Source organism: Melospiza melodia, chromosome 11, assembly GCF_035770615.1.
Source record: "Melospiza melodia melodia isolate bMelMel2 chromosome 11, bMelMel2.pri, whole genome shotgun sequence".
Taxonomy (NCBI): Eukaryota; Metazoa; Chordata; class Aves; order Passeriformes; family Passerellidae; genus Melospiza; species Melospiza melodia.
In genome coordinates, this window is record NC_086204.1 from 23,037,666 (window position 1) to 23,108,904 (window position 71,239).

The 71,239-nt window shown below is 46.9% G+C and overlaps 1 protein-coding gene across 1 annotated transcript; it reads right to left on the reverse strand.

Moving 5' to 3' along the window:
* Positions 1 to 10,005: 10,005 nt before the first annotated feature.
* Positions 10,006 to 17,668, reverse strand: DMBX1 (diencephalon/mesencephalon homeobox 1). The gene is made up of 4 exons (XM_063165178.1): positions 17,499 to 17,668; positions 13,969 to 14,164; positions 12,442 to 12,796; positions 10,006 to 11,616 (listed from the first exon to the last, which is right to left on the reverse strand). The coding sequence occupies exons 1-4, from the start codon at positions 17,648 to 17,650 to the stop codon at positions 11,216 to 11,218; spliced, it is 1,104 nt and encodes a 367-aa protein (XP_063021248.1). The 5' UTR covers positions 17,651 to 17,668; the 3' UTR covers positions 10,006 to 11,215.
* Between the last annotated feature and the right edge of the window lie 53,571 nt (positions 17,669 to 71,239).

Sequence of the window (71,239 nt, forward strand, 5' to 3'; positions counted from 1 at the left end):
GGATGCATCCAGGTCGATTTGTCCCTAAATTTTATTTGCAAAGTGCGGTTGCTCTTGCTGAAAGCTGCAGGAAGGTGGGCAGAGGTGCAGCCCCCTCCCAGCCCTGGCTCCACCACACATTCCTGCAGGTGACAGCGCTGCAAACGCCCTGGGAGGTGCAGGGGCTTCAAAACCCAGGTGGAGGCAAAAGCAAACAAATAAAATTTGGGAAATGGAGCTGAAATCAAAAGCACATCTCTCGTCTCTCTTTGCTTAAGCTGTTTAGAGGAGCTCTGTGTGCAGAGGAATTACTTTGAGGTAACTCAGACACCTTTCTTTTCTCCATGGGTGTCTCTGAAGGCAAAACTAATTCACTTCTGCTCCGCCAGGTCTGCCCTCTATTGTTCCCCACTAATGTAATTTTTTTTTTTTGTCTTCAGAAACATTCCTGCTTGTGTAATCATCTCCAGCACAGGGAGCAAAGAGAGGAAATTAAGATGTTATTGAGGGTTTGAGAGATATCTCATGTTTCAGAGTGGATCAGAGGCTTTTTTTTTTTCTTTCTTTTTTCTTTAAGGTGCCTGTTTTGGGGAGATTAAGTAAATATGGTGTATGGTTTGCTGGGGTGAAGCAGGGCTGCTCTTCAGGAAGCTGTGACGCTTCTCTCTTCTCCTGACACTAAAAGCAATAAATACAGCAATATTTATCTCCACAGCAATAAATGTGTCCTTAATTCCATGTGTGGGTCCCTCTAAGCAGGTAATCTCCCTCTAAGAAGGTGAACTCTTCTGGGGGAAGAGTTTTACCTCTGGTGGTCTCCACAGGCCAATCCCAAGAAGAAGTTTTTACTAAACAGGCCCAGTGTCCCTGTGGAAGAGAGGACTGGACTATATGAAATACCAGACAAGATTTTTTTCTTTTTGGTGACATGAAGCAAAACTGAAGCTGACAATTTCTGAGTATTTTATTTTGTCTTCAGCAAGGCCGAGCTGGAGGGAGCTGAGCTGCTTCCACCAGGCGAGTGATTTATCTTGTTACAGGAGAGTTCATTTTTTAACTAAAGAATGAGACTGTGCACATGAAAATCCATCAGCAAAGGTTTTTCCAGGGTAACACGGTGTATTTCAGTTTTCCTCATGTTTCCCTGGGCAGCTGTGAGGACCTGCATGGAGATTTTAAGGTGGCTTTGAAACAGTTTTGTGTTTTCCTGCTTCTTCTCGTGGTATCATTGGAGAGATGGTCTCCTGTCCCCAGCAGCCACACTGAGCCAAACCCCTGAGATGACACTGGGCTTAACTCACAGAGCCCTTGTGATGCTCATGACCTGCTCATTGACTCCATAAGAAAAAAATAATTGGAAAATTGGCATAAGTATTGCATGTCAGACCAAAATGCTTGCAGCTGCCTTCGAAATAAGGGAGGGTGTAAAGTTTACTGCACAAAAATGATGGATAAAAAGTCAGCCTGGGAATCACAGGCGCCTCAGCTGGGCTTGCTGATGGTGGTGTGCTCTGCTGAAATAATCTCACCCTCCTGTGCATCAGTTTGCCCATGTGTTCCTTATGGACAGGTTGTAATCCCACACTAACATTTCACCTTACTAATGCAGAGAGAATGTGCTGGAAAGAAAGCCAAGCTGAAGGAAATCTGTGCCTTGCTTTTTGCATCTGTGTGTGAGTGAACTAACTTTGCTTTAGGCCACTGCATTCCCTGCTCAACACTTGTTGGGATGGTGATTTGGAAAACCATGGGAAAGAGTGGATGCTGCTGGAAGCTCAAAGGTCTGTAACCATCATCTCTGCTCTGGTGGCTTCCAGGAAAAGCACAGCTGAGAAATGGACTTGGCCTGGAAAATCAAGTTGTTTTCCTGTTTCCCAGCAGGAAAACAGCTCGGGGTGCAGGTTTGTGAAGGAGGAGCAGGATTAGGGCTGCAAGGGGGCAGCAAGGTCACTCTGCTCCTAGTCCTGCAACATGGACCTGAGTCTGGGACCAACTGGGCTTGGCTGAGCCACCTGGATGGGTCTTTGGTAAATCAGGGCCTGGAGAAAACTCTTTCCCTGACATCTGCTGATTTTTATGGGAGTCAGAGAGTTACACACCTTCTGGGCTCTGTGTCTAACCTGGTGAGCCTGGTGCAGGCAAGATGCAATCCTGCAATTCCTGCAGCTGGGCACTGTCCCTGCACCACAGGAATGGAAAAATTCTCCTTCATCAGCTGCAAAAGGCAAAGAACAGGCTGCACTCTGACAGTGGAGAGGTTGGGATTCATCATTCCCATCATCCTCATCATCCCCATCATCCCCATCACCCCCATCATCCCCTATCATCTCCATCATCCCCATCGCCCCATCATCCCCATCACCCCCATCATCCTCATCACCCCCATCATCCCCATCATCCCCATCATCCCCATCATCCCCATCATCCTCATCATCCCCATCACCCCCATCATCCCCATCATCCCCATCATCCCCATCGCCCCATCACCCCTATCATCCCCATCATCCCCATCACCCCCATCATTCCCATCATCCCCATCACCCCCATCATTCCCATCACCCCCATCATCCCCATCACCCCCATCATCCCCATAATCCTCATCATCCCCATCATTCCCATCATCCCCATCACCCCCATCATCCCCATCACCCCCATCATCCCCATAATCCTCATCATCCCCATCACCCCCATCATCCCCATCATCCCCATCATCCCCATCACCCCCATCATCCCCTATCATCCCCATCATCCCCATCACCCCCATCATCCCCATCACCCCCATCATCCCCATCATCCTCATCATCCCCTATCATCCCCATCACCCCCATCATCCCCATCATCCTCATCATCCCCATCATCCCCATCACCCCCATCACCCCCATCATTCCCATCATCCTCATCATCCCCATCATCCCCCATCCTCACCTGGGCGTGCCGCTGGCAGAGACTGGAGGGTCAGCATTGAAGAATTTGCTGAGCTAAAAGCAGCTTTTATCCAAAAAGGGGCTGAAAAGCATGGAGACACCAAGAAAAACTTAAGCAAGAGCCCCAGGTGACGTACAGACAAAAGCTGCAGGAATTTAAGCCACTTAGGCATTATTAACAGCTGGGTTTGTCTGACATGTGCCTTGCAGCAGGTTAAAATAAAACCCCAGCACAGTCCCTGCTGGACTTGCAGCTCCTGAAAACAGAGCCAGCCCCAGTGTATAATAGGATCTTCACTGCTGTTCTGGGGCTTGAATAACATTATGGTGACTTTGCATAGATTTTTTTGCCCTTAATGCAAATAGGGAAATGATTTTCTAATCAGGTAAGATTAGGCTGAAACATGATAGCTGGAGTTTGGTTTGTTAATGAAATACAAAGAAGTAGCCTGTACCTTTGTAAACTATTCTTAAAAATAATGCAATGTTAAAAAAAAGAATTGGTTTCTTTGGCTAGCAGTCATGTGAGAGAGCCTTGATGCAAATCTTTGTAATGAGTGCATTCCGATGAGCGTTTGAAAAATATATATGTATTTATTTGCATTGATATGTTTATATGGCTTTACATATCAACTTAGTCAGGAAAAATTGAATAAAATGTCTCAGGTCTGGGAAATGAGAAGAGATTATGAAAAGCAGATTTAATATAGCACCGTTTTTTGATGTTTGTGGCACATTTCATCATATTGCCAGAGACACCCAATTACACAGCTTGCAGAGTAATCAGCAAATGGGGAATCCGAAGGAGAATATTAACTCTGGTCTTTTTTTTTCCCCTTCCTCCTCCTTCTTCTTTAGCAAATATTATGTTATGCCTTATGGAAATGGATCAAAATACCACATGTGCAGTTAATACTGAGCTTTGGAGCTCTTTCAAATCTTATTTTTCCCCTCACATTGTATTTTTCTGGAACAAACCTCCTGATAACTTTAGGACATGGTCTTCAAGGCCAAAGCACCACCTTAAACTTCCTGAAAGTTTGGGCTTCAGTTTTAGCTGGTGGCTGAATTTACCTCATCAGCCTTGTGTGAGGGAAACTTTGAGTTATTAATTGAAGATAACCACGTGTAAGGACGTGATCATAGTTCATCCATTTATTTCCCTCTTTGTGAAGGCAGGAATTTACTGAGCAATTTGGTGTCCTTGATGGTCACAGACACTCCTCACCCACACGGTTTTTAATATTCAAAGCAGACCTGTAACTGCAGTGGAAAAGGAGATCTAATGATTAATATTTCCCTTATTGTGGATTTAAAAAAACCAGCAAGGGCTGCAGTGTAGGGCAGTTGTGGCTGGCTGATGTTTTGGGTGCATGTGATCAAACAGTCTTCAAAGGCACTGATGGAACTGGGTCAAAACTATTAGCACTAAAAGTTTTGCAGTCTCTGCCCACATTCCCACTGTTCTGGTTCTCTGCCTGGCTTAAGAAAAAGCCACTTTTCTTGAGAATGTCTAAAAACTTATTAATCACTGTTGCAAATGCACTTGCATTTCCCCCCAGATTACTTTCCCCCTTCTATGTGTTTCCCTTTACATTATTTCTACAGTTGTGAAAATAAATTGGGAAATCATATTAATGGGGGATGACATTCTGAAATGGAATAATCTGATTTTAAAAAGAGCTTGATCATCAGATGACTTCAGGAAAATATTGATAAACTCAGAATTTTTTTTTTAATCTGCTTCACCAGGCATCAAATTGTGCCTATACCCAAGGTGAAAATCCCATTAAATAATTACCAACTTCTTGGCATGAAGTAATTTCACCTTTTAAGTTCAAACTAACCCTGAAGGAACAGGAGGTGCAGGAACGAGTTTGCAGAAGCTTTTCTGCCATCTCCTGGAGCACAGCCCCACATGGCTAGGTGTAGAAAAGGGGACAGGACCTCCACCAAAAGAACAGAAAGCCCAATTGTTTGAGAGTGGTCCCATTTACTGTGCACCACTGCCTTTTAGAGATGTGCTGTCTGGTCTTCCCTATCTTCACCTCAGCAGGCAGGAATTTTCCTTGGGTTGTGCAGGAGGGTGACAAGAGGTGCTGCAGCCACTGCAGTGGTGTTTTATGGCCAAGGGGGATTTTCATCTGCCACCCCAACAGCAAGAAGTTGATATTCAGCACCTTCTTGTGAAGCTTTTTCTGTGTGGCCCCAGCCTCAGGTTATTGAATGATTCACAAAATGCATTTTTCTTGGTTTTTTTTTTTCCTTTTTATTAGCGGAGTATGAAAACAGGCAATAATTTTACAGAAAGCAGGACTGGCACAATTGGTACATAGCATCATGCTGCAGCTTTTCAGAAATGAATATAAACTCTTTTTTTTCTTCTTCTTCTTCTTCATTTACCTACCAGAATAAATAAATATGATACACATTTGAGTTCCTCAATAGTGAATTCTAAAGCACAAGGTCTTACACTACAGCTCAATTTTACAGCGATCTGTACAGTGTATTACTTTGATTTCCTTTTTGCAATTTAAAAGCCTTTGTTCCTTTGCAAGATGGGTTTGACATACAAACACGGGTACACTTTGGAGCTAACTGTACACCTTGGGTCAGAACCTGGGGAAAAAAAATAAATTGACTTCCTCCTGGCATGAGAAAATAAACAAAAAAGTTATTTTCCATTGCGCAGACACATCTAAGGTTCTGCTTTACGGGATGGCCCCAGTCAATGGACAGAGCAGTTAGGAAAGGCTTTGGCCATTCATAAAGCACCAGCTGCACCATTTAATTTGCTGTGGGTTTATTGTGTGTCTTACAGAGGTTCTGAAGAGGACTTCCAGCCTGGAACCCAGACATTAAAAATATAATTACATTTTTTTTGTTAGCATACAGAGAATTGTATATTCTTTACAAACCAACGTGGGGGTTGAGTGCTGTTCCCAGCTGTGCTCCAGTGAAACTGGCGCAATAATTCCACTCTGGCAAGAGCGATGGGGGTCCCAATTTGTGCACCTCAGCTTTTGCATCCCTTCCCCAGGAGCCTGGGACAGCCAGGGCCGGCGTGGATGCTGCTGCCTGAGCAGCTGGGGAGCAAAGAGCCCCCACAAAGCCTGTGGGGAGCAGGGGAGGGAACCTGGAACACGGCGGGAGCGTCGAGCCAGAGCAGGGGATTTCTTTGTTTGTTTGATCTTGCATTGCTGACATTTTTGGGGGTTGTTGTTTATTACACCAACCTCTTCTTATCCTTCCACTGTGGATTTGGGCTGAGAGCAGACCTACGCAGAGAAATAGCTTTTTTTTTCAGTCAAAAGAAAAAAAAAAAATTAGATGCACTCTGCTGCTCTAGAACAGATCGTAAAAACCCAGCAAGGGGCACACGGAGGGCTAAGAAAGGAGGAAAAGAAAAATCAACACAGCTCGTAAAAACCAGCAGGAAAGTTCTGTAATTGACTTTTTTCAAGCTTAATTGAATTATGTTTCAGAGCTACTGTAATTAAACTAATAGAATATGGTGGATTTTAATTTGCATTCCTTTTCTAGAGAGGTTTATTTAATCTTTTATGTATGAACTCCTCAGAAATGTCCTGATGCTGCTCAAAATTGTCATGTCAGTAGAAGTACCGCACATGGAACACAGGGACAGAAATAATTACAGTTCCCACACTTGTGTCCACCCACTTTGGTTTTTCTTCAGCAAAAATGAGCATCTCTCTGGCTGGCTGCAGTGGCAACACATACCTAGAGCTCATTAAAAATTCTTCACATCGTGAAACAGCTAAATGAGAAAGGAGATGTGGAGGGATCTGCTTGCTGATGGTTATTTTCACATTTGGCAGCATTTTTTGTGTTTCCTACACAGCAAATGATGATTTTTCTTGGAGGAAATACAGGGAAGAAAAGTATCTCTCTTTATTCCCATATTCGCCATCAAGTACATTTCCCCTTCTTAGCCAAAAAAAATTTAAAAGATCCAAAAAAAGGGGAAAAAAGATGTTTCAGCCTCCCAACATCATAACTAGATACTTTCTGATTTAGTATTTCCTTTTTTTTTTTTTAATTAACATTTAATAGACTTGTCTTGCAGTATAGAAGACATTTAACTGCAAACTTTTACCCTCAATATTGTGACTGATTTTCTCCTAGGACTTGGTCCTGCAAGGACTGTGTATAAAACCTTTATAAATTTGCTAAGGAGGGTTTGGAGCTGTAGCTGGTTCACCAAGGAGAGGCACAGCAAACAAGCCATAGGAAGGGCAAAAGATTGGCAGAGGAAATATCCGGATCTATAACCTGTTTCCAAATAGAACTAGGGAGACTTCATCCAGATTTTCCACCACTGTTTTTAAAGGATTTGGCAAATTCTCTTCCTGGCCTGTGTGCTATGCTGTGCATTTGTCTGGCATTCCTTTCACACATTAAAAAATCAACTTGACCGTCTGCCCCACAGAACACAAAATGCTGCTTCCCTTTTTACACTTCACCTCCCCGTGGGTGGAGCTGTCCAGGAATGCCCTGCCCTGGCACCAGGCTGGCACAGCACCCAGAGGGGATGGAAAACTCTTTTTCTCCCCTCTAACAGCTCAGTTGTAGCGTCTCTGTGTTACACTCCAAGCATTTCATGCCTGTGATGGAAGAAGCCACGTTATATCCAATTAAAATGTTTGTTAAGAAGTGTCAGATCTCTGTCTGGAAGCGAGGAGGGGAACCTGAATCTGTTTTGATTCTGAGACTCTCATATCAGTGACTTCATTTTCCTAAATAGCTGGGGCTGGTGGAAGGAAAGGGGACAAGTAGAGCTCACATCCCAAATCAGGACATCTGCAGAGGTTCTTCCCACCTGGAGAAACATTCAGCTAAATTCAAAGAGGAATGATGCAGAATCAGTCCTTTAAGCCTTCCCAATACATACACAGGATTATATCGCTGGGGGAGTTTCTCCCCATGTTTTTTCATTATTTTCTTTTGGTCAGAAATAGCCCAAGAGCTCAGAGACCTTCCAACAATATGCAGGCAAGATTCAGTTTTGACAAATAATTAATTATTATAATTTTGCAAGCTGTGAGCCGAGATTCTTGCATTTTTACATTTCCAAATCAGTTTTGGCTTTTCAGGTGAGCTCACTCCCCTCATGGATGCTTAAGGTTGACTGTAAGAAGGTAAACCCCAAACTTTGCATAAAATACTTTAGGAGCTCATCTGTATTTAAGAAAATCTATTTTTTTTCTGTTTATTTTTAAATTTTAGGTATTTTTACCCTGGTTCAGAATGGGAGAAAAAATCTCCAGGTGGGAATGATTCACATGCCCTGGTCCAGGACCAGCTGCACCTCAGTCAGCTGCTGCTCCTTGCAGAGGCAGATGAGGATGATGCTGAACAAATACCCCTGGGGACTGATGGAGATCCAGGTGTCTCCTCTCCCAGTTTGCTTCCTGAGCTGTGCTGGCCTGACCCCAGTGCTGGTTTTTAATGGGGTGAGAGATGCTCCACTGGGTCAGTTCCAGGTAGCAGCTCCAGGGCTCTGTGAGGAAGAAGATCAGCAGAACACAGGGATGAAAGGGGTCAGGCTCCAGGGTCAGCTGAGATGTGTGAAGGCTGTGAATGTTAAAATGAATTTTTGCATCGAGGCGCAGGGAAGAGTTTCCCCCCATGGCTCAGTGGGGAAGGTCTTGTCTCCCTCCAGAGGATCATGGCAAATCTAGTGCTGGATCAAGCTTATCTCCTGTGCTCTGTGTCCTTGCCTTGCCGGAGCAGGCCATAAATCCAGGTGTTCTGACCCTCCTGTGGCAGATGCTGTGGTTCCATCGTGAGCCATGGTCAGGCTGTGTGTGCCCTGGTGGGAGCTGATGCCTCCCTTTCCAGCCCCAAGGGCACAGAAGAGATGCCTGTGCTACCTGGGATGCTGCAAGAGTGACTGCAACCCCGTGCTCTCTGCCTGACACACCACTGACATGAGCTGCAGTTTCATGGGCATCTTAATTAATTTAAAAAAAGTTCAAGTGCAGATCTGATCTCTCACCCAATTACCTCACTTGTTCACTAGTACCAGGGATCAACATGAGAAGGGGTGCTCATTAAATTTGTGTTTGCCCTGCTCTGGTAAAGCAACTCCACGGCCTAAAACAGTGCAGAGGTCAGCAGGGCACAGAAAAAAAATATAGGTAAATAAAGCCTTTTGAGGAAGGAGGAGGAAAATTAAAGCTTTGTTTGGGTGTCCCTGGCTTGGGTGACAGACAGCAAAAATTGAAAGCTGGGACTTTCTTTCTGGACAGAGTAAATGTGCTTTGGTGGTTTTAATTTACTCAGGCTCCTTTGAAAGCGGCAGCCAAAAATCTGCTTCCTACAAATGCATTTGGTTTTGGCAAAGTGGAGAATTCTGCCGGTCACGGCGGCTGATTTGACACAGTCAGGAAAACTAAAGCATGAGAGAAAAGCCCCAAACTGAAGTTTATGGCACAACAGAAATATTTATGGAAGACACTCCATTTTCCTTGGAAGCTGGTGCAGTTGATGAGCTGCCCCCTCGCGAGGTCTGCTCCTGCTACCACTTTATGAGGAATAAACCATTATTTCCCATCAAACAGCCGGTCTTACATCTCTATTTGTGGGAATTGGATGTTTTTTTAAGAAGTAATAATTTAGCTGAAATTGCTCTTTCCCTCCACTTTAAAATAGGTAATTTTACCCCTAGTATGAAGCAAGGTGGGAGTGAGAGGGGCCACACTTGGGGGGCTATGGGTCTACACTTCAGGTTAAATAAATTCTGATTATTTTCAGAGAGACAGCACAGACCTGCCCAGGCTGTCAGTGACACCCCCAGTTGACGCTCTTGGGATACAAACGTACCACCTGCCCCACAGTCACTCTGGATTTTTTGATCCTAGGCAATGTTAGAGATGAAATCTGAATATCATCCCTCCTTAATGCTCAGAGGAATAGCAGTGAGTCCAAAATGTTTATTTGGATTTGGTTAGGCACAAAAAAAGGGAAAAAAATAAGTGATTTAAATTGGCAGAAACATTCCTTCTCAACAAGGAAAACCACCCAAGGGTGAATGATGGGTCATTCCAATGAAACAAGACTGAAACTCTTCAGTGCAGTAATTCTGAAGCTGAATTTTGGTTACTTGCAAACTCTGCATTTTTGGCAAGTTCATCTATCCCCCCTCTGTTCCCAAGAGAATATAAAGCCCCTGCTTACACCTGCTTTGCCTCCAGCAGTTCAGCATTTTTCACTTGTTACATTTTCACTTGATAACACTTTCTGGACTGAGGGCTTGAGAACAGAATTTGGTGATCAGAGATTTTTTCCTGGACACAGCTTGTATTAATCAAGTTTTCTGTCAAAGACCCATAAAGTTCATGGTGTGTGAACACACCAAGAGTCCATATAAAATTTTTATTACTATCTATTATCAAAGTAAGACCAAAATGCTCTCCAAAACGAAAACCCTGTAACTTGTAAATAAAGTTTACACTTCTCTGAAGATCAAAGAGGAAACAATATAGATGAAAAATAATCTGCAAATTTGGCCTTCATTTTCTCCCAGCCAGCAGCGTTTGGCCAATATTTTGTCCTCTTTGAGCAAGTGCTATTAAAAAGAAAAAGAAAAATGCTTGCCTTATAGGAAGTGCTTAAAACAGGAAATTCACATTCAGATAATTTCCCAGTTGTTAAAAAATTAGCTTTAGCAGAGAAGGGACAAGTGGAGTGGTGAAGTGCACGATCATGTCTCTTCCTCATGAACACCTTTAGGATGCTGACCCAAGAAGAGCAACTAGCTACCAGCTGAGGTCGAGGTGGTGGCTGATTTGTAACTCTGATCCTAGCTACTAAAATTGAAAAGGAAAGGGGAATAAAAGCAAAAGCGGTCACAGTTCTGTAACACTGACAGTAACACACAGATGATGGGTGCTGCCAACATTATAAACTATATACAAGACGAAGCAGGACTCTTTCTTCCCCCAAAGAACGTAACAACAGCAACAAAACAAAAGGTGAATAAAACACAGTTGGCACCTTATCAAGGGGATGAGGAGAAGGGGCTCCTCCTGAACGTTACAGGCTGAACCCATGGCAGTCCAGAGCACAGTTCATCTGTCTAAACACAGATCCTCTCCCCCTTCCTCATTAAATATTTAGTGAAGACCAGGCCAGTAGCAATGTCTGACGCAACCGTGGTGCTAACAGGACGCTCATAATCACAAAGTTTTCCCTGCAAGGGAGCACCTCACTCCAGAAGAGGTGGGGGTGCTGGGGATCCGAGGAGTGCCAGGAGTGGTGCCAGCCCCTGGGGCACCTTCTCAGGGCAGTCAGTTGGGGAGGGTGTCCAGCCCCAGGGACGCCGCGTGCTGCTTGGCCCGGAGCCTCAGGTTCTCAATGCTGGTGGTTTTACTGTTCAGGCTCGGCAGGGAGCTGGAGGCCTGCAGGATGGGGGAGGACCAGACCTGCTGAGCGTGGGACAGCGACTGGTAATAGGACTGACAGTGCAGGGAGCTCAGCGGGGCCATGTTGACGTTCATGCCCAAGTAGGGCATGGCAGACGGTGTCCCCATTTCGAAGGAGGAGTAATGGACCAAGTTGTTGGTGGCTGCCATGTGCTGGCGGAACTGCTCCTGCAGGCGGAAGAGGCTCAGGGGCGAGGAGGAGTAGGAGTGAGTCTGAGCCAGGCCGCTGCTGGACGAAGGCGTCACAGTCGCACTGAGAGGGGACTCTGCGGCAGGAGACAGAGGGGATGGGGGTTATTCCTGCAGGCTGCATAAACTGGCGCTTATTCACACTCCAGAAAGGTTTGGGCAGCAGCACGGGCTTGTCTCTTGCAAATGAGAGAGGGTGTGACAGCTCATGAGAGCTCAATGTGTGCCCTTCCCATACTTGGCATCTCAGAGTGTAGAAATGGGGCTGAGCTCTCTGCTGCTGGCCACTGCTCTCCCCAAGATCTAACTGGAGCAGGTCTTTGCTCTTTCAGCGCTCCATCCCCAAGATCTAACCAGAGCAGGTCGTTGCTCTTTCAGTGATGAGTGAATACTCATTGAAGTGTTCAGCTGACTAGCCACACTCCATGGAGGCACAATCAAATGAGATCCCCCAAAACTGTGAGCCCGAGGATTCATCTTCCTATTCACCATCGGAGGATTAACAGGGATTGTCTTAGCAAACTCCTCACTAGACGTTGCCCTACATGACACCTATGACACGGTATCCCACTTCCACTACATACTGTCAACAGGGGCAGTATTTGCAATCCTAGCAGGCTTTACCCACTGATTCCCTCTATTCACTGGGTACACCCTCCACTCAACATGAGCTAAAGCGCACTTTGGTGTGATATTTGTAGGTGTAAATGGACATCCTGCCCTCTCTGGGGCCTGTTCCGTGCTGAGGACAACAGGACAAGCCTGGGCAGCCTATCCATGAGCACCCACTCCACAGGGAATATGGGACTATACCCAACCACCAGCATCCCCCTTGGACAGGGGTCCTGACCACCAGCCTGCCAGGTCCTGACACTGACCCCCACCAAGACTCTGCCCCTCACCTGCTTTTGGGCTGGCTCTCTTGCAGTTCAAAGCCTTGCTGTCCACACCAGGGCTCTTGTCCAGTTTGGCCTCATCCAAGGTGCTCTTGAACTCCTCCTCCCTGTCGGTCTGGTCCTCGGGCGCCGACTCGCTGGCAGACTGCTCCGACAGGGTCAGGTTGAGGTCAGTGCCCACCTCGCTGGGGAGGCTCTGGACCTTCTCAGTGTCCGGGGTGGGAGCCTGGGTCTCCAGCACAGGGGGCTCCATCTTTCCCTCGCTGTGGCTCCCCTCACAGTCCTTCTGCTTCTGCAGCTGCTCCTTCTGCAGGCTGCGCTGCTTCTTCCGGAATTTGGCTCGCCGGTTCTTGAACCAGACCTTCCGTGCCAAGGGAGAAAAACCAGTCAGAATCCTGCTTAGGGCCAAATTCAGCATCACTCAGCCTCAGGGCTTCAGGGGAACCCCAAGTAATGAGGTGCTGCAAGCCCACTGTGCCCAAAGGCCATTCCACTTTGCTGGACCTTAGAGCTTGACTATTTCCAGTGAATCTACAAATAACATTTCAAACAGACTAAAAAATATCCAGCCTCTATATTGATTCTTTAACAGCCTCCACTGCTGTTTTTTGCTTTTTTTAAAATTTTTTCCCCTAAATTGGTTAGGCACCTCATCCAAAAAGAATGTCTTGCAGCTGTAATGTCTGATGACATTACACTGGCTAACAGTCTGTTAAGTTTCTAAAACAATTTGGTTATAAGTGTATTAAAACTATGATGGCAACACTCAAAGTAAGTCATTACAGGTATAAGCTGTTGTCTGGGAACTGCATTTTGGAAAGGAGGAGAGAATTCATTATTTTTTAAACCTAAATCAGTAGACATATATTAGAAGAAATATATTAGCAAATCTTGTTTGTTGTTTGCTTGCTTAGATAAGGGGACAAACAATTTTTTAGATCAAAATGCCTTGATACTTGTATAAAAGAACTATGGAATTTTTTTCCATAACTTTTTCTCTTCGCAGTTAAAAATATTTGCCTTTTAAAAGACAAGAACTGCCTCACCAGCAGGTTATGAACTAGCACATTTCACTAATTGAAACTAAAAAGCAAACAAAAACAAAAAGCAAACCCAAACCTTGGCCTGAGATGTTACAAATATTGACACTGGTGGAAAAGAGCAGCTGGAATTACTTGGGTCTCTACTTTTTTGAGAAAGCCAGAAAAGCCTCACAATTAAATAAATAAATAGACTTCTGTTGCTGTTTTTAAAATTTCCCCCAAAGAAATGTGAAAGAGCAAATGAAAACCAGCGTACACTTCAGACAACCCTAAATTTAAAAAATGTGTGCGTGGATTAGAAGTTTCTTAAGCAGATGTGTGACTTTGGATAATTTTACCCTCCCTGCCCCTGCCTTTGACAACTTTACTGCCCCGAAATCTCTGCTTGCACTGCAAGAATCCCGGAAGGTCGAGGGAGCTGTCAGCCCTCTGGAAGCCTGGCTGTGTTCTTTTAAACATCCCCACTGGCAAACCCCCAGCGTATCAGTACCTGGACCCTGGCCTCCGGCAGGTTTGTGCACATGGCCAGCCGCTCTCTCATCACCACATCTGGGTAGTGGGTCTTCTGGAAGGTCTTCTCCAGGGCCTCCAGCTGCTGGGCGGTGAAGGCCGTGCGGCTCCGCCTCTGTTTGCGGTGCTGGGATCCATAACGTGCCTCCAAAATGATGTCTTGAAATGTACAGCCGTTGGAAGACAAGGAAAGTGGCCAATTTAATTATTGGAATTTGTACGCTGACAGTCGAGTAAAGCACTTGCTAACATCAGACAGAGCTATGGAATGTTTTCTCCGTTGCTTTGGAGCTAGTGAAACACGTACATATGGATTTTACTGGTTAGCTGAGGTGTCCAAAGAGGTAAAATCATAGCAGAGGGGTTAAAGCTAGATGACCTTTGAGATCACTTCCAGCCCAAACCATTCTATGATTCTAAAAGCCTGTTCTGGAGAGAGAGCCTCTTTCTGTGACAGCTGTTGAGACTCCGATGCTGAATTTGGCTGAAGTAACTCAACCTGCTCCCACATCAGCAGGGCAGGACATGCAGATGCCCAGACCCTACCAGGGCATAAGCACCATCAATTAAGAAACACAACTAAAAATGATGTGGGGACATTTATTCTTGTACTTTTTTAATGTCTTTGCATGGCTCACTGCAGTCTTCAAGGCATGATATTGGAGAGCTGTTCTGGGCTCCAGTTCAGAGAGCATTTAATCTCATGTGCTTTTGTGCATTTTGCTCCAAAGCACATCCTTCACTGAGCACGGACACTCTCCAGCATCTGGGGTGGAAACAGCAGCCAAGGCCACGTCCAGCCCCACTGGTTGCAAGCCCAGAGCTCGTGTGCTGAGCTCTTCTCAGCAGAGCACCTACTCACAACATCTGACTTTGCAAACCAAACTTGGAAAATTGAGGGCAGAGAAGAAATTCAGACCGGGGGAAATCTGAGGCCAACAGTAAAGGGCTTATTATTTTACCAGAGGGGTTATTATTGCACAACAGTTAGTGGGAGTAGAAAGATCTTAAATCAATGAAAATAAGTTACTTGAAAATGAAAAAAACCCACCCTTTATTATGCAAGTTGGGACATGCTGTGCTACAGCCCTGGAATGAAACAGTCTGGCAAGAGGTTTGCTCTCATAGAGGAAATGCAGAAAGAGCAGTGTCTGGTATCATTTTTAATTCAGTTAAGAATTTGACTTCCAGTAGAAGGGAGGAATGAACACTCAGGAAAACAGCAGAGCAGGGAGCAAAGCTGGCACTATCAGCACACAGAGCCCGGTGAAGGCTCTGGCTGCTGTTTGTTTGCGCTTTTGTCACGAGCGTCGTGACACGAATCCAAACAGCAAACCAAAACCTGCTGTCCCCCAGCACCACACAGCCAGGCCCCAGACCCACTGGCTAACGAGCGTAGCAAATCAGCTTTGCACTGCTCAAACATTCCTCTTCCAGAACTTCCAGCTGTTCCATTCTAGGTCAGCACTCGCAGCGCCCTTCTGGGGCACTGCCAGAGCTGCGTGGTTTTGGCAACCTGGCAGAGATGTGATCAGGCGAAAGGTCTTCAGCAATATAGTGCTGGTTGCATACAAGAGAATTTTGTGTTTGAGGAATCAGAGCTCCTTGGGGAGTTTAAATGCTGGTGATAAAGCATTGAGGAGGCAGAGCATCCTTGTGCACCCAGGCACAGCTCACGGAGCAGCCAGGCAAGGAGAAGGGATATTCCAGCACAAGAAATGAAACTGAAGCTGCCCCAAAATGTTTTAAAAAGCCAACGTTTGTGTTTCAAGTACACGAAAACAGGAGAAAGGGCACCGGTTAAACACCCTACCTAAACACCCTACCTGCAGGCTGGAATATTCCCAAATTTCTAGAGTAGAGGTTACACCTACCAGCTCCCCAGAGGCGGCAGCTCATGCATTAAGTTTGGCCACTCCAGTGAGAGGCAACCAGCAATTATTTTAATGTTTTAACTATGTTTTCAGGCTTTGTGCAAGAAGGAGAATATAAATTGCAGGTGAGGCTTTGCAGTTACCACCAGAAACCTCTGTTTTCTGACTTAAGGTCATTTGCTTTTGTGCTGCTTTATTCTGACTGTCCCTGGAAGGCAAATGAGATCTATAACCTGCACTGAAAGATATTCAGAAGTAACAGAATGTGAGGCAACGGCAAAGGAAACAGCTCGTAGGTATGTAATGCCTACACTGACAATGATAAGCAGACAAGGGGACTGTGGGATTTAATCTGGAAAGTCTTCCAGGTGGGTTATTAATTTTAAAGATAAGAGGTCAGGAAACCAATTGAATCTTCCGGTCAAGAATATAAGAATAGTTTTTTTATTATTTTTTTATCTTCCTCTGCTCTAGTCTAGTTAGGGCCAAAGACATTAAGTCCTCCATGCTCTACTGTAAAAAATAGAGATCACAAACATATTTCAAGAGGTCCTTGCAGTTAGAAAAGGGACACCTTGAGATGCAGGGTCTGCAAGGTACATTGCAGAGCTCAGGGCCATCTGCTCCCATCTAAAACCTGCACAGTGAAAAGGGGCAGGGAACAAGGGGATGGATGACCAGGATAAGGACCGTGGTCTCCCCATCACTCTGCAGCCCAGCAGCAGAGCAGGGAGAAGAGTCCAGGTCTCTTTGATTCCACTTTGGTTGTTTATTGGTGAGGACAGTGACTCCTGCTCTGCCCTGTGCCACCCCAAAGATCCCACAGGCCACTTAGAACCATGCTAAGAAGGTCACAAAGAGCAGCTGGGTAAGGGAACATTGCTGGCACAAAGATCTGACAGCCAGCTGTGGCCCACTGATCCAAAGAGTCCAAGACCTTTGTCATCATGCCTTTGTGGACTGCACACCTGGGAGGACCTTCCTGAAACTTCTGCATCCTTATTTTGGTTTAAGCTGTTATTTATGAAATTTAGCCCACCAAAACTGTCTGGACAGGTAATTTTTCCCACCAACTCTAGACTGGAAGGAACTCCTCAATTTTTTTTTTAAACTTTAATATTAGACAACTAGAAAGCTATCCTCAAACAGATGTATATTTTTAGGCAGTCAGGGAAGATAATTCCATTCTTCGTGATTATGTTCATTCTGCCCTTATTTACTAACAACAAAGGGAAATTCTTTGCTATTTTCTGTTCACTTGTTAAAAGACATTCCAGTGTCTTTTTAATTTTCTCTTTTCAATCCCATATAGTGGAGCCACGTCCCATTTCTCCCCTGAGCTTCCCAGCTGTCTGAGGCCAGTCTGAAGCAAGGTGCCAGCACACACTGGAGGGGAGGTGTCACCTGAGAGCCTGGCCACAGGGACAGCACTGAGGAGCACACCATGCCCCTTGGCTCTCTCACACTCCAGAAGAGCTCCACTCAATGCAAGCAACAAGGATTCTTTTTTTTGCGCTGGGTTTTTTTGGTTTCTTTGTGTGCGCGGCCTTTTTTGTTCTTGTTTTTTTGGGGTTTTTTTTGGGAGGTGGGGTTTTCAGAGTCGGGCAAGGGCACTTGCCACGGGTTGTTCTTACCAGCCAGTCTCTCAGCCAGGGTGAGGGCATGCACGGAGGGCCGGTAGTCGGGGGCGTGCTGGGCCTGCTGGGCTGCCTGCTGGTGCAGGTTGTACATGGCGCTCAGCGAGTTCATGGCGTGCAGCGAGTACCCGTTCACTCCATAGTGCTGCATCCTGACATCAACCTGAAAAACAACACCCAGGGAGACTTAGGGACATGCTGCTCCAGCTGCCTGGAGGGTCAGCAGAGCTTTGGAAATGCTGAGCTCAGAATTGAAGTGCGGCATGCAAAGCTCGTGTTTAACCTCCAGCAGGTTCTGAGACAGGAATGGAAATATCTCCTGTACACCTGAAGCACCATCAACACAAGTCCAGCTTCCAAACTTAAAGCCCAGCATCTGACTATATCTCACTCATGCTGATCAAACTATGGGAAATTCATTTTTTTGCATGCCACAATACAGTTGATGATATTACAATGACTTTTAACACATTGTCCTAGCGCTATCCCAGGGCTAGCTGGGATTTTGCCCCTATCACTGCCTACAGTGGACTATTTGTAATCCATTACAAATAGTAATAGATTACAAATAGTCCACTTGAATGTCAAATAATGTTTCTCATCTGAACTCGCTCGTTTATAATTTGTTTCCATTCATTATTCATTTTTCTAACAGGTCTTCTTAAGAAAACACAAATGGCATGGTGGGGAGGGGGGTGGGAAAAGACCATGTGGTGAAAAAGAAGATAAATCTGCACCATAATAGCACCAAAAATGTTATAGCTAAAGAGGGAATAAGTTTTGCAATAAATACTGACATTTCATAGCTCAATAGCAAGGAAATTATTTCAGAAAACTAATGGCTTTTTTTTTTCTAGTGTGGGCTCTGCGTGAAACTTCAAGCTCTTTTTCTTTACAGACCATCGGTAAAACTGAGCTAATATTGATCTCAAAAGCCAAGCAATGCTTCATTCATCCCTGTTGTAAATGACTGAGGGCCTCCAGGATGTCGTTTCTGCAGTTTGTAAGACATCAGAAAGGAAGTTGTGAAACATTAGCCTCAAAATAAATTTTTTAAACCACCGTTTACATCAGCAAGTCACCATCTGGAAAGTCAGTGCAATGAACAAACGCTCAGGGAAAGAGGGTCAGCCGGACTAACTTAAGGAAAGCAGGCATCTTTTCAGGCAGCCTCTTAGAAAACAATTTGAACACTGGAGGGAGGTGATGATTTCAGGAGAAATGCCCATGGTTTTAGGAGGAATGTGAAAACTTGGAACAGCAATTATCTGCTGTTTTTTCTGTACTGCAAAAAGACCTTTGTAATTGTCTGTAAATTATTTATACCATGGAGGGACAGACTCATGGTGAAGAGGCAGAGATGGAAATGAGTTGGTGCCACTACCCCTCCTGCTCTGAACTCCTGTTCTTTCCACCTTGATGTAAGAAGTACAAACATGAAGTGACCTTGTGTAACAGCCAGAAACCAAGCAGGAGTTCCTTAAAAAGCAGCTGAATTTAGCACACCAGGGTCTGGGGGCATCTCATGGCTTCACCCTCACAAGCATCTCTGCACTGTGGTGCCCAGGAACAGGGGAGGGAAACAAGCAGCTGAGTTTGGTGAAACACTCTGCCAGTCCAAGGATGACCCTCATGAATGTGAGTTCTGGTTCTGGGATTGTCTTCTCAAAGAGGCAGCAGAAATTACAAACCCATAATTTTGGAATTTAGCATTCTGCCTCATTCCTGTTTCCCCAAGTCCCTTGTGCTCTGCCACTGCATCATTTCAGCACTGAGTGCCAGTGGAGGGTGACAGGTCCGGGTGTGGTGACACCACAAAGATCTGACACACACCCTGATGCCAGCTTCATCTGCTTTGTGTCTGCCTGTTCACCCACTCTGGACTGGCTCCCCATTCTCCTAAGATAAAATGTGAAAATGGACATTTTCCAAAGCTCACAAGGATGCCACAGCTCTGCCCTAATGGAGCTTAGGGAAGATTTAAGCAATGACAAAAATGTTTGCTGGTTCTCTGATCAAGGACTTCACACACCAACAGATTTTTGGCATTCTTATCTATTTTCCTCACAATAAGATTCACAGTGAAATTACAGCTGTGATGTCACTTTCTGGGACTGCAAAGTTTTGCTGCTGGTGGCACGTGTTAAGGGACATGTCCCAGTGACATGGCCACAGAGGACGTCTCCCATCTGACCCGTGGTGCAGCCTCACCCCATCCTTGGTGTGGATCATTTGCCAAGGTGCCACCCAATGCAGTTGTTCACTGCTTTGCTGTCACAGACAAGGGCAGGACTGGCTTTTCTGGCCAACGCAGGCAGCAAAACAGAGATCTGCAACTCCATTCTGCCTCCTCCCCTCTCACCACCCCACTTGTGAACCTGCTGGCTGGTTGCACCAGCTCTGGCCAGCGGGGTCTCAAAGCTTGTTAAGTTCCTGCGTGTCTCGTGAAAACCATCTGAGGACACAGAACCTATTAACTGCCCTGGGCTGCTGCTGCCAGACCTCTGTCCCTGACAGAGGCTGGAGAATCCACACCGGGGCTCAGCCTTGCCAGGAGATACGTGGGAGGCCAAGTGTCTTTGACTCCCAGCTCACAGAAATGCCTGTTTCTCTCCTCTAATCCCCCTTGCATGTCATGGGCTGTGCAGCAAGCTGGCACATTAAAGGAAAAAGGAAGAGGGAGAGGAGGGGAATTTTCCCATACCACACAGTCTTCCAAGGACACTGCCAGTGGTGTTGTGTCTGCAGCCCAGTGTTTCCACTGAAACACTCGCTCCAGGAATATTTTGGTGGTTTTGATTGTTAAAAGATGATTTTATGTATACATTTTTCCGGTGACTTAGAAGAAAGCATATTTAAAAAAAAGAAAAAAGAAAAAAGAAGAAAAGAGAAGGACCTCACAGGGGTGGACTCAGGATAGGAGTCAATGCCCATCACAGCTTTGGTGATGCAGTGCAGACAACAAGCAGAACTTCTAGTCACTTGTGCAGCAAATGTATCATCCCAGATTCTGTATAAAAAATGAGGGAATTCACTGAGCGAGACGGTTCAGCCGGGTAAGCAAAGTTAACTGAGACCACAAATAGCTCCTGTTTAACTGTCAGCTCCCAGCTCACTCCAACCCCAATAAATTAAATATTTAAAAGACATCATGCAGCAATTTTTTTTAATGGAGAAAGCCATTCATCAAGCCACTGCTGTGTTTCACAAGCTGTCGAATAGTGCTTACACTGGTTAAAATAATCTTTATATTTCATTAAGCAACCAAATAAGCTGATCCCTTCCCACTGGCTGTATAGATGGTTTTAATTTTCAAAATCTGCAAATGCATCTTTTATTTCTCTGCGTGGCTGGAGGGGCCTCAGGAACAGCCACAGCCAGGAGCAGGATGAGAGCAAAGTTTGAACTCCTGCTTTCTTGAAGGGTATGGGCTTGAGCAGCTGTGGGTAAGCTGGGAGGGTGACGGGGTCCATCCTCAAAGAAAGGGGATTCCTCATCCTGATTTTGTGCATCAGAGATCAATGAAGAGTTAGGAGCAGTGAAGAAAGGAGATGGAAGCTGAGGAAAGGTGCAGGAAAACAACAGGCGAGAGAAAGAAGCCCTGGTGGGGGCCTGTGGGCTGATGCTGCAGCGTTTGCTCAGCACAGGGGTGGAGGATGCTGTGGGCAGTGCCTGGGCTGGCACCTCCTGGGCTGGTGGTCTCTGCCTTCACAACCCCTCAGGGCAGCAGCAAAGGCTCTCCCACCCCCAGCATCCCAACCCAGCCCTCTCCCAGCTCCCCACATTGCTCAGCACTGGCTGTGATCTCTCCTCACATGCCCTGCACCAAACCCTGCCGGGGCTCCCTCTCCTCCTGTCTGTACAATCCTGGCATTGCTACCCCAGGGTCAAAATCCCTCCTATGGCTTGCACCTCTCACTCATGTTTTTGCTATGGAAAGCTGATGGATGCTGTGCCTACCTTCCTTCCCAAGGCTGCAGACTTCTCAGAGCTCAGGAGCTGTGTCCTGCCAGCATCCAGCCTCACAGACAGCACGTGGGATTTCCCCCAGCTGTAACTGCTGCTGTCTATGAGAAACCCAGCTTTCTCCATTCCTGCATTGCTCTGAGGCCAGGCAATGCAGGATTCTGCCCATCCCAGACCAATCCAGGGACCCCAGCGCTCTGTATTCAGCTGCTGCTAAACAACCTGCACATTTACCAGCCAGAAAGAGGAGCCCTGTTATCCCAGGGCAGAGCTGCACTACTCCAGCCAGTGTGGCTCCCATCCCTCCCTTCCCAGCACTGGCCTTGAAAACCTCAGGTGCCCCTGAAGCCATGCAGCACAAAAGCTGCAATTTATGGCGCACCGTGTAACAGCATGGCATACAGGGGACATCTGACTCTGGGTTTTAATATTCTTGGCTTTGTACAAGGCTTTAAGTTTCCCTATTTAGCTGGCAACTAATTTTGTATAATTCTGCATGTAATTCTGTCCTGAGAGAAGATGTGAAGAGAGACCCATGCATTTCCTCATCAGCTGAAAACCCCGTTCCTAATGGCTTCCGTATACGTGGAATTCAGACACATCTGAGAACAACTTTAAAAATGAGGTGTTTAAGTTTTCTGAAAAGTACCTGGTGAGAAAACACCCATATTTTCCCTTTTATCAGGAAAAAAACAAACCAACAAATCATAAAACCAAAATCACAAACAAGACACTTGCCCTTCCCAAGTAAACTCTCAAGCGCAATGAGGCTGGATGTAGGACATGCTGCTTTGCAGGGGCTTTGGACCATTGTCTCTTTTCCCTCCAAATAGTGAGTTATCCCAAATTCAAAGAAATACTGTAAATCCAAAATTCATGGATTTACATGAGACACTCAGGTGCCATCATAAAGAACGGGGTAATAAAACCTATGAGTTAGAAACACTGAATAATTCCTAGAGATTGCAAGAAGAGGATGCCAGTCTGCTTTTGACTGGTGGGCACCATGGGGTGTTTCTTTATCACTTCATCAAAGCTGTCCCTGAAATGGGAGGGTTGGTGATGGGAGAGAAGGTATATAATGCTTTCTTTATGTGGGAAATAAGCTGTACAAAAAGAAAACTAAAAAATAAAAAAGAAAAAAATTAAAAGAGAAGTAAAATCTGGACTTTGGGAAGTCACTTTCAGAAGGGAATTGCAACAGTATAATTCATTGCTTATGGAGAGATTCACCATAGATGCATTTAAAGCATGGTACAGCCTCGGGTCTGTGCCCTGATGCAAGGCACAGCTCGAGCACAAGGAAAAGATCAGTTAAAAAAAAAATCGAGCATGAAACAGAAGTCTGGGGCACTCGATTGGTATTCAGGCTTCTGCAGGTGACAGAAATAAATAGGAATAGCCCTGTCAGGTAAAAGGAAAGTTGTGGTCCTCAGCTTAAACACCTGCAAAGGTGCTACAAATCACTGCTGGTGTTTATGCAAAGCACAGGAACCCACTACTCACTACTAGCAGGGAAAAACAGCAAATGGTTTGTGCTGTAACATCATTTCCCCCTTATTACCACTGGCAAAAAACATCATTGAAAATAGAATCACAGCAGAATATTACCCCTCACCTCCCCCAGAACTGTTCTGGGTTATGATTTTATGCTTGTTCTGGGTTATGATTTTATGCTTTAATTCCTTATTCAGAAACACCTCAAATCAGAAAGATAAATAACAAATCTTTGACTCTGTGTAACTCACATTCTAGGAAAACAGGCTCACTCTATAGACAGACATTGGGTTTATGTGTATTTGGTACTAAATGAACAACATACCTGGGAGGTTATGAATAAATCATCTTAGCAAGAGGTTGTCTTCAATCTTTTTTTTTTTTTATATCCCTAAATCTTTTAGACATATAAAGGCCCAAAATAATGTAAGATGATAACGAACATGTTATAAATCAGTTTTGTTCCTCACGTGAGATTACTGAATATCTAAGGAAACAATTTCACCTTTGTAGTGGATGAAATATCAATAATTTGAAATACTGTAACACATCACAGTTCCTCATTCAAATGTCAAAGTCTGAGAGCAGCATGCACTATAAAAACAGGCTTCCGAAAGACTTTCCTTGTAACTGAAATAAGACACTGAGAGCAGCTCCCAAAAAAACCCTGCAGGACTCTGCATTTCTAATATTCCTGAAATATTTTTACCCCTGTGAATACTCCTGGATTTAAATAAAGTTAATTTCTAAGTGCAGAGAGAGATGGTAATTAAGCAGGATCTAGTTAAATCTATGTGACAATGCACCAAAAGCCAAACCTGACCAATTACACCAATTCCTGCAGCTCACACTCAGCTATTCCCAGTAACCTTGGCATAAATAAAGAGATATTTTTTCTTTAAACCAGGACGATTGCTAGCAGCTGAAATCTGGAAATACTTCCAGTTAGGGACAGCGTCACCAGTTTTGGGAAGACCTTGTCAAATAATTGACTCTGAGGCTGTGCTGATGATGAGCACAGCAACTGTGTTTGTAATGCTCATCTCTCTGCAGTGGAAACACAACAGGATGCAAGAGGGCTTGGAATTTTTGCAAAACAAACCTCAGAGCATCCTGCTGGGACAAGAAAGTTTTGTTGCAGGATCCTAGAAATTCTCAAACCAGGCTGTGAGCAGCTGAGGTAACAGGGCTTGGCTGACAGGGGTAACTCACATCATTTGCTGTGATTTTTATTAAGGCCTTTGTGAAATCATCATTTTTCACCCAAAAGATAACGGAATTAAGTGACTGATTAGATACTTCTTGGCAAAAGACTTTCCAATGCCTCTGTCTGCAGAGGCATTCCTCAGGGGGCAGGACTTCCAGGTACAAAATGAAGAAAATAAAATGAAGACATCCCTGAAGGCTCTGCTTTTGAGTGGGGTGTAAGTGTCAGGGCTTGGAGGCCAGCAGTTTGCAGTGTAGAGCCAGGAGTGGCACCACTGAACATCACTGCGGTGCAAAATCCCTTGCTTGTTGTAGTTTGCACGAGACAAGCAGTCCTGGCAGATCAAACCAGGACAAACCTCCCTTCTCCCCTTCAGAGCAGCACTCAGACCTCAGTGGGAGCTCTTGGAAATTACACTGAAGTGGAGCATTTCCCTGGAAAAAGAACAGCTCTTGATATCAAGATCACTTTGACTCTCGTTTCTCATCTCATTCTGCTTCCAGATCAGTCAGCAGCAACAACAACAACAAAAAATCATGTATTTCAGGCTTGCTGTCATTAACAGCAGAATGGAAACCGAGCCCTGCATCCCAGCTGTGCCCAGGCTGCTGCTGCAGCTGCACATCCGTGGATGTGAAACGCGCTCGCATCCCGCTGCAGCCAGGCTTGCGCATCCTGTGCTGCTCTCCCCTCTGCAGACCCCACAGCACCTCTGCCTCTGGACTGCCCTGAACTCACAACTTGGAGTAACCTAAAGCCCCCTGCAATCAAACTGCTGGATTCACAAACTGCTTAAAGGGTTTATTTTTGGTGGTTTTTTATAAAAATAAAAACAACCAAGTACCTGCTCAGTCCTTCGCCTCGCTTCTGTGGAAAAGGCTTCCTCGAGAAGCATCATTTTGTTTTCCCTAACACTGGCAAAGGGAATTTTCCAAACCAAACTCTGCCCCTTCCCAAGGCTGCTGGATGCATGAGGGTGGCTCCCTGCTTGCTCTCTGCCCCCCAAACAGCTTTTGCCTGCAGCATATTTGATTGCAGATTGCTCCCATGTGCAAACTGGCTGTCTTGGAAGGCAGCCTCCTGGGACTCCTGGTTCAGGAATCTCCCATGCCTGGAAAGATGGAGCAATATCCTGGAGGATTTTACCCATGACAGTCTCATTAAGAAGACAAGGATCTACAGTTCTGTGTGAAAATATGTTTTTAAGCCTGTGACCCTCCCGGTGCCTATCCCTGAGCACCACAACCACGACGCTGATCTGACAATCTAACCCTGAGCCCTAACAAGGGAGATCAAACCCTGCAAGAATTGCACAGATAAGCTTTGTAAAGATTTCCTGAGGCAGTTTAAGGCATTGCCAGCTCCTCTCCTGCTGCTCCCAGGTGCTGCCAGCCAGGCTGGCAGGAGGGAATGCAGGCTTGCCCTGGGTAATGCCTCAGCCCAGATGCTGAGCTCCATGGGCAGGCACAGGGATGAGGCACACAGGGATGGTGATTTCTCTCCCCACCACCACTTATCATCAAGTAGAAAGTAAAAAGTTGAAGCTGTAAGTTCTGGGTGTTAAACTGAGGGAGTTTGGTACCCACACGAAGAGGGGAGCAGTGTGTCTGTGAAATGCAGGGGTTCCTGCCACACTGCTGGAGTTTAACCCTGCTGGCACAAAAGGACTTTCCTAGGGGCTCTTTCAGCTGATCAGATGGAGGGGTGTGAGGTTGTGGTGCCAAGTGCAACTCTGCCTGAAGGTGATTTTGAGAGATAGAAAGAGCAAGCAAAGCTTGAGAGCAACAGAAGCTGAGAGCTGAACTCAGGATGTTTCTGCACATTCAGCTGGACCCTGCCTCTGCTGATGATTCTTGCAGCTCCCCAAACAACAGGCACAAAACACAGGATGGCAACTGTTCCTGCTCAGACTTAAATCAGCTAGAAGGCAAAATTACAGACAATCCTACTTCGGTTTAAAAGGAAAAAAAAATCCTGAAATGCATTTCCACATACCACGCAATGGTGGGGGACTTTTAATACCTTAAAAGAATAAATCAGAAGTTTTAAGTTTTTCTTCTCTGCAAGTGGTAACACAAATCCTACCACTAAAAAAGATGCTTGAGCTCAGTGGCTTTTACAAGGAGGGGCTGGGGTGGGGGAAACACTTGTGCCACCTTAAACCAGGGCCTCAAAACGGAGTTAGTGGCAGCAGTGCCAGGGGCTGGGGAGCACCACGGGCACATGCAAGGCTTCCCTTCCCGTAAGCCTTTGGATCCCTGCGCCGAACTCCGCGTGCTGCCAAGGCAAGCAATGTACTTTGGCCGCCAGCAGGTGATCTGTGCTCTGAAGAGCCGCGCGCTGTAAAGCAGGCAGAGCTGCTGAACCTCTGCTGGGCTTGCTGGGGAGACTGGAATCCCTCAGCAGAGGCACGGTCACCCACCTCGGGATAAATAACACACGCCAAGAGCCCCCAGAGCTGCTCCCTGCTCCCTCCGGAGCTCGGCGCTGCTGGAAACACCAAATCTCCCTTGGGAAGAACATTTCCTCCCTGGTGAGATCCATCAGCTCATCTCCCCCACTGCAACTGTGACTCTTTCTTTGGAAGGTCCTAGTGGGGTTCCCAACCTCGCACCCACACTTTCAGTTTTACAGCAGCATTTCTCACTCAGTATTTGCTCAGGCTGTATACAGAGAATGCTGCTGGTCCTCAGAGAGCTGTGCCAGCCACCCACAACTCCTGGTGTAAACATCCATTTCCCTCCCTTCGGAGAACTGCTGGTCCATCCTGCTCCTGGACTCTCTCCTTCCCATGAGCTCTAATTCCACCAGAACTGCTTTAGGAAACAGAAGAAGTCTGATCCAAAACCTAATGAAGTTAAAAGTCAAAAAAAACCCAAATCAATTTCAATAACTCTTAGAGTGAAATAAACTGACGGGAAAAGACCCAGGGTTTGGCTAACCCCAGTGCACCATGAATTAATCCTTGACTATTTGGCTACATTTCCAAATTCTCCACCAGTACATTTTGATGGAAATTCCTCCAAAGTAGATTAGTTTATTAGTAGCTGTAAAGGATTGGAAAATTTGGGATTTATTGAACCCCTGTTCTCAGCATTTTTCCTATTCCTATATTTTTCCAAATGAACCAAGGTAGCTATAAACATTCTGTTCAGACACAAGCTCTGGAAACCAGCACTCAACCTTTTGAAAGGGTTTAAGCACAGCTGACATTCGTCAGTGCCTCAGTAGAGGCATTTTCAACTTGACAAGCTGAATTTTGAGATGCCCCTGGAAAACCACTGGAATCTTAGAAAACGTGGACTAGTTCTAGCTGAACACTTCAACCATCGTGTCACCAGTAAAACCAGTAGGGAGATATATCAGAAGAGCTGGTCCAGGACCTTCTCTGCAGCAGCTTTGTTTTGTCAGGGCTGGTTGTGAAAATGAGAGAGGAAAAATAAACTCCTTGCTCTGGCTTCTTTTAATCCAATTTCTCTCTTTCTCAGCAAAATATTCTTTTAAAGGATAAAGATACCGGGAACCAAAGCCACTGCAATCACTCCCTCTGCAACCATATTGTGCAAAACTTGCTTGGCACGCCTGCCCTTCTGTGATTTGTGGGAAGCTCCTCTGACTCTGTTTCTTTGGTGCAGGCAGCGACACTGGCACTAAGGAAAAGCAACATTTACACCAGATCGGTGAAACAGAGCTGTGCCTCCTGATTTGACAATAATATCACTTCTCATGCGTGCGAACATGAGGAGAATCTCCCATTTAGACACCAAGATCTCTTTAAATTAGCAGGAAAATTTGATCGAAACCATCTTTCTGTGTACTGGCAGTACGATTTTGGGTGTATTTTTGCACTATGTTGGCACAATTTAATAGAACCTCTCATCAGTCACGGGGTAACTCAGGGTTGAAGCCACTCTTACCCTTTCAGGAATTTTATGCCCATTGCAGTTCTCAGTTAGAATGGAAAATCTGAACCTAGAAACACAACCCAAAAGCCAAAGGGTTGTAGTAGGTCCAAGTCTCTCTGGCTGGGGCAAACAAGGAAGTGGGATTGACTTTCACCAATTTACTCATGGGTGAAAATGAACATGGACGGGATAAGCTAAACAGTGAGCAAGCCAGCTCTGAGATGTGCTCAGGACAAACGCAGGGCATTGAGAAACCACAGATTTACCCTCTGTCTGCCACTGCGCGGGGATGCGGGCCAGGGAGGGTGGAAAACCTCTCATCCTCAGGGTGAGTCCCGTCCTGCTCTCCCTGGAACGGGCAGGACAGAGGAAAAGCCTGATCTGCACTAGGGCACCCCGTGGGGCTCAGTCTTTGCCCTGTATCGAGAACATCACCCACGCCCAGCAGGTTCAGTTGTCCACGGCTTGGAAACTCAGGGAGGAGAGGGGGGAAAAAGCAGCAGAAATTGCTTGAAAAGCTGGGGAAGGTGGGTGCTGAAGGTACCCGGGCAGGCTGGGACGTGGCCAGCGGCTCCCCCAGCCCAAGGAAGGTCTCACCCCACGCAGCTACGAGCACATTTCGCTTCTCTTTCGCTTTGTGTTCCGTGCAGAGGTGAGGGAGGGAGAGGGTAAATAAACCCCGAACCCTCCAGCCCTGCCTTGGGGGAAGCGGGAGGCTACTTCAGACAAAAGTGTTATCCATTAACATCCAATTATCACTTGGTCCAAGCCATTAATTATAAATCAGCCTCCTAATTGGGATAATTAGCTCTCCGCTACTTAATGTAGTATGACTGATGCGTTTGGAAAGAAGGTAATCAGTCCATTTGTTTAGCGTTAGGCGAACAAATCCAACTCTCATGGTTTAATTTCAGCCTCAGCCTTCCCCGCTCGGCCCAGCATCAGCATTCAGAGCCCATCGCAGCTCCGTTAATTGTTCGGGAATCACGGCAGGGATGGGCACACGCAGCTCCGCGGGGCTTTCGGGACAGCAGCGCCCAGCCCGGGGATGCGACCGGACTCGCCCATCCCTCGAGGGGAACCGCTGGGATTTTGGGGATAAGGTTAATTAGAGGGGACTTGTTCGGACCTGAGCGCGACCCCACAGTCGGGATCGCTCCGGAGGAGCGGGGGGCTCCTCTCATCCCCCCGTCACCCCGGCCGGGCCTCGCCTCCAGAAACCATCTCAGGGAGAGCGGAAAAACTTTCCTCTTTATTCTTTCCCCCCTCTCTCTCCTTTTCCCCACTTCCCCTGGATGTCTCATTAATGCCGGCTGCTCGGCGAGCCGCCGATAGCTGCGGGACATGATTAGATATTTATTACTGTCATTTACATGGAAAACTTGAGCTAACCAAGTGGAACTGGAGGGGGCCGCCGGAGGGGACGGGACGAGGCGGAGCGGGGACATTTCTTTTCCCCGGCGGAGGCGGAATGCGGGACACGGCGGAGCGCGGCCGGCCGGAGCAGAGGCTGCGGGGACATCCCCGCAAAGCCCCAGCCAGGGCCGGGGGTGTTGGCCCGAGCCCTCCCCGGGTTGCGGCTGCGGTACCACCTCGCTCCGGCCGCGTTTCGTTTCCGAAGGCAGCGGGCAGCGCTCGGTGCGGGAATCCCGCCGGGAAACGGGGGATGCTGCCCCTTCCCTCCTTTCTGCTGACGGCCTCGCCCCGGCGACCCTCGGGGACACCAAGGAGCTGTCCCGAGATGCGCTGACCCCTTTTCCCCCCGAGGCTCCGGGAAACAAATGGAAAGCGCTGCCGGGAAAAGCCACGGACCGCGGGGAGCGGCTGGCTCCGCATGGGGCTCTTCTTGTCCCTTCTCTCCGCAAATAAAGGGACAGGCACGGCGAGTGTCGCAGTCAAACCCCACTTCCATCGGAGGAGAAAGTTCTCGAGGGCCTTGCTTTGAGCTGGAGCAGCCCGTGTGTCCGGTCCCCGCAAGGCTTTCGGGAGGTCACCCTCGCCCTCTCCTTGTCCCTGCAAGGGGAGCGGGTCCCGGGTGCCCCGGGCAGCCAGCACCGAGGGGGGACACGGACTTTGTTCCGCTCAAGTGCTGGCCGCGGCGGAGCGCAGCCCACCCCCCTTCCCTATCTGTTATCCCATGGCCCGAGGGGCGACTCTGGCGGAGATGTATGAGATCTCTCGCGGTAAAAATATGCATGCGGATCCCCATTTGGTTAGCCCTATAATGGAGGTGTAAATAGGTTTCGACTGCGAAGCCCTTAATTTATCAAGAAGGGCTGACAGCGCAGGTCCGGGATTTATACACCCCTTAAAGAGGGAGTATGCAGGGGGGCCGCAAAGACCGGCCTGCCAGCTCCTTACGGGGGGCTCCCGGTCCGTTCTGCCGTCTAACCTCGCAGCGGGGTGATGTGAGGGTGCGATTTGTCCTAAAGAGGCTTCCTAGCGCTGCCGGCATCTTGCCCTCCCTTGCCGTACCTTCCGCACTCAACTTCCAGCCTCACCAGAAAGAAAAACCAAACCCGGAGCCACCCCGAGCGGGACCATGCCCATCGTCCCCGGCCCCGCTCGGGGCTGTTTCTGCCCTCGGCAGCTCTCCCCAGGCTGCGCAGTTTACTAAAACATCGTTATGTAAACAGAGAGAAAGTTGCGCTCTCCTCCCGCGGAGCCCGGCTCTCGGAGGGATGCGCGTCCCCCACCGCTCCCCGAGCCGGGTTACAACCCTCGCAGCCCGCCAGCTGCCCAAACCCGCACCGCAGCGGGCTGGCACTGGGAAGTCGATAGGAACGAGGCCCCGAGCTCCTGGGGGTTTGAATTATTTTTCTTTCGCGGTAGTTTGGGTTTGTTTTCCTTTCTTTCTTTTTTTTTTTTTTTTTTTTTTTTTTTTTTTTTTTTTGAAGCGCGGTCTACTTCAAATAAACAAGAAAAATATAAAGAAAAAAGAAACAAAGAGGGACAGGAGGACAGAGAATTTGCGCTGGAGCCCGGGCCGGGTTTCTCCTCGCCGGTGCGCGCATCCCTGCCAGCGGTGCCTCCGCCGGCCGCGCATTCCCCGCGGACAGACCGATTCCCCCTCCTCGCAAGCAATGCCCCAAGTCCTCCACTCTCCCCGTCGGAGCCGCGCTGCCCGGGGGTCCTTACCTGGGGCGGCGGGGCAGCCTCCCGGCCCGCCGTGGGAGCGGGGACACGCGTGGGAGCGCGGCGCTGCGCCCCGGCCCGCCCTACTCCATCCGCCCGCGCTGCCTGCGCGCCGCCTGCGCGCCCGGCGGAGCTGCCATCTACCGGGAGGCAGCATTGCAGAAGGATTTTTAAAAGGAGCTTCATAGCGACCCGGGAGCTACCCAGCAAGATTTTCAATGGTCCTCCACCCTGTCAATCAAAACGGGGCTGCTGGTACACCCCCCCCCCCCCGCCCCCCCCCCCCCAGCGCTTCTTACTAGTCATTTACTCCAAGCCGAGGTGTAAACGCCTAATTAAATCCCTGGAAGCGGACGGGATGCCGGCGGAGGGAGGAGGGCTGGAGCCAGGGCCGGGGGGGTGATGGGGTCCGCCGGGCGCAGGGAAGGGAAGCCAAGCTTGCCTCTCCCCGCGCCCCCGCTCAGCACCGCGCTGCATCAGACCCTGACGTTCCCCTCTCCCCCGACGGCCCCTGGGTGGGGACGCTGGTGGGGGATAATCTCCCCATTTAATTACACAGCGAGCGCGGCCCCCCACCCTGCTCCCGGCCGCCCGGCTGCCCCGGCTTTGCCTGCTGCACCCCTCCAGTACTCTTTAAATGTTGGGGGAACGGGCACGGTCACAACGCGGAGAAATAAAATAGGAGCGGTGGAAGGAGCTCAGAGGAGCGCTGGGCGAGGGATTCGCCGCCCGCCCCGTCGGGAAAGCTCAGCCGGGAGCGCACGGGCGGCCCCGCCGGGCCCGGGGAGCCGGGCAAGGGACAGCGGGCACGGGGGGACCCCGCGGAGCTCCGACGGGCCAGGAACGAGCGCTTAACGCACCTCCCCGCTTATGATTTTTATTTTATACTTTTCCCCCGAAATACTTTTTTTTTCTTTCCTTCGGTATGTAAAAAGTGGGAAAAAAAAAACAGCTTTTCCTTTCGTTGCATTTCCTTTTCTTTCCCGTTTTACTCTCTCTGCGGGATTTTCGCAGGTACCTTCCCGTCCGGCGGCCGGGCTGGTTATCTGGCAGAGCTCACTAACTGGAGCGGTGGTTGTGTTTGCTTTTCAGCTTTGCCATGCCTTCGCAGCAGAAAGAGCAGTTTAAAGCCTTTAGAGAGATTGCTAATAGATGCCAGTTCCTTGCCTTTAGATTCTCTCCCAGCCCAGGAGGATTTAGGATGGGATTGGGAGACGAGACGCCATTTCAGGCTCCAAAACACCCTGTTTTAAAATGACTGCGGGTAAGAGGATTAAAACAATAATACCCTTCTCTTCTTGAAGGTTTTTTTTTTCCTCTCTCCCTCCTATAGAAAAGATTTCTTCTCCCAGAGCAAAACCGTTTAGACAGGAATTAAGGGAACAAGAAAGAATAAGAGGGGGGGAGAGGACCTTTTAATTTGAGCTTGATATTTTGTACAAATTCTGACCAAAAGAAAAAAAAAAAAAAAGAAGGGATCGGTCTGGGTCGGGACACCAGAAGGTTCCAAGCGCCACTTTCTTATATTTATTTTTATTGCATATATTTATTATTATTTTTTTTTTAAGCAGAGGTTATGGGGTACCAAGTGATCGTCTCGGGAAAGAGAGGGAGGGGTGAATCCATTGAAATCTATTCCAGCCTATTCGTGCCGCTGGCCCCCAGGAGCGAGGAGAGCCCCTCGCCCCGTGTTTCCCCCGCACCCTCGAAACCATCCACCCGCTCCTGGCCGCGAAACCGATTGGGCGAAACTCGGCGCAATGATCGCCGCGATCTCTTTTCTCTTTTCGGGTGCGTTTTTCGGGGACCCGACCCCGGGCTGGCCTGGGCATCACCCCGCACAAACACCGCGGAGTGTCCCTTCGTGCTTGTTCTGAGGTGTCCCTGCAGAGGCCACCAGCAGTGCCACCGCCCCCCGAGTGTGGCACAACGACTGATCACAACGACTTGGAGCGGGGCACGGCTGGCGACGCTTCCCAAAATTCATCGTCCCCCCTGGAATCCCCTCCTCGCCCCTCACAGCCCGGTCGGGAGCACAAACATCAACCCTGGGGGATAAAAATCTGCCCAAAGCCGGCGAACTGTGCGGGGCTGCGGCGCTCAGAGCAGCGGGGAAGGGGCTCCGAGAGCCGGGGCTGCGCCCGTCCGGGCCGGGGCAGCGCCTCTGCTCCGCTCTTGCTGAATCGCCACAATTCCCAACCCCTGCCACCGCGATGTCACCATTGTCTCGACTCCCTGCTCGCTGCGAGCACGGGAGATTTTGCAATGACTTCGACGGAAAAGGCTGTTTTAATTCCTGCCTTCCCCTCGAAGAAATAATAAAGAGTTTCCCCTCTGTCTTCGGAATATATTCCCGAGCTTTCCAGCGACGGGATTCCTGCCGTTTAACCAGCCCCCATCAATAAATAATTGCGTTTAATTCGGCGCTTATTCGCAGAAACGAGTAAACAGCGCGTTTAGCGCAGCTCGGAAAAGTGACCCCGGTTTGTGAGCGGGACCGATTTATCACATCTCCCCCCGCCCCGAGGTATCGATGGGGCAAAGCACCGGGGAATCGGCACCGCTCGTGCCCGGATTACACTGGGGGTTTCTTCCCCAAAACGCGGGGGAGCGAGGGAGGGATGCGGAATGTGCAGGAGGAGGGAAGGCAGCCCCGGGGGGATCCCCCCAGGAGCATCCCCATCCACCCCGGGGCTCCTCAAACTTGTGTCTGGCACCGCCGGCTCCGACACAAAACCCCGGCTCGGCTGGGCGAGAAATGGTTCTTTTCACCCCTGTCAAAATAATAATAACAATAATAACAATTATAACAATAATAACAATAATAATAACATTAATAATAATAATAGCAACAACAACGGAGCATACGAGGGTAGATACCGCGCAAATTTTTCTCTGTGAGTTTTGCCTCACAGAACAAAATGAAATATGGAAATTAATAAATCCACCACCCAGACTCGATGCTGCACTTCGAGACGGGGTGGGAGGAATTTATTAGTTCGCCATGCAGCTAGGAAATTTTAAGTTTCCATGATATTAACGGTAATATTTTTGGCAAACTGTCTGGGACTTTACATGTACCAAAAAAGTCTCCTTCAAAGACAATTTTTAATGTTTTTCCTAAGTAAACCGTGAATTTCAGGCTTCCATGTAGGCTCTAAGCCCCCTCACCTGCATGACGGGTAGGACAGCTGCTACTTTTAATTTGAAAAACTGCTTATTTTGTGGGGGAAAAAACCCCCAAACAAAAACCTAACCAAACAACAAAATAGTGGAACGATCAGGGTATAATGCTGGAAGAAAATTGTGGTTTTCTCATTTTATTTAGAAATACATATAATTTCCCTATCTCGGGTATTGAACACACACCACTCCATCCCCATCCCCATCCCTGCACAATAATGTGTTTGCATTTGCACAGAAATCGTGGTCCTTTCCTTCAGAACAACTAAAACCAAAGCCAGGCTGGTTATGTTTTAAACAGCTAATGCATTAACTCCCTCCCTCTCTCTTTGTGGTTTCTTTTTTTGTTTGTTTGTTTGGTCGTTTGGCTTTTTTTTTTTTTTTTCTTTTGCCCTTTTTAATTTTTTTTTGTGTGAATTTTATAATATCTCATGCCAGGATAGTAAACTGCGTTAAAGAAGTGAAATTTTAATTTTGGGCTGAATAATGAGAAATAAAGCTTTATTTTTGGAAGATGGTCAAGGAAGAAAACTCAGACCACTGACAAACCTCCTAACCCCCCCGGATCTGTGGCAAATACAGTGCAAGACATTTCTACTTGCCTCAAATTATAATGGCAACAAGGTCTTAAAATAGCTACTTAACTAAATCAAGGCCACTTTGCTGCTTGGTTTTGTTTTGGATTGTTTTGGGGTTCTCCCCCCCAATCTCTCTCTCTCTCTTTTTTCTTTTTTTGTTTTTTTTTTTTTTTTCTTTCTTTTTTTTTTTTTTTTTTTTTTTTCCTTTTTGGTATGGGGCATCTTTTGGGGGTTTGAAATGTTCCAGACATTGTCCAGTACTTTGTCCCCGACGCCAACCGCATTCGTGTGAGACCGAAAGGGGATTAACTTGTGAACTTTTAAAAATCAGAACTTAAATGAGAGGCAAATCTAGGCCACAGCTCATTGTGGGAACCGTTTCTTAAGCAATTAAAGCGAGAAGAAATTCCTCGCAGCCTTTTTCCTTAAAGCAGCTTTCTGAAGGATTTAAGGAGGACTAGTGTCCGGTCCATCAAGAAAGATTTAAACTGCACAGTGATATAGAAAATCTCCACTTGCTCTTATTTAAAGGGGCACTATCACCATTTCCATAAGACCCTTGACATTGTTTCTTTAATCTTGTTTATAAACTTAAACAGATTTAAAAAGTTTTTTTTTTTCTCTTCTCTGCCTCCTTCTTTTTTTTTTTTTTTTTTTTTTCCATGAATTCATTGAAAATATATTTGATGCAGTATTTGAAAAGAGACCAAAACAGGCTTTCAGTTGGCTCACAGTTAAGGATTTTCTGTTACTAAAAAGTCTCAAGCCACAGCTTGCTGCATTTCTCCTTTTGCTCTTGGAGGTTTGGAGGAAAGTGAGATTAGTGGGAAGAGGAATTTATATTTTTTTTCCTCTGGGGTCAAGTATGCAATAAAAGTTTCTTTCTCCCCAAATTAAGAGGACACAAAGCACCTTTCCCCCCCAAAATCGACTCAAACCTTGATGCAATATTTGTGGTTTAGCACATTTTCCTTTGGCTGAGGATAGAATAATATTCTAAGCAGCCTCTTGTAATGTCAGGTTTCTCTCTTTTATTCCCTCCTTTCTCTTCCTTTGCCCCACTAGTGCTCCCTCCTTTAGTCCTGGCTGTTGGGGCTGGTTCCTACCCATATTTAGAGGTCAGCCACTATTTCTTACAGTTTTTTCCAATTTGAGCTACTTGACAAGGTTTTCTGCGCTGCATTCAGAAAAATACCTGCTAACCTTATTCCAGAAAAACCAGTTATTCCCCTTTAAGTCTTAAAAAGAAGAAGAAGGAAAAAAAAAAGAGAGAGAGAGTGAACACCTTGGAGTCACCAAAGCTTTTGGTGCTTATAGCTAATTAATAGCCCTAATGATATTTTTCCAAGTCCATGAATACATTATGTTTGCAATCCAAAAAGCGTTAGCCCCATTCAAGGGTACTTCAACATCTGCTCATTTAAGGGCAATTAATCATTTTGATATATGGTTTAAAATTGACTGCTTCCAAGGGACTTTTTTTTTTTGACAAGAATAACAAAGCAATTTGCCAGGAGCCATCTTCTGGACATGTTATTAGCAGAGCCTTCATCTTAAAGAGGGTTTAAAAAAAAATCCTCAGATTTAGGTACCTGCTTTAAAGAGAACCCAACACCTTCTTTCTGCTGCTTGCTTTCCTACACTTCCTCCAGTTCTTCATCCAGCTTTTCATTCCTCTCTCAAGAGTTAGAGAACACTTCCATCTAGACCTAAAGTTTAAACCTGGACTGCAGAGGCATGTGAGTTTATAATTTTGCCCCTCAAGGAGAATGTGAGCTGAATATTACAAAATTCAGAGCAAGCTCATCTCCTCCTCCCATTTCTGCTCTCTCTTAATTGTGATAATAACTAGTTTTATGTTTTTGAGTAAAAAAAAATGCTTCATATTCCCTCATTGGTCTCAACCTTCTCTCAAATGCAGCCAAGAAATTTTGAATTTTTTTTTTTTTTTGCTATTAACTGCAGTTTGTAACTGTAATAAGCCATTCCTTAGTTTAGCCTATTTCTCAAAAAATACCTGTAAGGAATCAAATCTACCAAGAGCATTAGGTGAAAACAGCCAAAAAGATCAATTTTTTCAGCCTGTGGTTCCTGGTAAAAGTGTTAGCTGGGAGAATGTAAAGGGGAAGTCTCTCCCGTGCAGGGAATTTAAAGTATAGTTATGACAGGCAGATCTACTTATTTATTTATTCACCGAATCCCAGCTGTGTTCAGAGGCTCTGGCCAAACAGGGGGCCCTTTCCAGCCCGGGAGCTGCAGATGAAGGAGGGCATCCAGGGCAAAGGAGATAAGCAGGAAAGGTGATGAGAAAAGGCAAATAAATAGAGGAGGGATGTGCCCAGCAGAGTCTGGAGGAGAGGCCTCCCTCAGCTGAGTCCCTGCCCTCCTGGCAGAAATGGATTTCAGGGTCCATCTCCCCTTGGGGACACTTCTGCTCTGCTCTGTCACAAAGGCACAGGTGTCTCTCCTCCTGTCTTTTCACAGCCTGCCTGGAAAGAACCAGCAAAATCGAAATTTTTGTGTCAGAAGGGCTCCTCTTTAATTTAAAATGTTACTAATTTGCTTTCTGTCTGGATGCACCAAAAATTGCCTTTTTGTTCATACCTGGGTTGGATTCAGAGTCCTTTATCTGTGGCTTTATTCTGGTCTGGGGCCATCCAGTGCCCAAGCTACTCCTTATGCTCATGCAGTTTTTATTCATCAGTCTGCAGCCGATGAAATGCCATTATTTGCTTTAAAAACGTTATGTAAATGAGTGGAGGTGATTTAAAAAACATCCCACTTCTGGAAGATTTGGGTTTTTATCAGGAATTTGAAGGCACCCTCCAAGTGACTAAGTACCCTGGAAAAAAAATCCAGCCAGGGATGAAACGTGGGTGGTTCTGAGTTGGCCCTGCTGCTGTGGTGTGTTGCTGTTGTAGTTTGGGTATGAAGCATCTCCTGTTCCTTGGGGATGGAGTGGTGGGGGCAGGTGACATCCCCCAGGCCATGTGGGGGACACAGCATGGATGGGATGTTGGTCCATCAGCCACCACACGGCCAAAAGGACCTGGGAGCTCCTTGGCTTTTACATCTCCTGAGAAAAATGTTCCTCCTCCCCAGTGGGGCTGCAGAAGTGGTAATTTAAACTCATTGTAGACCCTTCACCTTTGTATTTTGCTGGTTTTTTTTTGGTTTTTTTTGTTTTTTTTTGTTTTTTTTTTGTTTTTTTTTTTTTTTGTTTTTTTTTTTTTTTTTTTTTTGTTTTTGCTGTATTATACAGACAAAAGGCAGGGAAGAATCTGAAAACAAGCCACTTTCCAGCCAGGCCCACAGATGAGGAGGGCTGGAGGTTCAGCCCATCTGCTGCTGCTGGAGGAGGAGCTGGGGAAGCTCCTTGTAAAGGGTGGGCAACATGGTGGGGTTTGGTGTTTTTTGGTGTCTGTCTCACCCATGGATTAATTTAGGGGAAAATAATCTCTTGGGGTTTTACTGAACCCTGGTCCAAACCTATCCACCAGGCAGCTCCACAGACATCCTTTAAAGCTTGGCTGTGCCTGGAATTTCAAGGTTCTCCACACTCAGGGGATGCAGGTTGGGATGCTGCCTCTCCTCTGGCAGGTGTATCCTGGCCAGAAAAGCCTTTCCTTGCCTGTTTGAGGGCTGAAGAGCTCTCCATTGTTATTCAGACCCTGATGGGACTCGTGGAGAGAAATGTGAATGTGGAGGAAGGCTGTGATAGGGATGTTACAGCTCCTGGAGGGCTGGAAACATTCTCCAAGCAGAAAACAAACTTCAGGAAGTTGTTTATACTCAAGCTTGGCATGGAGAGGCTGCATTCTCCAGCTTGAGACCCTTCCCACATGAGAAGCAAAGGTGAAGTAGCAAGGCAGTCTCTCTGCTTGGGTTCCCTTTGCAGTACCCCATAATTTGGGCAGATGTCAACAGCTGGGGGATTGTTGGATTGTTTGTTTGTTTGTTTGTTTTGGTGGTTTTTTTTTTGTTTTTTTTTTTTTTTTTTTTTTTGGTTTAAGAGTGCAAGGTATATCCATAAGAGGACCGCATCCTCTGGGAATAAATGATGCACCTGCCTGTGTGGGCGCGAGTCATGTAAGGAGTTTGGGGCAGTGAAGGTGTTTCTGACCCTGATTTTCCTTAAGCCACTGCTGTATCAGCCCTCTGCTCCTTTATCTGAGGCCCAGCTCTGCTCTGGGGGTGCTTTTAATCCAGCATCATTTTCTGCTGTGGTTTATCCCCCAGAGAGTTGCTTCTCCTTGTCCCCAGGAAAGACATTACTCTTGCAGCTTGGCTGCTCCAAGTGTGCACTCAGGCTCCATTTGTACTGAGAGCTGGGTTATGCCAGCTTTCCATCCCTGAAACCAGAGTGGGGCTTTGCCATTGGCACCCAGGATTTGTCCCTCAGCAGCAGATCTGACCCAGAGCGGGATCTCCCTAACCAGAAACCCCAAATATTGATCTCTTGGACAACACTGCAGGCTCTGCCAGCCCTGGCAGTGAGGCTGGATGCAGCTCAGTGCTATTTTGCTGGTGCAAACCCCAAGTAATTTATTCAAAAGCAATGATATTTATCTAGATTTACATCATTTAGCACTAAGTTCAGTCCTTCGGTAACGGATGCTCAAATGCATGACTGCATTTATTTTGTCCCTACCTCTGAGCAAAATGACAGATACGTTTCCTGGGGGATAAAATCCATCTCCCAGGCACACAGCCAGGCTGGCTGTGTTTTCTGCAGCACAGATTTCAAGGGCACGAGAGGACTGGGGAAAAGGAACTTTTCCTCCCAGACCAGGAGCATGGCCCACGCCACCTCCAGCAGCATTTGTGCACCAGTGGCTCCAGCATTGTGCTGGGTGTTGGAGCAGCTGGAGGAAGTGTTCCATCCCAGTTTCCCTGCACTGGTGCCAGTTTTGGGGATGTGCTGGCTGCTGCAGGCGCCAGCCAACGCTGTGCCATCCCCTGTGCCACCCCACCTCAGTGGGTTTCTCTGAGGGGGTGGCGCAGGAGGGGAGAGGAAAATGAGCCCTGCTCAGTTTTGTGTAACACATGACATGAAATATGTTAGGTAAACACCTTATTAGAAATGATTTGTCATCCCTCTGCCTCTCTCAGCTGCATGTAACTCTATCTCCAGACTATTATAGTATCAAATACATTTTACAAGAGTTTTACCTACAGGTGACTTGCTCTTTATTACTGGATGTAGGCAAAATCAATATTTTAGTAACTAGAAGATCATTTATTTTGCTTTTTGAAACATTTTTCAACAGTGGGAGAGCAGCTAAAGCCTGTGAAGCTATGATTAAGAGCCCCAAACTCTACCTTCCTTTCCTTCTATGCCTCCTAACCCATTTATTGACTTAAATAGGTAATTTCCAAACCCAGAACATCATCCTGAACAGCCACTGCCGGTGCATGGGTTTGGGTTTTTTTTGGTTTTTTTTTTTTTGTTTTTTTTTCCCCCTCTTGCAGACAGATAATTCTTTAAACTTGGATAATTTCAAGAGGGAATCAACTTAATATAAATATACCTGTCACTGGTTGAAATGGAAGCAGATTCTGGCCTTTCAATAAGGCCACTTCTGCAGTCTCACACTGGGGAGAAATCAAAAATTGCTCAGAACTGATAATGCATTCCTCCAGCTCCACAGCCCTGATGGAGTTCAGTCAGGCCAAATACCCTGGCTGCTTTTATGTGTTTATTTTACCTTCTGATTTGTTTTGAAGGTCATATGATGCAAAGAGGATGGAGGGGAAGTGCTTCTTGTTCAGGGAGGTTTGTCCCCGAGTCACAGTGCTCTGCTGCTGGCAAGTGCCCCACAAGGAAAGGAAAATGCTGCTGGGCTGGTGCACGGAGGAGAGAGGCTTCTGCCTCTTCCTCCCAGCCACAAAGGCTTTGTTATCCTTCAGGTTTGTGGCTCCTCTTGCTGCTGATGGAGCACTTAATCAGTAAAGAAATAATCTCAGGCTGAAATGTCCGCGTGCTCCGATGCCTGGGACTTGGAGGGAACAAGTGACATTGCTCTGTCCATGGGGGTGAGGGCTGCTTGGACAAAAACTCAGACTTTAGATGCCCAAGAAACAGCTGAACATCTCTACTTCACATCAGCCTGGGCTTTTATTTACCCTCCTGTGAGCCAAGGAGAAGGGCATTCCCTGTGCAGAGGTGGGGAGGAGCAGCCAGACACCACCAACAAGAATGATGAAAAATACCCTTCCTCCAGAGAACCATCTCTCCAAGCACCTTTCCCCCACCCTGGGATGCACTTCCCACCCATCCCACCATCTCTGGCCCCTCTGCAAACTGCTGGACCCTGTCATGGGGTTATTTTGGTTCACTTTGGTGTCAGCCAGCCCATCCAAGGTCCTGCTCCCAACCCATTCTCCTTTCCACCAGCAGAAGCAGGATTTTCCTTATGGCAAAGAAAAAGGAAAAAGCAAAACAGAAAAGATTTTTGCTCATCATCCCTTTGGTTTTAACAAAACTTCTCAACCATCCATTTGGTGCCAAGTGAGCAAAGGTGTTTGCTTAAAAAAGTACATATGCACTTACTGGTGTGCTCACATTCAAGCACATGGACAAAGTGTATAACCTGCAGCTCTTAGACTATAGCATTTATCATCTGGAATGTCCTTTGATAAAGTCAAAGACCTTCTGTTTCACTCAATTTTCCTGATGTAATAGTCTACTTGTGACAAGAGGGATTTTTAGGGTTTCTTTTTAATGGGTACTATCTCTTTAGTGAAATGTAATTTCCTGTTTTGGAGGGAAGAGCTTGATTCCCTTATTCATTTAAGCAAGGATACTCTTTTTTTTCATTCTGATACAGCTGCACAGGGTCACACACACTGGGGTTTGGAGGATGAGGATCCTTTAGACCCTGCAGCCCAACATGGTGCTGCATCTGTAGTCTCACAGCTTTGCTACAAGTGCTGTGGGTATCAAGGCATGACCCCATGTCCCCCAAAATCAAGAAGGAGCTGGGGACATACATAAATCCCCAGAGGATGGAAATTAGTTGTCATTCAGGAGTTTTGCTGGATTTGAGTTGGGGTTTATTTTTTCTTGCTCCTCGTCCCTGCTTTTGAAATGATCTTGTCATGCAGGAAGGGTTGGCAAGTGCAATGCCCCTTTGTATTTTGATTTGGGTAGGGGTAAATCTCCCATATGTGTAAAACCTTAAGGTTTTGGAGGTTCTCTCTCTCCTGCCAAAACCCCCACGGTCTCTCTTCTAATGCTTGGAAATCCTGTTGGCAGGGAAAATGAAATGCCATCATTACTTGGTGCTCGGTCTTGATTTATTTCTATTTTACTTATAGCTTCTTTTTGCAAGGCTATCATCACATGAGCCTTTTCCAGCTTGCTCTGCTTCCTACCAGAGTCAGGGCAGAGGACCTGGGTCTGGCTGATGGGGACATCTCACCCAGATTTAAGATTTAAGCATCTCCTAAAGGTGGGAAAGCTGAGGATCACCATTCCCTTACACAGCTGGCTGGTGTTTGAGTAAATGAGATTCCCTCATCTCCCAGCGAGTCTGGAGCAGTGCTGTGGCTTCTTTTCACCAGGTTTGCTGATGGTGGTCCAAGTTTCACTCAGGGGAAATGCAACTTTCACTCAGGGGAAATGCAAGTTTCACTCAGGAGAGATGCTGCCCAAGCCCTGGTGAGGCCTTGCCTTCCCCTCACTCTTCTCCTGCAATCTCCACTGAATTTTGGCCATTTTGTGGCAGGAGCCTGGGAGGCTGAGGCAGCCTCACCCCCTGTGCCCCAGCAGCCACCGTTCCCACTGCAGGTCTGGCCATCTCGCATTCACAACGTGTCCAGCAAAGTTTGTGTCAGGGGGTTTAAACTTCAGATTTGTGTGACCAAGGAATTCCCAGTTCTGTTGCATGTGCTCCCCTGTCTCTCCCTCTCCCCCCTGTCTTTCTCTTGGCTGTGAAACAGCACAAGGAGACTCTTTGTATGCTCCTAATCCTGAAGCAACACAGCTTTAGCAACATCCAGGGATAAAAGCACCATCAAACCACAACTTTATGGGGGCAAATCTCCTCTAATCCCTCGCTTTAGCTAAACAAAGCTTCTTGCCCTAATCCGCTATCGCTTTAAAAAAAAAAAAGCTCAGATTTTGTTTTTAGTAAGAAGATGATCCAAAGGACTAATTTTAAGAGAGACTAACCAACTCTGACAGCTTTTAAAATAGACGACAAGAAAATAGATGCAAACTTTCCTCTCAATTCAAGGGTTTTCAGGCTATGCAATAAGAAAAATATCCAGGGTTTAACTGCTTTCCTTTAAGCTCACTTTTATTGTATTAAATGCTCTGGCCAACTCAGATTCAAATCACCAGGCCCAAATGCCATTTGATCTTTAAAGAGAGAGAGTTAAAAGTGTGCATATTATTCCCAGGAAGGCAGTCCAAGGAAAATCAATTATCATAAACAAGGATTATATTACACACACGGTCAATATGGAAAAACAAACACGATGATGATAATGGGCTGAGGAAGTGGCTCACATCTGAGGCCACTTTGACTGCATTAAAGATAGTTCTTTATTAATTTCAGGATGGTTGTGTGCAAGTATGGTAATGAGGAGAAGTCAAGCTCTTAAACAGTCAGGCCAAGCTTTCACTCCAGACATGAACCAAGTGTTGAATTTTCCTTCCTTTTAAAATTTATTTTGCTTGTGGGATGTAGAAGTGTTACAGTTTGACTTGGGGGCTCAGCGTGTGTGTGGCTTAGTGCTGCTTGGCTTCAGCTGTGGGAAAATGCTGGGCTTGGAGGAATCAGGGGTTAGTGTTCTGGTTCCATGGGGACCCTGCTGGTCTGAGCCCCTGCAGTGAGCAGGTGCCTGTCTCACTCCCATCGTGTCCCCTGGTGCTGCAGGAAGCCAGCTAAACCCATTGGTTTCTTCCCCTGGCTTATATCTCAGCACTCACTGTGAGGAATTTTCATTATCCATCAGCACCTAGTCTGACATTCAGCATTCTGCCTGCAGGATGAGGAGGATGAAGAGTGGGGTCGTTGCAGCATCGTGGTTTCATCCTTACTCAAAATCTGTACCCATGTTTTTCCAACACGTTTGATGCATCCTGACCACCTTGCTGAGGTGAGGAGGGGGATGCTAGCAGGTCTCAGTTCCCTCAGCACACCTGGCTGGGAAGGGATGGAACCTCACCCATCTACTCCCACGCTTGTGACCTTGCCCCAAACTGGGGATGGGACCTTTCCTTGTCACAGATCCTTCTACAAGCTGGCTGGGGAGCAGCACAAAAACCCAAAAAACCATTTCTGTCCCCAGAAATGAGTTCCAGCGCTTTGAAATACGCTTTGATGCAAATACCACTGGGAAGTCAAAATGATCTGGGGATAATTTTGGCGTTCTGACATCACAGGATGTGAGCAAACACCAAATACAGCACAAACATGGTATTCAGTAAAACTGAAGCTGTAGGAATATTTTGACAGGGCATAAACATAGAAGCTAAACAAAGTGAGGAAACTCCCCACCGTGTGGAAACTTGCTGAAATGAAGCAGTTTTGATGCTCAGTGTGCAGAGGAACTCTGGGCAGATTCCTTGGATGTTCTCCCATTATGGGAGGGTGTTGAGAATGACATCTATTTGCCACATGTCGTGTGATTGCAGTCAGATGGGGAACGGCTCTGTCTGACTCCTTGGGAGCATTCCCCATAAATCCAGCTCGTGGGGGAGCCCCAAGCCCCTTCTTGCTGCAGATCAGCCCAGCCTGCACCAGTGGCCGTGGATCCCCCTTTGAGGGCAGCCACTGATGGTCTCCCAGATGTTCCACCTGGTCCCACGCTGGCACTGCCCCCACTGGCTGCACTTGACTCCCCGTGCAGCTGTGACAGGAACGTGTTTCCCCAGGCCCTTGCCTGCCCAGGAGCTTTGTCCTCAGCCACAGGGACGTGTATAATCTTTGGCTAAGCTCCCCCAGGACCCCCAGCCTGGCTCTGCTCAGCCACACTGAAAGGGCCCTTTTGAAGCCCAGCCAGCATCGCGGGGTGTGTTTGCCCTCGCACGGCACATGAAACCAGCAAACGCATTTTCTGGGCTGAAACCTCAAAGCCCACAGCCTTTCAGCCTTCAAGTTTCCCTTTCTCATTGACCTGTGCCCAGAAGTGACTCCTGATTTGAATAGCAAATAGTGGCTGTCTTTCCCTCCACAGCTAAGTTGATTTCTTTTCTTCCTCCCAAAGCAAGGTGGGAGCTTTTCACTTCCCCCCTTAGAGTGGCCGAGGGGAAGGGAAGGGAAGGGAAGGGAAGGGAAGGGAAGGGAAGGGAAGGGAAGGGAAGGGAAGGGAAGGGAAGGGAAGGGAAGGGAAGGGAAGGGAAGGGAAGGGAAGGGAAGGGAAGGGAAGGGAAGGGAAGGGAAGGGAAGGGAAGGGAAGGAGCAGAGTTGGTGGGTGCTGAGTGCAGCCCCCATTCTGCTCATGCAAAGAGCTTTTGTTTGACCTGTTTTCCCCTCTGGAGGCTCAGGCAGCAGTGGTTTTCCACCAGATGATCATGACCCTGCAGAAGTGTTGTGGCACAGCTGGGATTTTTGGAAGCAGCCTTTGGTGTGGCCAGCTTGGGTCTGGACTGCTCAGGAACAGACTGATTTCATAGCACCTTGTGTCACCTGCTGATGTGTTCTACGTTGACAAAATACATGGAATGGGGAAGTCCCAGTGGAGGAGAAGGATGATCAGCAGGAAACTTTAACACTTTGAACCTCAGAACACAGCCAGAGTGAAAGTACACCCCTACCCCGTCCCAGCCCCATGCTGCAGAACAGGAATGAGACAGTGGGCTGGGTCTTGTAGCCCATGGCCAGGCTCAGGAGATCAAATGTCAGGTGGGACAAAGCTTTTGAAATGCACTAATTTGATTTTATTCCTCCCCAGTATTCTTCTCCTCCCTGCTGGCCTTTGGAAAAACTGATTTTCACAAGGCCTGGAGGATGCAGCCCTGGGGCTGGGGACTCTGCCTTTCCCAAAACAGCCACGGGGAGCTGGCAGGTAAAAGGGGGCTCTAAAGAGCTCTGCTGTGGAGGTAATGGGATATTTTCTGTCCCTCTGATGGGGCAGCCTGGGAGAGTTTCCACAGGTCACTGGCACTTTGCCTTTTCAGTGCTCTTCCACTGGAGCAGGACAATGGGGAAAGCACCTTCATTTGCTTTTGTGCTAATGAAGTCAAACAAGCATCAGGGAATTTGCACTGGGGATCTGTATTAGGGGTTTGATCTGTATTAAAAAAAAAAAAGGTTCTTTGGGTAAAGCTTATCCCAAAAAGCATCTGGTAAGCTGAGGGCATCTCCTTTGTTTTCAAAAGTTGGGTAGTGACTGGGAGTGGGGAACATTTTTCCCCTAGATTTAGATTTGAATCTATGTTTTTCCTTTGTTCAAGGGGGAAGTGATGGGATGTGGGAATTCCCAGTTTGATCTCAATGCTGGTAATCAATCTGTTCGCTGAAAAGAAAGTTGCAAAAGCCTGCAGCCTGGTGAGCAACCCCATTTGTTCTCCATCCCTAAATCTCCAGGTCCAGGAGTCATGTGATGGTGCTAGACTCTTCACTTTGGCTTTTAATCAAGCTGCAGGAAGGGACCTATGTATCATTTCAAAAGCCTGAAAACCAGAAAGGAAATGTGTGACATTATGCTTTATTTTTCTTTTTTTATGCTTTATTTTTCTTTTTTATCTCTTGACTTTAAAGCCCAAGCTATGGACAAGGGCACTGAACAACCTGGTGGGAACGTTTTGAGGCTTAATGCAATTATTCAGCATGATATTTTGTACGATTGTAAAATCCTCTTCTTTGTTGTCTAGATGAACCCACCTGAAATCTGTGGAGTTCACTGTACTGGTGCTACTGTGATATCACTTCTGCTTTTCACCCTAAAAAATTGACTGGGAGCTGACTTTCAGCTCCAGGTTTTGAATCTGCAGCCTGGAGCATCCAGCTCTCTCCTTCAGACTTTTCTACTTTCTATTGCTTTTCTTAACACTGGATGTGAATAGCTCATAAAACCCCCCTGCAAACAGCAAGCAGGCAGCAAACCCAAACATGTCCCCATTGCAGCAAATGCTGGAAGAAATAAATTCAGCTGAAAAATCCCTGTCTTGGTTTTTTGTTATATTTCTTTCTCTTGGATAAGGCAAAAGAAGGGGGAAAAATTAAAATCCCTTGGTTGCAAAAATGCCTTCAGTCAAGTTCTCTCTCTTACTGACAGCTCAGTTCCAGCTACAGAAGTCTTAATGATATTTTGCCCATAATGCCGAGAGAAGCAAGAAAGCCCCTTCAGACACCGGCAGCTTTCACAGAGTGGAGCAGTAAGAAGACAGCTGAAATGTATCTTTGAACCCAGGCAGGCAAAACTGGTTTGCTGTGGTGTTCCCTTCGTGCTCCTGCTGCCCACATCCACGTCCCCAGGCTGGCCCAGCAGTGCTGGCGGCACCTGAGGGCTGTCCCCACACTGTGGAGGGCTGGGTGCCACCAGGTGCTCCTCTGTCTGAGCTGTCTCCTTCTCCTGGCCTGGAGGTGCTGTAGGACACAGTGGGTGCTGCCTTTGGCCTTTTCAATTGTGTGGCTTGTGCAGGTGTCCCGTGGCTGCAGAGCTCAGCCTGGTCACCCCAAAAACACGTGCTTCCAAAGGTTCCTGTCACAGACATCTTTTATGAAAATTCCTTTCCTTAGGGTCTTTCCTCCTGAGAAGCTGAGGGGCCTCAGGAACAAAATGTAAACAAAGATTATCTGCTGCTGTGGAATGCAACAGGTGCATCTGTGATTGGTCTCATGTTGTATGTTTGTAATTAATGGCCAGTCACAGTCAGCTGGCTTGGACAGAGAGCCGAGCCACAAACCTTTGTTATCATTCTTTCCTATTCTATTCTTAGCTAGCCTTTTGATGAAACCTTTTCTTCTATTCTTTTAGTATAGCTTTAATGTAATATATATCACAAAATAATAAATCAGGCCTTCTGAAACATGGAGTCAGATCCTCGTCTCTTCCCTCATCCAAGAACCCCTGTGAGCACCATCACAGGTTCCCGTGGAGGAAAGCAGCTGAACTTCTCCTGGTCACAAAATGGTCACCAGTGCCTGTCTCAGTGAGCTGTGGCACCTCTGAGCACTGGTTTGTGTTAAACTGAGGTTGAGCTAAGGGAGAGGTGGCGGCTCTCCCCTCAGGTGTGGGTCTTCCAGGGCCTCCAGCTCCCCTCTGCTCCTGGTGCACTTAGGCTGGATATTAGAAAAGAGTTCGTCACCCAGAGCGTGGCTGGGCACTGTAATAGAGAAGTGGTCACAGCACCAGGCCTGACAGAGGTCAGGAAGGGTTTGGGCATCGCTCTTGGCCACATGGTGTGACCTGGGGATGGTCCTGTGCTGGTCTCCATCCTGGAGGGTCCCTTCCCACCCAGCGTATTCTGTGACTCCGTGATCTCCTGCCCCAGAGCTCCGGCCAACCCTCAGTGGTTGTGTCTGCCAAAAGAGGCTGATGTCACGCCCCTGATTTTGGACCTGTGCTCCTTTTCTTCTGCTGCTGGCACCAAACTTCCTCATGGTGCCCCTGTCCTTGGAGCAACCCCAGGGTAATATGGTATTGTCTTTGTGGGGACAAAGGGCTTGGCTGTGCAGACTGTGCTCCCTCCTGTACCTCTGCCTGAAGAGGCTCTCACAGATGTCCCCTGTGTCTCTCCCTTTCTTGTGTCCTTCCCAGGACTGAAGGCAACACCAAGCCACCTGGAAAAGGTGATACCAGGTGATGGTATCCCTGATGCCAGCCCTGATGCTGCTGGGCTTTGTCTCACCCCTCCTGGGTTTGGCTCCTCTGGATGCTCAGTCCGGAGCACAACCACACAGGAGAAGCCCCAGGCTGAAGAGGAGAGTGTTGTACTTGCAAGGCTTTGAGTGCTCACTGAAAGTAATTTTCAAAACTGATCTTTTACCCCTTAATCAAAGTCTTTATCCATATGTTATGGTTGCCCTCAGTTGCCCTTCCTGCCCTTGGGCTGGAACCATTTGCAGATCTCTCCTGGCTATTGGCTGATCCTAAGTAATAAGCACTAATATTTGAGCTTCAAAATCACTTGCAAAGTTGCAGTCTGGAAAAGCCATCTGGTTGAAATCTGTCAGTATTTATTATCCACTGGAAGTTTCTCTTTGGAGAGCTCTGATGTTGCCTTTCATTATCATGGAAAGCTGATCATATTAAACTAATTACAGGGAATGGCTGATGACAAGTTGCTCTTTAATCTGCTATATTTTTTTTTTTTTTTTTTTTTGGATCAGAATTAAGGTCATTCTCCAAGACCTTGATTTTTGGAAACTCCCTGGCAGCAGTTGTTAGCTGGGTTAAAATATTTACAAATCCGCATATCTTCTGTTGCTCCCGTTAGGAATGAATAAGCAGGGATTTGTTAGTGGGGCTGCAATTCCCCATTGTTTTAGAAGGTACTAAGTGCTGTTCCCATGTGCTGCTTGCACCACGTGGGGTGGATAAGAGAGGCTTTCACTCATTCAAGCTTGCCAAGTCAATTTTTCTTAGGCAATGTTAGGTTGTCTTTAAATCAACATAATCTGTTTCCCATCCCTAGAGTTGGACAAACCACAGTAATGCCAGTGTGGACTGTAAATTCTTCTCCACTGTGAAGAGAGAGCAGCCTTTGAGCAGGATGGTCCCTGCCTGAGTCCTTGCAGATGGGGCAGCTTGCTGGGCCAGCTCAGAGCATCTCCTGAACAGGAGGTTTGTGACCTTGCAGGAATTGCAAAATGGGTTGGAGGGGGCCCCTGTGAGACCTGTGGATGGCTCAAGCTCTGCCTCCCTGGCCTGCTTGCTGGTGGTTGTGTGTGGGATGATGTGCCTGCTGCCTGCCTTACCTTCCTTGGAGTTAAAGTCAGTCCCTTGTGGGGAGGCAGGGGGGAAGTCTAGGCATGTAGAATCCATTTTCTTTGGATAACGCTGTTTGTAGGTTGTTAACTGTCTATGTCCAAAGTTTGGAGGGTGTGGGTCTATCCCTCTCTATGGATTTCAACAGTTGTAATGTTGCTGCATCTGGTCCCAGCCTGCTGTGAGACCTGGGCAGCAGCTCCTCTGCCAGGGCACTTCACCTCCCCACCTGCCTCTTCCCTCCCATGTGGATTTACAGGAGAGGAAGGTTTTGGTTCTGAATGTTTACACAGCCTGGCGAGGACACAGCTTTCCAATTACCTCCATACTCCACAAATTGCTTTCCTGTAATATGATGTAATTTACAGCTTGAGCCCACTGCCAGGTCCCTGGGATGTAACTTGGTATGGCTGCCTCCATCCATGCAAACAGGAGCAACTGGAGTCCTTCCCTTAGGGCTTACTCAAATACACTATATTTAATAAGAGTTAATCCCTTTAACACAGTTGCTGGCCTTGCCTTTTAAAATTGGATTAAGACTGATGCACTATAGAGAGTTTTTAATGCCAATGAACCCAACCTGTTCTAGAAAATGGAAGTTGTAAACATGGTATGGATTCTAAGATCAGTCTAACCTTAGGAATTGGCCTTGGGAAAGGCTGCACAAAGGCCTTTTTCACACCTTTAACTCTGCAGGACCTGAAGGCAAATCTGTGGATAGATGAGCAAGGCTATGAAGAGCTCAGCTGATTCTCTGCTGCTCTCTCACAGGCACAATTAAATGGCAGCAAGGCAGAGAAAGCACTTCGAGGAGGAAAAGCACCAGGATTAGGAGACCAGAGAAGCCAAGCCCTAAAAGTGACCTTAAAACTGAGTAAAACTGATGCAGATCTGAATTATTGCTGGATCAGAAAAGTGAAAAAATACACAGTGTGTGTATGATTGACAAAGGGTTGTAACATCTGTGGGCTAAAAAGAGCTGTCAAAGAAATAGCTCTCATTCTCCTAGAAATGCCTTTGAGAAAAAATGCTAAGCTACATGCTTCTGAGTTAATTTTCTGAAAAGTTTATATATCCTTTTATCCCATATTTGGGGGCAAAGTATTTTACCTATAAATTTTAAATGTAAGTTATGGACTCATGTTTGAGCTTGGAGGCAGAAATAAGGGCTTAGCCCTTATTTTTCACCAGGGCTGGTTGCTTGAACTCTTAATTTACTCCTCTCCACAACACTGAAGCTTTTCATCTTATCTCTTTTTCAGAGCAATGAGGATAAAGAACCACATGTGGATGGTGTCTGTGCTGGATCTCAGGTGCAAATGGAGCAGGATGGAATCTGTCCCATGGACAACACCTGGAATGCACCACACAGTCAGGACTCCTTCATGGCACTGAGCAAGGCTGGCATGGACTGCCAGGGCTTGATTTCATTCATTTCCTCCATACCTTTCATGCTTTTTAAAATATCTTTCACTTTCTGAAGGGGAAAGAGGTGTTTGCTTAGCCTCCTCTGTTTGCCCCATCATTTGTAGTGTGGAGCCATAAAATTAAACCCAGGTTATCTTTATCCTGTTGATAGGCACTGCCAGTCTCACATCCCTTTTCCTAAATGAAGGGGACAGTTCGCTCACACAAGGAATTGCAGACTGCAGTGGTATTTGGATGGGAGGGAAAAAAGAAAAAAAAAAAAAGGAATAAACAGACCTGGGGAACTCCATTTTGACATAAAAAACAACATGATGGATAGTCCACAGTGACCACTGGCTCTAGTGGCTGGAGGACAAGGAAAAAAATAAAGGCAAGAAAAAAAGGAAAAAAAAAAAAAGCCAGGACAAGCAATCTGCAACCAGCCTAGGAAGATTACTGCCATAAAAGCAATGCTGGAAGGGGCTAGTTATCAAGTGGAAAACAAGAAAGTACAACTTGCTCCCCAGCCACCAGATTTAGGGGACTCTGGTTGGAAGGTTCATACTCTGGTGGGCCATTAGAGCAGAAACAGAAATGGATGCAGTAATCCAGAACATATTGAGTCTCTAGGTTGCCATGAAATATAATGCAGGGAGAAATGAATTATTTTCCAAGGGAAGCTGTAGAAAGCACATATATAGACTTTTTTTTATTGGGACTGTGTTATCAACAGTCTCTCTTAATAGTCGAAAACAGCTTCTTATGTTTTTTATGGAGTTTTAAAGATCCCTCTGGACGTGTCTGAAGGGGCTGGATGGGGGGACCTTCAGGAGGAGGGAGCAAGGGAAGAGGAGAAAGGAAGGAAGTGCTGTAAGAGTGAGCACAGGGCTGATTTCCTTGTGCTGTCTCAGCATCTGGGTGTGGTGCTGCATTTTGCTGATTTTGCCTCGTTCCTTGCCCAGAAACAATGTCACACATCCATGCTGGCCCTGGGTGTTTTCCTTTGCAAGAAGGGGAACCAACACATCTCCAAAAATTAGATGAAAGTTAAAAAAAAGTGATTTAATGGTGTTTTCATCCACCCTGGAGCACCTGCAGGGGATGGTAGAAAGACAGCTGGAACAGCCCATGGAGAACTAAACTCCTCCTGGTTTTGTTGGTTCAGGATCATCTTGTTCTCCTAAGCCCACATTTAAAGAACGAAAGAATCTTGTCAAATCCCTCTCATGACATTGATGGGACTTTAAATGCTTGGAAGTGAAAATATTAAGGCAGATTTAAGAGGTTTTGATGGTTTTTTCCATGCACAAAGAGCGGTTTTATACTTTTAACACCTGCATCCACTTGTAATACTAACTTCTGGTGAAAGATCTGCTGCTGGTGACATGAAGTTGTCACAAAATGAATCTTGAGATTATGAAAATATTGTGTAGTAAGGTCTCTTTTGCCCTGTCACCTGACTTTGAGGCCCTGTCATGTTTTGCAAGGCTTTTTGGCAACCACAGGTAAAACAAAGAGGAAAGGGAAGGGGAAGGGACAAGAAATGGGTAGATGCCAAGCAAGCTGAATTGTCTGTTTCACAGGAGCTGAGGTTTGAAGAGATCAGAGCCAAGGACTCAAATCATGAGGGCTCATAGCAGAGATTTTTAGTCACAGCAGAGTCCTTCCAAGGAAAAAACCTCTGAGTTCCCATGACGGACAGAGCACACAAAAGCATGAAAATCACTTTGCTTTGCAATAGCCTGCCTGTGTCTGGAATTGGGAAGCTGCCTCCAGAAGCAGCCTCTGAAATGTAAAGACTGCTGCATGCAGGAACCAATCCATCAGCCAGGAGTGCAGGGATATTGTCCTCAAAACATAAAGTTGGACTACTTGGAGTAAGAGATAAAAAAATTTAAAAGAAAAAAAGAATGATCAGTCTAAAACTCCAAAATTTCTTGAAAAAATGAATTATCTTGGATAGGAAATTTGATTGATGCTCTCTGTCTGACCACTTAACACCCCTGTGCTTTTTTTCTCCCTGTAACTCCACAAAGCTGTTCAGCAGAAGAGCTCATAGCTGCAGTTTTTACTGTTTCAATATTTTTTTAAAATGCCTGTCTTATTAGATTCCTTAAAGTTTAGCTGATGATATCTATCTATCTATCTATCTATCTATCTATCTATCTATCTATCTATCTATCTATCTATCTATCTATCTATCTATCCAATAGATATCAAAGAATATGGCAGGACAGTAAATAGAGTCTCATTCCACCGCTGCCTGGGGAGATGCTGGTGGCAGGATGGACTAATATATACAAAGTGAATTCTGCACCAAGTACTGACCAAAATAATTTCAAAGACCCAGACCAAGTGATCTGGCACAGCGTGCAGTCTAAATAACCTTTTTTTTTTTAAAGATGCAGAGAGGTGCTTATCTCAGATTAGCATTCACCCCTTGGGTTGTATCCCTGCCAGAAGAGGGATTCCTGCCCCAAGAGCCAGCCCACAGCCCTGTGGGTGGATGGGGGCCCTGGCACAATCCCACTGGGAGCTGTGGGATGTGGATGCTGCAGTGGGTGCCTGAACAGGCACAATTCCTTCAGAGGAGGGGGCTGCTCCAGCTGCTGGGGCAGAGATCCCGGCGTGCCACGTGCTGGAATTTCTTTCTTGCTGTGCCAGTTTCCAGGTCTTGTGGGAGCATTTGGGGTGGTGATGGGGGCAGATTGGCACAGATTTATATGCCAGCCTTGTCTCCAGCTCTGGCTCTGCTGTTCCGCCTGGGCTTCCTTCATTTAGAGCCCTTTGTTAGCAAATGTAATGGATATTGCCCTGGGAGCCGTTCTCAATTGCTCGTGACAACGCAAGAAACAATTAGGCAAAGCATATTTTTGTTTATATCCTCACTGCCTCCTTTCCTAGGAGAGATTTAGAGATCCCTGGCTGGTTAGGTTAATAAAATGTTGCTCAGTCTGAATCTCACAGCTTGGGTTGGGGTTGTGGCTGCCCCCGAGCTGCATAGGGGTGGGAGGAGTAAGGTAAGGGGAGAAACAGGAACAGAAAATAACAAAATGAGTGGAAAAGCAGAGAGTTTAATTTTTCGTTTTCTTCAAAAAGGTTTCCAAATCTGCCCTGGGGGTGGTTTGTAGGCTGGTATTGTTCTACTGAGAAAAACCTGTGTGGGGCACTTTAAACTGTGCCCTGCTTGGACCTGGGACTGGAATTCACATTTCAGTGCTTGTGCCTGGTCTGGCAGAGCTCCTTGGCAGATGATCCAGGCAAGGGTGGAAAAAGAGGTGGTGTTGGAGGAAGGGATGGCAATGCTGCAGAATGGTGATGCTCAGGGAGCCTCATGGCTTGGGCTGTCCATCCCAAGCTGGGCTGAATGTGAATGCAGTGGGATGTGCCTGGCCATGGGATCCTGGTCCTGTGTGTGTTGAGGAGATACAGAAAGGGATTGAGAGGCAGAAGGAATCCTTCTGCCTCTCTTGCTCCCCTGAGGGATTCTGATGATGGGTGTGAGGTGCCTTGGGTGTTCTGGGCTGGAAAAGTGCACTCTCAGCTCAGGGACCCACCTGGAAATGATGTCAGGCAGGTCCTAAACCCAGTGGGAACAAAGCCAAGGGAGAGCCCAAGAGGGAGAGGGGCTGATGAATGGGAGGAAGGGGAGAAAATCCCACCCACGCTTAGGGAGAGAGGTGACAGGAGGTGACAGAGCCCTGACAGCACCATGAGCAGTGGGGTGTGAGTCCATGACTGAGTGTAAGGACAGGCTCTGTGTGAAGATGTCTGAGAACGGAATCCCAGAAGTTGCTGGGGCTTACCACAGAGGACAAGAAGCAGGAATTGCTGTCACATGGGCTGTGGTGACACCAGGCTTGAACTGATCAGGCTGATCCCTCCATCCTTCAGACTGATCTCTGCTGGATGTCACTGGTGGCCTCTCTCCTTCAAAGCAGCCCAAATTAAGTGGAGTCGTCCTTTGGGAAGAGGGCTCTCCATCTAGCTGCGTTTGGACCCTGCCTATAGACAAAACCCCAGCCAGGAGCAGTGAAAATGCTGCTGCTCTGTGCAGGCAGAGGCAGGGCAGCCCATCGGGGAGGGCAGCCCCTTCATCAGCTTAACAACCCCACAATCTGCATGCAAACAAGGGCGGGAGGGGGGTGCATTCACCGGGCAGAAAGGGCCGGGAGATGCTCGCAGCACATGGCTTGTCCTTGGGAAATTGTAGCCCGAGGATAACACAGCGTTCGGACCTTCATCTGGCACAGGGAATAAACTGGGAGCTGCCTGCCCCAGTCATTTCAAATAAATCTCAGTTACTGATACAAAAGGCTCTCAGGGGGTCATTGATAAACCTCAGTGTGAAACCCAAACAGCACAGCTACCTCCTGGTGGGGAAGGAGCAGGTTTAGAATGGGTTAATTAGAAAGATAATGAGCTAACAAGGCTTCATTTTTGTTCAGTGGCTCAATGAGGAATTCATTAGAAAGGCTTAATCTAACTGAACAATCCCAGGGCTTAGAGAGATTGCCCATTGATTGCCAGCCCAAACTGTTTATTTACAGGTTTTTGCTGGCTGAAAGGTCTCATTCCTTTATTTCTAAGGCCATAAGGATGCTGTGCACCCAGCAAAAAGCAGCAGCAATAAAAATCTGGCAGTAAAGCCAGGAGGGAAGGAGAAAGGCATCAATGATCCCAGTAACACCAACCATGCAATTTTGGTGTGTTCCCCCAGCTAAAGATGAGGGCAGGGGAGTTTGTATATAGGGTTTGGGTGCCACTGGAAAGAGAGGAGAATTGAAACATTGAGAGGGAAAGAAATGGAGCACAAACATCATGTGGGTGGGGAGAGGGGCTGGAGCTGATCCCTCCAGGCTTTTCTATTTCTCACTTCATATCATAAAATGGATGTCATTTTGCAAGTCTTTTTCAGGGGTTTTCAAACACCCTGGGGAACCTTCTCATCTTGGGAGTGTGAGGTGCCTCCACAGGGTCAGGGAGAAGCCAGGAATGTGCCACTGGAGGAAATCTCCTAATTAAATCTCTGCAGACAAATCCCCTTTCCCCTCGGCCCTCTAGCAGCTCCATGCTCTCCCTGCCCTTATGGGAGGAATGGGAATTTGCAGGGGCAGAGGGCTGGGCACCTTTCCCACCACGGGACAGGAGTCCCCAGCACACCAGGCACCAGTGAGGTTCTCTGCAGCCCCTCCTGTTCAGTTTGTAAAAACATAAAAACGTGCCTCTCGTGTTTGTGCAAACTGAACTGATGCTGGGCTGGGCTGCACAGAAATCCCCGCAGGATTCTCTGGCTGAGATCAGCTGCTGATGGTGCCTCTCTCCTGAGAACTGGCAGGTTGGTAGCATTTCATGCCAAAAACCCCTGTTAATGCACTGGTTTGGCAATCTGGCTGTTTTGGAGATTTTTCCTTCACAGTTATGCTGGGTTGTTGGTTTTTTGTTTTGTTTTGTTTTGTTTTTCCACATGGAAGCAAAGCTGTGTGTTCTTCTGCTGGAGACCAAACCAATTTGTTTCATGTCCAGGAATCCTGGACGAGAACTTCATGAGTTTCTTCATGGCCTCACACACCCTTTCCATGGTGCTTTTTAGCAGCATGGGACAGGGCTGTGTTTAGTAGGGAAATGAGTGTCCTGGGCGTGGGTATAGCCCCTTTGACAAGACCATCTGCCACTGTCAGAGAAATGACAGGATGATGAGCCTAGACCTGAGCAAAGCTGAGAGCTGGATGATCTCAAAGATCCCTTGGTCATCTTCCAGTGCTCTAAAAGTGAAAAAAAACCCCAAAAAACCCAAACAACTAGAGTGCTTTAAATACCTGGGAGATGGTGCTGACCTGCCTCCAGTCTTTTTTCAAGCTCTCTGTGGTGGGTGAACAAGACCTATGGATCAGAACCATTATTGTTTGTGCCACTGAAGCAAGTTGGTGGTAATTTCTAGGTGCAGTAAGTTAGAGTCACATTATATTTGCTGAGCTTTTAAAAATCTTGCTCGATTAATAGCCTTTAAAAAAAAATCTATTTTAGTGCCACATTAACCACAGGCCACAGTGTATTAACTGACAAAACCCAAATTGTTCTTTAATATTCCTAAAGCTGGTGTTAAGCACAATAAGAACAATTTTGGCTTTCAATAAGAATCTGACCCTGGGTTTGCCCTCTGCCCTGACCTGGGTCTTTCTCTACAACCATGAGGGACCATGTGGAGTCATTCTGTTCTCCCTTGAAATGATGATAATTAAAAAGCATTTGCTTTCAGATTTTTCTTCCATCTGATTATCTCTCCCCCTTTGGTCTCTATTCCCTTCTGGATGTGCAACTGGATTTTCTGTATTTTTTTTACGTGTTACTGGTGAATTCCTCTGTTCTTCTGGTGAATCACAGCATGCAGCAGTCCAGCTTTTATTTACTGCTAGATTGAGCTTCCTGAGGTTTATTTATGGCAGAGGGAAGCAGCACAGCCCACTGTACACTGTGTTATTCTTCTGATGTGCTGGCTAGCTCAGGGCAAGTTAATGGCTGTCTCTCACCTCAGTTTGCCCATGCTGGGAAGTTTGAGCACCAATACCTGTCTGGAAACCACTGTGAGGTTTTAACTGGGTGACTTTAGCTGTAATTACAATGAAGGAAGTGTAAAAAGTAGGAAAAAAATTAAGAATAAGAAGCAGAGGGGTTTTTTCCCTCCTTGCAATGTGTTATTGAAAGGAAGAGCTTCATATATGTCTGGTGCTGATATCTGGACATTTTTGTGGTTAGTCAATGATTTGTAAGGGACATTAAACCTCCTGCTCCAGGGTTTAAGCTGATCTCCAGGTGTTAGGATATTTCTGTGCAGTCATGGTCTGTGTGCCACCAAGCAGAGTTACAGCACCTCCTGCTCATGTCACTGGCGCTGGTTCCTGCTTGGGGTGGGAAATGTGAGCCAGAACTCAGTAACTCCTGCCTACCTAAAATTGCAACCACGGGGGGAATATTTGGAGGAAATAATTAGTTTCCTAATTACATCAGTTATTACATCATTGTTTAACAAAATCTGTCCTCCAGTACCATCACAGCTTGGGAAGCAGTCACCTTCCTCCCTGCTTGCTCTGCTGCCTTTCCCTGCCCTGACAGTGCTGGGGCACTGCTCTTATCTCAGTGGCCAAAACAATGAAGCTTAAAAATGCCCTTCTCCTTCTCCTTCTCCTTTGCCTTTTCTTTCTTTTTTTTTTTTTTTTTTTTTTTGGACAGATTTAATCCTGGATCAATTGGCTGATCAGCATGGAGGGGATGGAGGGGCAGAAACTTCTTAAGCCAACCCTAAGGAGTGGCTGAGCCTCCCATATTTAGAGCAACTGAGGAAATCAGGGCATCTTCTGGATGGAGAATTTTTCTCTGCCATTTGGAATTAGAGCAGCTGTTACACATCTTGGACAATCATCCCTTGGAAATGCTGAGAGGAAGAAAAAGGACTTGTAGCACCCGACTTGTTTTCTGAAGTGACTGACAAATTTGCATGCTTCAAAAAATAAGTACAGAAAGCAGAGCTTGGCTATACAAATAGACCAAAATAAAAAGGGGAAAATAAGTAAGTTCATTTACTGATTTATTCAGAGCAGAGCAGACAAACACCGCTATTGTCAGTTTGGACAGCTTCTGTAAGGGAAAGAAAACACTCAGATTTCAGCATTTCTGACAGTCTACTTCTTTAAAATCCTTTAAAGTCCTGAGCCTGGAGCTCCCCTAAGAGCAAGCTGATGTAATTCACTTCCACAGTGACTGTGGCCAGGGCCTGTTTTATGGGTTTGGCTGCTGCAATATAAAATCAGTGTGGGTAGATTTGTATTTTCTTCAACCAGAGGACTTAACAACACTGCGCTGGTACAAGTCTGCAAAATATTTACTGGCTCAGAGAAGAGAAAGGGAAGAATTCTTGAAAAATTATTGATGTTCCTAACTTGAAGTTTTCCTTGCTCTTGGTTTTGGGTACCTGCTCCCCAAGAGAAGTGGTTGGGGGGTGGAAAGAGCAAAGAGCATTGTCTCTGTGCTTCCCATGCATTGTTCCCTATGAAAGCATCTCCCTGCAACCTTTACCTTCTGTTCAGACGGCCCCAGCCTGTGAGGGGAGAATGGCAGATTTGTGCTTTCTAAGCTCCAGATGGGGCTCCTTTCTTCTTCCTCTGTAAGTTAATGGTGTCTTGCTGAGACCAACTGGGCATGTAAAGATTTGGGCAAAACTCACAGCAGTGGTCCCATAACCTCAAGGCTTTGCAGCCAGTGACGGCCGGTCCCCAGCGGAGCTGGGCTGGGGCTCTCATGTGGTGCCAGAGGAGATGGGGAAGGTTCTGTTGATTACATCTGTTTACCAATGGTTAAATAAATTAAAAGCCCATTGCAGACCACCAGCAGGCTCTGTTTTCTGCCCAAGGTTCTCTTTGGATGCTGGCATGGCTCTCTGTGTGTCAGTGTTGCCAGGTTGGCTCTGGTTTGGGCAGGATGAATCTTCACAAGTCAAAATAGGTGAGATATGAGCTCCCTCCTTTCAGCAACACCAAGAGCCAGATCCTCCCATCACAGCGTGGTCACACCAGTGAATTCACTGCCTGTGACTTCAGCTGGACCAGCTCCCTCCTTGTCCATATCCTATGCTAAAGATAAAATGGGTAGACACATTTGTGGGATCTCATTTAAGACCTTGGAAAACCCTGGAAGAGGACAAAAATCCTCATGCAGAAGGACTTTTCACTGTTGGCACAGCATGGGAAGGGTCTGCCCCTGATGGTGGTCCCTGCACGCTGGGATTTGTGTGGAGCCACTGTAAGGGACAGTCACTGTCCTGAAGAACACGTGGCCTTGATGAGTGGGAGCAGAAATGAGCAACAACAGAAGTGGCTGCAGTGGTGGGAGGGTGGGGAAAAGCTTGGAAGAGGTTGTGATTTCCACCCATGAGTCTGATCCAGTACTGTCGCTCCAGCTGGCAGAATCCTGTGGGAAGGAGGCCTGGAGGGTGAGGAAGAGTAAGTAGCCAGCTAGGGCTCCTCTAATTTCTTTGATTCTCTGAGCTAAGCCCTCAGATCCCTATTTGAGGATTTTTTTATAATTCATTCCTAAGCAGCCAGATTACCAGCCATATGGACAAAGGATACTAGAGGAAGATTATTAAGATTATTAAAACAGATTATTTTTGCCATGGAGTAGAAGTTGTGATCAATGGGAAGGGCTTGAGCCAGGCAACTAAGACAAGAGCTTTCATACTTTTACTTGCCCAGCCTAATCTCAGCACTGCTGGTGGTTTCTTGAGCAGAGGTGTGTGAAATGTCTGGGTGGCTGATATCAGGTGTTGCCTGTTATCAAAGATGGAGAAAGGAATGTTGTCGGGACCTCGGATTTGCCCATACATCACTGTGTGTATATATGGAAATTATAAATGTGAGTCCTGTTTGCTCTGGTAGGAACTTGTGTTGAAGAAAACACTTTCGGGAAGAGAGAGGGAATCTATTCTTTTCTTGCCTACCCTGTTGGAGAGATGATTTCCCTTCTTTCCATCACTGTATCTTATGATTTCCCATCTTATCCATCTCACAAATCTTATGATTTCCCATTTTATTTATGACTATATCTGTGATGCCATCAGCTGGGACAGCCGACCCCAGCTGACCAGAGGGACATTTCAGACCCTATGACATCATACTCAGCATATAAAGCTGGGGGGAGAAGGAGGAAAGGGATGAAGTTTGGAGAGGTGGTGCTGTGTTTGCCTTTTCTGGAGTGTTACGTGTGATGGAACCCAGCTCTCCTGGAGATGGCTGTCCATGGCAAGTGCTAAAGGAATTCCTTGGTTTGCTTTGCTTTGCTCACACATGTGGCTTTCACATCACCTATTAAACTGTCTTTATCTCAACCCATGAGTTTTTTCACCAGTTCTCCCTCCATCCCACCTGGGAGAGGGTGAGTGGTGTGTGGGGCTGAGCTGCCAGCTGGGGTTAAGCCATGGCAGGAGGCTCAGCCTCTACAAGTCACTGCAGAGAGACCTGCAGGGCTACCAGGCACAGACATTGTTATTTTTGGTATAAGTGTTCTTGTTTCAAGTTTTTTCAGGTGTGAAGTTTCCCCGTTCGACAGCCCATCAATCACATAGGGGACACCATTAATAAATCTGTCCATGATTCTCCCTTGAGCTTGGAGAAAGAAAAACTCCAACTGTTAGCAATTATTATAGAAAATTAACTCCATGGCTTTAAACAAAGTCTCATTGCATGCTATTTTTGCATCATAAGGGTGGGAAGGTGGAAATCACCTTAAGATCTGCAATGAGATGTATTTAAATTTCTTTGAAAAGCCAGACATCTGACAAAAGTTTAATCCTGGAAGCAGAGGCAACTTCAATGGCTTCTCATACTGTTCAGTTGAACCCAGCTCCTTGCTGGCTCCCTTTGGTGGCTGGACACTGCAGAGTGGCATAAAGGGAGTCACCAGCATTCCATTTAAACATCCAGCAAGGCCTGCTGCCGTTTTCTAGGGTCACCCCATAAAAAATGTTTCCCCATCCTTCCTGAATCTCTCACAGAATTTTTTTTTTTGGCCATGCTTATTTATGTCTTTTAGAAAGCCTCTGCTGCCAGTTTCCTGACTGCCAGTAACGAGGAAGGTAAGTGATGGAGGGTTCCTTCCAACTCCCAGCAAACCATTCCAATGGCTAATTGCCTTGACTGCCAGTGATTTGCACTGGTTTGAACCTTGCTGGTTTCAGCTGCCATCAGTGGATGTCACTGTGTGTTTGTCTTCTGGATTAAAAAGGGCTTTATGCCATGTGAAGGACAACAGACAGTGATTCTGTCTGTGGTTCATGGGAAGCAGGAAGGGTGTTATATCCATGGGTGGAAGTCCTGTCATCCCAGAGGCTGCCTTGGAGAACAGCAGGACCATGCAGGAAATTTGCTGGGATTTTTCATGTATTTATACCTGCTCAGGGACTGGCCTGACTTGGCTGCTCTGATCAGGGAGCCAAGATCAGAAACCCAGGAGCTGCTGTGTAAGAGGTGCAGTTCCCTCTGCCCAACACCATTTCTGAGCCACCACAGATCAGCAGGCTCCTCCTTTGCCCCCAAACCCTCTGGCCACCTCTGCACATAGCAAAAGTCTCTCCTTCCCACCCATGTGGTTCTTAGGAGCTCATTGCAACCTTCCTGTGTCCCTGCTCCTCCCAAATCTCCCTGTGCAGTGTCTTTTGCTTCCCTGTGTCTCTGTCAGAAGCTTTTCCTGTGCTGATGAATCCATGCACAGCAGTAGGTTATATTCATTTGTCTTCTTCTCCAGTTCATTTATCACAGTGAATGCTCTGTTGTGGAGAATCCTGATAGAAAGTCCTCTTATTCTCCTGGGTGGCTGAAATACGGCATTTCAATCAGCTGATTGCTTATTAGTGTGACCTTGCTGGCAAATCCAGGCAGCACCCAGAAGGGTGGGCATGGAGGTCTCCCTTTGTCACTCTTCTCATGTGGAAGAATGACAACCGCATTTTCCTTTCTCTCCTGCTGTCTGCTCCAAAGAGTTTTGCCTTGGTTTTTATTTTCACATTGTTTATTTCCCCCTGTAGAATCAGGCTGGTTGTGATTGTGGCGGGGCTTGAACACCTCCAAGGATGGAGACCCCACCTCTGGTGTCCTGTCTGAGTGCTGCACCACATGCTTGGTATGTAATTGTTTCCTGCTCTCCAGCATGAACCTCCCAAGCCAAGTTTACGGCTATTTCTCAATTTTGTGTTGTTTGGCACTGATGAGAAGTGTTCTGGTCCTGTTGTCTTTCTAAACAGCCCTAGCTAGCTGCAAGAAGCATTAGACCCCTGGTCAGAAACACAGAAAAAAGTGACCTCCTCAAGTGCCTTCCACCTTATTTTCTGGGAGCATGAGACCCACCCTGTGAAACCATCCCAGCTTGGTAAGGGACATCTACACAGCTGCTCCATGGTGTCAACGGGAGTGTTTTACCCTGATTTTTTCTAGCCCAAGTGATGCCTGCTCGTGTTTTGGTTTGTGTATGTGACACATTTTCCCTGTCACAGCCACGCTAAGAACCACATCAGTCCTTACAAAGTACATATTACCTGCAGGTTCAGGCTTGCAAACACATGCATGGGTCTAACCTTAGGCATAGCAGTAGAAAGGACATTTGTACTGTTCAACAGTGCATCTCACCATGCTATAAATGTGGACACTACTCTTTAACTCTTCCCCCTGCATCCATCCATTCAGCAGCAGCACAATGCAGCCCGAGCTCTTCCCCATCACCAGTGAGAACAAATGGATTCCAGTAGCAAAGCACACAGTGGCTTTATCATTCTTTTGACAGGTCATTTTCTCCCCGGTGAATATATCTGAGACTCCCTGAAAACACTTCTCAGTGGCTGGAATGAAGTTGTTTCACTCCTGGCAGCAAGGAATGAGCCTGGCAGTGGCACTTGCTTGTTGCTCTGTGTCTCTCTCTGAGCCCCACACTCCTGAAAGGCTGGTGAGACTCTTTATTGTCCCCTGATCATGTCAGGTGTCCTCACTTGCCTGCTATGACCATCAGGCATGTTATTTATTACAGTGTATTTCCACTGACCTGTTGTGGGCCCTTCTCCGAGGCATTTCTCACACCACGAGGAGATAACATTCTGTCCCAAGAGTTTGCAGCAGAAAGGCTTATTCAGCTGCAAACTCAGTTAAGTGCTGCCCCTCACTCACTAGCAAAACCAAAATGCAGATTCAAAAAGGACTGTGGTGGGCTACAGAATGCAAAAAGGCAGATACAGCCTCCACTGCAGGGAAAATTGACACCACAGATTGAAATGAGCTGGTAGGGATGTACTGCAAAGAGAAAATTCAGCCAAGGAAATAGGGGAGTGGGCCTAGAGAGAAATTGGGGAAAGAAGTAGAGGGTACAGTAGGAAATCTTGGGCTGTACAGTAAAAACAAGGAAAATAACCAGCTCTCACAGGAATATGAATGCAAACAGGCTACCATCAGAGGCTCTCTGGAAGCTTTCAAGGTCTGGCAGCAGAGGGGCTACAGGGGTAGCAGAAGCTGGTCAGGAGCTGCCAGAAGCTTCCTCCATGTCCAGCAGAGCCAATCCCTGGTGGCTCCAGAAGATGGACGTGCTGCTGGCCAAGGCTGGGCCAATTAGAGGTGGTGGCAACGCCTCTGTGACAACAGATTTGAGAAGAAAGAAAACAAGTTAATGTGCAGTTGTGACTGTGGCCGGAGAGGAGCGGAGTGAGAACGTGTGAGATGAACAACTCTCCAGAGACCAAGGTCAGTGCAGAAAGGGGAGGAGGTGCTCCAGGCAGAGCTGGGATTGCTCTGCAGCCCAGAGTGAAGACCATGGTGAAGCAGCTGTGCCCCTGCAGCCTGTGGAGGAGACCCACACGGGATCAGCCTGAGAGGAGCCTGTGAGCCCATGGGAGACCCATGCAGAGAGAAGCCCAGCTTGGAGCAGCCTGTCCTTGATGGAAGAATGGCCCACGCTGCAGCAGTTTGAGGGGGATGGACTCATGTTGGAGAGGTTTGTGGAGGACTGTTCCTTGTGAGATGCTCTCATGTTGGAAAAGTTCATGGAGAACTGTCTCCTGTTGGAGGGACCTTATGGTGCAGCAGGGGAACGACTCCTCTCCATGAGCAGCAGGAGAAAGCACAGGTGATGAAGGGACCATAACACCCTCTCTGTGTCCCACTGTGCCCCTGGGGTAGGATCTGGAGCTGGGAAAGAGGGACTGGTGGAGGAGAAGGTGTTTCCAAGGTTTTCTTTTGCTTCTCATGATCTGATTTTGTTAGCAGCAAATTCAGTTGATATCTCTAATTCAAGCCTGTTTTGCCCATGAGGATATTTGCTGAATGATCTCTCCTGGTCCTTATCTCAACTCATGAACCCTCTGTTATGTTTTCTCTGTTATATTTTCTCTCCCCTGTCCAGCTGTGGAGGGCAGTGAGAGGGAAGCTTGGGCAGTGTCTGACATCTGGGCAGTGTCAGCTCACTACCCCAGCACAGGGCCAGCTGCCAGGGTTTTCTGCCTTGGTGATGGGGGGAATGCTGAATGGGGGAATGATGCCCCAGGGAGCAGCTGAGGGAAAGGCAGTCTGTTCCTCTTTGCAACTCCCAGCTGAGCTGGGCAAGATGTGCTGGTGGGTTGTTGGTCTGGAGGAGCCCAGGGAGGGGGCAGATTGGGCTGCAGCACCAATTCCCTGCTCCATGCACCCCTCTCCCAGGCCTCCCTGAGCCCCTGCTCCCCAGGACACAGCCCCAGCCTTGCAAGCCTGGCAGCTCTGCTCAATTTGAGCAGAGCTATTTAAAATTCAGCTGAGAGATGGGCTCCGGCTTGTTACAATGCCGTTGCTGGAAATAGAGTCATCACTGGAGACGATTCCTTTTTACAACTTTAGGTATATAGATTTCCTCTCAATTCAATTTATTTTTATATAGTGTCTTTAATACACTGTCTCTCCAAACGCTTTAGCAGATAGAATTGAAATAATGAGATAACGCTTTGCAGGAGTGTGAGCAGCCGCTCTCAGACAGGCAGCGGGTGAGGCAATAGATGGAGATGGAGCAGAGAGTGCAAGGTGGAGGCTGCATCACTTGGAAGCAGCAGTAATATGAGCAAACATTCACACAGACTATTTATGGTGAGCACAAGGGCTGATGGATATGAAGAAAAGCAAGTAGGCAGGTGTGATGGAAAAAGGAGGAATTAAGGAGTAATTTCCATCGAAGAAAGATGGCTCTAAAAGGGAATGAATTGAGGGGAGGGATGTTCTCAGCCAAATGGATCAAAGGCAGCGAAAGCAATCCTTGATTCTCTCTGTTCACCAGGAATGGAAGTCTTGTTACTCCTCCATCACTGCAGTATAAACCAGAGATGGACACGGTGTGCCGCAGCTCCCTCCACACAAGTGCTGAAATTGCTGCATTGCCCTATTTGACTTGCCTGGAAATGGCCAAGTGTGCGAAGATGCAAATGCACCCAGCTGGAAATTTCTCTCTGAGCCTGTTTTCGACAGATAATGAAGATATGAGAAGCGCAAAAGGTTTTAGAGGAGAAGAACCGGCCAGAAGGGGAAACTGTTTCTGTCTTATTAACACAGGAGTGACAGGACAGACTGTGACAGGACAAGTATTGGTTAAAATTAAACATAAACACAAAACTCTTTGGTGAAAAATGTACACAAAATTGAAAAGGAAACTTAATTTTATCCGCCTTGTGTCACTTATGCTCAGCAGGGAAGAGCAGCATGAGAAATTGCAGCACTTTTTGTTTTCATTACAGTTTGGACTCGCAGGGAAAATGAAATCATCGGTTTTCCTGTGAAAGGGACACTTCTGTCACCTCAGTCACAGTGAGTGACGGGAGAAAACTTGAAAATCTTCCTTGGACTGGGATTTCTGGGCCTAACCAGTGATGACTAAACTCAAGGGTAGTTTCACTGGGACTTAAGGGATAAATCTTGAGTGACAGGAAAAGCTGTGAGCAGTCAGAGGCTGCTACTCAGAGATCAGGCAAGAAGATAGAGCAAGCTCATGACACTCTGTGGTACCAAATGGGCTCAAATCTCACCTGAAAGGAGCAGGGAGCTGGGAGGTTGATGAACACAACTGGTTTACACAGAGACAATATCCCCATGCTGCTGTAGATATGGGCCTGGGGAATTGAATTATTGATGGTGCAAACCCAGGGTGACTCTGCTGTTGGATTTTTTGGGGAGCCCCTACTCTCTTACATGCTGGCTAGGTTCCTTTCCCAACATCCCCTGCACTTCACAGGACCCAGATGTCTTTCCTCAGGACTTGGTGCTCCCAGCAGGATGATGGATGGATGGATGGATGGATGGATGGATGGATGGATGGATGGATGGATGGATGGATGGATGGATGGATGGATGGATGGATGGATGATGTATGGATGCATGGAGGAATGGATGCATGGATGGATGCATGGATGGATGGATGGATGGATGGATGGATGGATGGATGGATGGATGGATGATGGATGGATGCATGGAGGGATGGATGCATGGATGGATGGATGGATGGATGGATGATGGATGGATGGATGGATGGATGGATGGATGGATGGATGGATGGATGGATGGATGGATGATGGATGGATGATGGATGGATGATGGATGGATGCATGGATGGATGGATGGATGGATGGATGGAAGCTGCTACTTCTCCTTTTCCAGAACTGCCATTAAAAGCTCAGTGAACATCTCATATTTGCTCTGAACACACCAATGTTTTAGGCAATGTGAAGGTGAAATGGATGTTTCCTGCACAAGAATTCCAACCTGGACTCCCATTTCTCAGGGATCTTCAAAACATGACATAGTTTTATCCTTGCAGAGGATGGGTGGAAGCTCTGAAAGCAGAGCTGAGCCAAGCTGGGAGCGTTGGGATGTAGGATTCTGATTTGAAAATAAAGGAAAAGGTGCAGATATGTGAATTTTGATTATGTTTCATTTAATGAGTTTTGAAAAGATTTGGAGCTGAATTAAAAGTAACAAAAAGCCATGGAGATGAATGATCCTTATATTAAATTCAATTGGCTTTTGTGCAATTTGTTGCATAGAGAAGCCTCGTTAATACATTTTGCAGGTGGTTGGGTCATTTGTCATCAGAATCACACTTTATGGAAAGCCACTTTCCTCCCTCTTCAGTTATTTTGCTTTGAAATGAGTTTCCCTGGGTCCTGTCTGCTGGCAGGAGCTGAATTGGCTTCAGAGGAGCCACAGGGTTTCATGGAAAAGAAGAATCTGGCCTTTTATTTTCTATATATTTATAAGTTATCATTTTATAACATGGTCTACAGTTAATATCTCACATATATGTAGCCATAGCCCTCATCCATTAGAAAATGCCTTGCCCTGTATTACAGTTAATAATATTTATTGTTTCCTTTTGTTTTTCTTAAGAGCCAGAGCAGCTTCCCTCTCCAGAGGGAAGAAAGGCTGGGGAAAAAAAAAACCCCAAACAAATACAAAAAGCCTATTTCGTTTGCATTTTCCTAATTTGCTTTTCTCTGGCTCAGACATGTGTTGCCTATAAGCTATTAAAACTCTTTCTCTAGGGTTATTCTCCCCCCTTCATCCCCCATCTGATATTCACAACTTCATTCTGCCTGGATCAATGACTGCAAATTTGCTTTATGACAACTTGAACAAACCCATGATGGATCAGAAAGGACCTCAAAGTAGGCTGAAGCCTACTCAAGTCAAGAGCAGCAGACACGTTTGTTAAAGACCTCATTGGCCTCTGATCCTTGGGTTGCTGCAGTATTGATTTTTAGGGTCTGAGCTCAATTGTGCTGGCAGTGGAGTCATATGGAGTCGCGTGCTTGTGGGGGAGACAGGAGCTTTATAATGGGAGCGGATCGATGGGCAATGATTTAGCACGGAGGGAGCTGCAGGCTTGGCAGCAAAGTTGAGCAATAATCGAGCTCTGGGCTCAGAGCCGTCTCAGGCTGGCGTGCTGCCTGTCTCAGGCTCTGTGCAGGGCTGGGGGCTGCTCTGCTGGGCTGGCACCAGCCCTGCTGTGGCTGTGCAGGGAGGCACAGCGCTGGTGCTGCTGAATTTTTGCTTCCCCAACACTCCCTATGCTTAAAATCAACCAAACTGGGTCCTCAGATGCTGTGCACCAGGACCTGGTGGTGTTAGTGTGCTGCAGCTCTGGGCTAAACCCATGAGCGGCTCGAAAGAAGCAGAGGCTGAACATGGAGAGAAGAGAACTTGAATAAGGAGCACATTTTGTGCAGCCCTGTAAATGTGGGGGGTTTTTTTATTTTTAAACTGTGACTTTCTTGTAAACAGGAAGATTTACCATTCTCTAACCCCTCCTCCATCAGTATGGATGGGGGATGAGAGACACTTGGGCAGGGACTGGCTTTCTTCTGTGTGCCAAAATGCAGCATTCTGGGGCCCAGGTCTGTATTTGAGTTAGCCCCAAGTGATATAACACAGAAATCCAAGCAATTCCATTAGAAAGAAAAGGAGACAGGTCCAACTTACATTTCCCTCTCTGCTGCTGCATGCCTCAGTTTACCTCTGTGATGTGCAAGTAAAGGCCTGCTTTGAGATGCAGGTGGCACCTCTGTGTATGACACACACAGGATTTTCTAAAGCAAAGTGGGTTTATGTCTGAGGTGACTGTGAACAAATTACCTCAAGGAGCCTTTCTTTTATTTCTGAGCCCTCAGGTCATCATCAGTGTGGCACTGCCTGATCTATGGTGGCATATCTGACCTCATTGAAGCCCTAAAGGTTTCAGGGAGTGGGGAGTTGTCAGAGATGGAGCTCAAGGCTTAAAATCCAGTCATCATCCCAGCAAAGTTCTTCCTCTTCTGACTCATTTTCAGGGGTGTTGAGATGCCCCAGTTCCAGCCACGAGCCAGGATTTTCCCACACAGGGGTTCTGGCACAGCACAAAACTCATGGGTGGAGGGGGAGATGAAATGTGCAATAGGAGCAGAAAAGAGGCTTTTCCTGCTCAGCTCAAGTGCAGGTAATTTCCTTCTTCTGTGAGAAAACTGGGCCTGGATGTAATAATTAAAGCTATATTCCCTATCAGCAGTCCCTCTGCAGCCTGTGCTGTGCCTGCAGGCACTGAGGCGGATGGGAGGACAGACTGAGGCTTTTCCAAAGGGAAGGAATGTGCACAACTGCTTTCCTGCAGCACAGTGTGCACGTGGGGTGGGTCAGGTGAGCTGGACAGAAGCAGATGAGTACTGATATTCTGGTCTTTCTCCCCTTCCCACTCCATTCCTGCTCACCACCACTCCTGCCATCCATGTTGTGTAATCTGTTAGCCCTGTAAAAGGGTCCAGGGTGGCTGAGGGTTCTCCATCCTTGGAGACACTCAACACTCAGCTGGACAAGGCTCTGAGCCACCTGATATATTGCTGAAATTGGATCTCACCTAGAGTGATCTCTATTTGCAGCAGGAGGCTGGACAAGTCCATACCCATCTAAATTATTGTTATCCTATCAAAGCTGTACCTGAAGCTTGGTTTGATCGTTTCAGTCCCTTCTGCTCCAACAGGAAAGACTGGTTCAAGGTTTTTCTGTTTGTGAAAAGGTTCCTCTTTCCCAGTCTGCAGATATTCATGATCACCTTGCTACTCAGTGTCCCTTCTCAACCACAGCTGCCTCTTGTGTATTGGCAGAAACAGGGTGAATCTCCCTAATGTGACAGAGGAGAGTGGCAACACAAGCTGTTTCAAAGCCCAAGGAACTCTAAACAAAAACAACTTGCCTAGATTTGTTTAGACCTCGTGTTCAATTTTCAGATGGTTAATTCTAAGTGTGCCCACATTTCCCCCTGTCAGTTTATGCTGCAAATAAATGTATTTCCCTGGTGCATAATTCCTGACAGCATTTCTCTGAGGGCCTTTGCCTTTCCTGGGTAAACAACTTGCTCCATGCCACTGATGCTAAGTGACTGCTGGTAATGAATGCAGCCTGTGAGAGCAGGTGGAGGGATCTAGAAAGTGCAATTAGCAAATCTTTGCTTGGCAACTCACAATATTTTGGGGGAAAAAAAAGGAGAGAGAGGTGTCTTAGCGCAGTGACAGCTAGGTGCAGCTTGTGCTCTGAAATCTTTGCTAGAGGTGGGAAGAGGCAGCCAGGTTTCATGAGGATGGGCAGATTAGGAAGTGTGGGGATTAGCAGGGAGTAATTACAGAGCCTCCACTGTATATTAAGTGTGTGAAACAATATACAGGCACTCAGCACACGGCAGGCATTATGGCTGGGTGTCATAGTTGACGTTTTTAATATCCATTATTCAAAAATTGATTCCATGCCTGACTATCAAGCTGCATCCAGCCATAATATGGGTGTAGCACCACACAACAGCACTGTCATCTGCTAAGAGCTTTACAAACATTAGCTAATTCTGCCTACCCTCTCCATCAGAGACAGGTAAGGGCTGCTTGTTCAGACTGTCTGAGTCCTCAGGGAGGGCTGGGA

Excerpts from the sequence above, each read along its gene's own strand:
- DMBX1 (XM_063165178.1), bottom strand. The coding sequence starts at position 17,650 with ATGCAGCACTATGGAGTGAACGGGTACTCGCTGCACGCCATGAACTCG. Across the intron at positions 14,165-17,498 it reads ACCCTGGCTGAGAGACTGGC|CGGCTGTACATTTCAAGACA; the intron begins TGGTAAGAACAA and ends CTTGTCTTCCAA. Across the intron at positions 12,797-13,968 it reads TGCCGGAGGCCAGGGTCCAG|GTCTGGTTCAAGAACCGGCG; the intron begins GTACTGATACGC and ends TTGGCACGGAAG.